We start from the raw sequence: 72089 nt of genomic DNA, 5'->3' as shown, positions 1-72089 counted from the left end.
GCTTCTTAAGCCTACCGAGCTCCGGTGGAATCGAACCGGATAGACTGTTTTCATAAAGAAACAAGTTCACAAGCTCAGAACAGTTACCTATCTCAGCAGGAATCTCACCAGAGATCATTGTGGTGTATATAGACAGCGTCTGAAGCTTGCTAAGCTTACCCAACGAGGCCGGCAAAGAACCAGAAACTTGAGTATCAGCCAAGCCCAAAACAGTCAAGTTGGTGCAGTCTCCAAGCTCATCAGGGATTCTCCCACCAATGTTTTTGTTCCCTCCTGCTCTCAGCACTTCAAGACCGGCCAGTTTTCCGAGCTCCGGCGGGATATTCCCGGAAAACTGATTATCGAAAATGACAAGTTTCTTTAGGCCAATGCCGTCGCTTAACTCAACTGGGATTTTCCCACTGAACTGGTTTGAGTTGAGAATCAAGTCTTGGAGGTTTTGAAGTCTTCCAATGGATGAAGGGATCGAACCCACGAGTGAGTTTGAGCTTAGGTCAATGACTTGTAGCTCAGTGCAGTCACCGATGTCGGAGGGGATTTTTCCGGTGAGATTACCGCCGGAAATGACGAGTTTTTGAAGGGAGGTGAAGGAGGAAAGATTAGATGGGATTGGAAGCTCAAGAGGGATGGACTGGATAGTGATTTCCGTGACAAAACCATTTGGAGAACATGTTATGGAGGACCAGTTACATGGATTAGAGTCGAGAATGTTCCAGTTCGAAAAGGAAGAAGAAGAGAAAGAAGTAGAGGAATGCAGCCAAGAGAAGAGAAGAGAGGCTTCATGGTTTGAGGCAAAGGCCGACGAAATGAGAAATAGATAGATAATGGAGATTATTGAAGAACAAGAAGAAGAAGAAGAGAAGGATTGCCTCGAGCTGGGTATCGATGAAACCGACGACATTTGCCTCAATTTCCAAACCTGTCTTCTCGGGTTTGCATCATTTGGGTTTTGCAGCCCTTCTCTCTCTCTCTCTCTGTGTTTTAGCTTTCTTGCTTTGAACTCAAACTGAAGAGGAACAGTTCGGTTTTTTTCTATACTACACTATATCTCCAAAGCAAAAGCACAAGACACAGAGAGAGCCAAACCTAACGAAATAAACAAATCAAAGAAAATGAAACCATTGCCTTGAGATCGACAAAACTGCACCACCGGCCACCACCACCTCCACCACCTCTTTCTCTAAATGGCAGAGGCCCATCAATTTATATACAAATATTTCTGCATCTCTATGCATGGATAGAGAGAGAAAAATAGAGGGAGGAGAGAGAAAGAGGGTTGTGTTTAAAATAGTGTAGTTTTTGACTCCATTTGAGTAAAAAGTGTGAGGGCAGTTAGGTAGCTAGCTCCAGTCCCAAGTCAGTGTGTGTTGTTCTCCTCTCAATCTCTGCAACAAAAACTGATTTTAAATTTGCGCAAACAGACAGTGTTGCTTACTCTCGTTCACATTTGAGTGATTGGAAACTTTCTGGGTTTCACCGTTTCAGTTACATAATTTCAGTTTTCAATTGACTTCAGTCCGCCCTGGTGTACAATTATGGTGTGACATTTTCTGATTACCATAACTGCAAAATAAACGTTTCATTTTAATTTGGATCGAAATTTGAGGGTAAAAGGAAAGAGAAATTTGACCAATTAGATCATGGATGTACATTAGCCATTTGTGGGTTAAATTTTATTTTTTGAAAATTGTAGTTAAACATTAAGGGAAAAAAAAATCTTAATTCGGTGAAAGATTAGGTCTATAACAAGAATATTATTTACTTTGGAGCTCTACACAGTCAAATGAATATGGAGGACTAGATGAAATGCAATTTCTCAAATATCAAATGAAATCTTTCCTTTTCGGGGCAGATTGAGTCTGCGGGATTTGACACACAATTCAAATTTGAATTATAACGACATCCATAACTTTAAGATTATCACACATAAAATGTGTCTTTCATATGAATTGGATTGGGAAAAACGTGTTTCATCAATTATAATCCAAAATCTTTTTAAGAGAGTTGTTTTTAGTCCAATATCAGTTACAAGTCCAAAATTTTGAAATTTTCATATCCAATTCCTATTTTGAAATTTAAAGATACTCCAAATTTTTGGAATGTCACGAGTTTGCAATTTTCTAAAAATATGGAATTTGAAATTTCGTTTATTGAACATTTCTGGAGCTTGTTTTCGATAATGGTATATTAATAACAAAAGGTAATGAATTTTAGATCTTGATTTTCTTTTTAACGCAGAGGGTGTCAGTCCATTAAATGTAAAGTAAAAAAGGAATCATTACAAAGATGACTCACCCAGACAACTGGGCTACGATAGAAATGAGCCACATAAATGAAAAACGTATAGCAAAGCTCTAGACTAATAAAAAAGTAATGTAACCTTAATTGATTAGTGATAGTCCGGCAATACTGCATTTCATTGCTCGCTTTGCTTTGCAACAGCAAGTGTATATAGTTGATTAGTGATAGGGTTTTTGAGGTTCATAAATTGTATTAATAGGAATCGATCTACTTGTAATCAATTGCATTCTAGTTAATGAAACTATTGTTCCACGATTGAGACTAAAACTCAAGAAGAAGCAGTTTTATTTATAGTTTACATCTAACATTTGCTTGATATCCTCTATACTATTTAAGGTCTGTTCCATAAATGGGTCAACCGAAATCTAAATGAATCTATCTATGGCAGCTTCATAAGTGGGTCAAATGAATTCAATATCTATAATCTTATAGGCCTGCAGGCACCATGGAGTTAGTACATAAGTCCTTGAGTCAAAGATGTGTTAACAATTATAGAATTTAATGCATGAGAGGTCAATCATATGGTTCTTACTTGTATCATACAACAGAAACAGACTTCCTTGTATAAAAATTCTCTAGTTAGGTTTGGGTATACTTTAAATCTCAAACTATTATCTTAGTTAGTGAATTATGATTTGTTAGTTATTTGTAAATTAGTGCTGTAAAATTTATAAATTCGAATCTCACTAGCACATAATAATAAATGGGGTGAAATGATTAGAAATTTTTGAGGAAAGATGCAATGATTTTATTAAGATTAGAATGGAGTACGTTCTTGCTGCACAAGGTCAAGAATGCCGTCTGGGATACCATCAGACCACACAGTTCAAAATGTGATCAATAAGATCACTTACTCTTTCAAAAGTAGTATTCTCAGGCCTATGAATAAGGTATGCAGGACAATTTGGAATCCATTTATCATTCCAAATGTGAACTTGTGAACCATCACCAATTCTCCATTTAGTTCATGCCTTCAACACCGATCTGCCTTCAAGTATACTCCTCCAAGAAAAAGATGGAGCCTCCCCTAGTTCAGCTTCCCAAAAGGAACAATTGGGAAAGTATCTTGCCTTGTAGATTTGAGCAATCAAGGAATGAGGATTAGTGATCATCCGCCTCCATCCTTGTTTGGCTAACATTACCAAATTGTAGGCATAAATATTCTTGAAACTCATGCCGCCTTCATGCTTTGTTAAACACAAATTTTCCCAACTCCTCTAATGAATATGTTTCTTCTCATTGGTGTCACCTCATAAGAACGAGGCATAGAGCTGATGAATATCATCACAAAGGCCCTTAGGAAGAAGATAGCAATTCATTGCATATAAAGGCATGGTTTGAGCAATAGCCTTTATTAATATTTCTTTTCCTGCACGACTAAGGATCTTGGACTTCCAGCTAACCAGCTTCTTGGACAATTTCTCTTTGATGTATTGAAAACGTTCTGTTTTAGACCTGCCAACCCTCAAAGGCAAGCCTAAATATCTATCATGTTCCTTCACACAATTCACCTCGAGAATAGAAGCAAGGGCAACTTGTGTATCAATGTGCACATTGTTACTAAAGACAACACTACTTTTTTGAAAGTTTACCTTCTAACCTGAAACTCTTTCATAAGTGTTTAGAATCTCTCTGAAAGCAAAGCATTCCTCTTGAGTAGCTACCCCAAATAATAAACTATCATCTGCGAAAAAAAGATGATGTAATGTAGGAGCTTGTGGACATGTCTTCAAGCCTTCAATAGCTCCAGAATGAACAACCTGAGAAATTAACACAGATAATCCCTCAACACATAGAATAAACAAGTATGGTGAGAGAGGATCTCCCTGCCTTATACCCCTTGTTGACTTCACTGTGGTAGTAGCTTCACCATTCACTAAGATAGCATAACTAACTGAGGTAACACACCTCATGACCATTTGGATCCAGTTGGAAGCAAAACCCAACTTTGTGAGTATCGCCTGTAAAAAAGACCATTCAAGACGATCATAGGCCTTAATATCCAATTTCAAAAAGAAGAAGCCTTGTTCTTGTGTTCTCAGCTTGTGCATAAATTGAGCAGCTTCAATAGCTACTAGAGTGTTATCTGAAATAAGTCTACCCGGTACGTAGGCGCTTTGTAGAGGTGATATGATTTCATGCAACCATCTCTTAAGTCTATTGGCCACAACCTTTGAGCAAATCCTGTAAATTACATTACAAAGTGCTATAGGACAAAAATGTGAAGCATCAGTAGGGTGAAATTATTAGAAATGATTTATATTTTCCATCGTTTATACCATAAAAAAAATAAAAATAAAAATAAAAAACTCAATATTAGACAAAAGCATAGCATGGAAACCAAACCTGATCAGTCTACAACAAGATAATGAAATTTAAGAACTCCAGAATTTTTTATGGGAAAGAATGTGACAATTTCTGAACATGAATATACATGTGATTATGTGAAATGTAAGAGTAGTGTGTGAAGAAAATGATTGTAGATTGCTAATTCAGCAAGCTCCTAAAACAAAGTCATGCGCCTTAATTAAGCGTGGCTTAAGAATATTGTTGATAATTTAGATTAATCTAAACACGTTGCATAAATTACATCTTAGTATGTAAGCAACAAATTAAAGAAAACAACAGCATAGTATATGAGATTATGCACGCGCTAACAAAGTTGGTATGGTATGGTTAGCATTTTGTGTTTTAATATTATGATGTATCTGACAACGTAAGGGGTATCCTTTGAAAAATGAGATTAGAGTTAGATTGATTACCGTTGGATCCAATGGCATTTTGGGGCAGATACACCTTTATTTATACTTATATTTTACACAATAGGCTCTGAAATTTTACTTGTGATTTGTGAATGCTCCGAAGAATTATAAGTCTTTGTGAAGAATCACTATTTTAGTATGAAAACCATAGAATAATAAAGTTTTAGGGATGATAATGTATATCTTATGCGAGTCACCAACCACTTACATTCAATTTACTGCCGAGAGAATAGTCAAATCGGATATCAAACGGAACAATGGATGATCTCCCCTTGGAAAATGTAGGTGCATGATAACTATAAACCCTTTTTCTTTCTTTTTCAAATTAATTCTCATGCATAATTTTAACCAGAGGTTGCTAGCTTCTGGCTGAATCAAGTTGCAGCTATATTGGCCTTTATCGTGTCTTACATTAGAGTTCAGATTTTCTATTGAGGCTCACCTTCTTTTTTTTTTTTTTTTTGAAAGAGTTTGAAACCCAGCCTAACTGGAGGCTTAGCCCCATGCCCGTTATTATTTATAATAGTGTTTTTGAGCCTCACGTTTCAGCTCTTGAAAAGTGCTCGGACACTGATACTCCATTAGGAGCCTCTCCCTTTGCAATGTCAGTGCTTCTCCCTTTTCGGGTGGAACCGGCCAAGCTACTAGAGTAAGAAGGTAGTCGATCTGACACGGCAAATGAAACCAACCATCGAGTAGTTGGATTCAGCTGAATCTTCAGCCAAGAAGAAGAAGAGGGGTCATATATATATATATATATATATATATATATATATATCCTATCTAGAGCGGAGCTCTGCTTTGAAATTAACGTGTGAAGTTCGAGTTTTGGGTCACTTTTCGGTCACATATCCACATCTCGACCGTTCAGTTTTTAGGTACTAGTGTATAGATTATCTCTGCAAATGTTCAGCCAAAATGATGATCGTTAAGGCATTGATAACTGCCTTAAAGCTAGTACGGTTCAGGTTGACAGATTCAGTTCGTCCATTAGTTTAAGCGAGTTAGATACCTTAACGATCATCAATTTGGCTGAAAATTTGCAGAGATGATCTATACACTACTACCTAAAAACTGAACGGTCGAGATGTGGATATGCGACTGAAAAATGACCCAAAACTCGAACTTCACACGTTAATTTCAAAGCGGAGCTCCGCTCTGGATAAAATCTGTATATATATATAGACTAAGTTTATAAACTCGAACTTCACATGTTAATTTCAATTTATTTGTGAAGCACTAATTTTATTAATTGAACTATTGGGATAATTAAACTTCTTTTTTTTTTTTTTAGAATAAGAAACCTTTATTGATAATAATCCAAATTACATCATACGGGAATGACCGATGGTGGACATGAATTCCCCACTCTCCTCCCTAAAACCTAAACCAGTTACGGGTCCGTCATCATGAATGACCTCCATGAGCCGAAAGGGCCCAACCCCTAACCACCTATAACGCCCAACCTCTCGGGCTACAAGGAATCCCGAGTATCTTGATACCACCTCATGGACAATCGCCAGAAAAACCAACGCCCTCTTCCACACCGTGTCCTACAGATACCAGACCACGTACAAGGATCGCTCGTCAACACACTGACCATAAGATAACACCGAAAGTAAACCAATTCGTCCCCAGGAATAACACCACATCCATGGCACCTCAAATTGACCCAACCCTAGCTCAACGGAGTAGGGACAAACTAATGACCAAGAAAACCTAACAAAAAACATAACTTTAAACAAAAACAAAAATAAAAACATGAAACAGTCCCACCAACCGTCTTCCTTCTCCTCAGGTGGCCCGCCGACAATCCACCTCCATAACACTACCCCGTCGAACTCGCAACGCCGGAAAGACGCAGTCCACACAGCAAGCCACGCCGACCTCAACTGTTGTCGGCCGAAACCAGAATTAAACCAAGATCCCGACGAGTCCACACCGAGATCCAATACGAAACTCGCCTTGCCTTGCCTCCTGGCCTTGTCCGTCAGCTTGATCCGCCTATCGACCCATCTCAGAGAGATAGCCAGCGCCATACAATCCATGGCATACCGTCGCCACGATCTGGCCTCAGGCCACCTGCTCCAAGCCTGCGTCGAATACCAGCCACCCACCCTGCACTCCTGCGCTGCCTCCCGAGAAGAAAGAAACTTCGTACACGACCCGGAAGGACGAAGCAGAATCCAGATACGGAGCCCCGAGCCCCCACGATCCCGTCCGGCAACACCCGCCACTCGTCGATGAGGCCGGAACCCACAGTCGACGCGGGGGCGCCGCCGGACAGGCAGCAAGCTTTTCTTTGCGATTTCCAAACCCTAAAAGTCTTCCCTGTAATCTCGGAGCTTTGAGCAATTTATCTGTGTGTTGGGATAATTAAACTTGAATATATAGATATAGAAAAATATGACTCTTCCCCTGTATGTACATAAATTTGTGACACTATAGATTTAAAAGAAAATTTATAGGTCGTCGCTGCTCTCTTTGTGGCGCGTCTTGTACCTTCAATGTCATCGCTCAATGCGTAACCGTTATGGCGTTACGCGACTAGCTCTACGATGTCTATCTCTTGGAACATTATAACTAGAGGGACATAGAAGTCACCTGCATGACCTAAAAAATATTATTTTACAAAAGCACTTGGTGCTAATCTTTTTCTCAGAATGAAGTGCGGTGATTCGTTGATTTCAACCAATTCTAATTGTTACATCACTGACTTTAATGTGTTTTGCGATGATAAAATGAGGCAGCAGACCAATTATAATAGTTATACCAAGATACTTTTTTTTTTTATCAAATAAGAACTTCATTAATAATGAACTGCTTACAACGAGTTTTAGGCGACATCTCTGACCCAGAAATGGCCTCTAGACTTCCCACTGGAACTCTATATACTGACTCTAAACTTGCACTACAACTGTATGACAAAGACAAAAGGCGCAGGAGCAGTGAATCATTGACATCTCACCTCTCGTCCAGCCAGTAAGAACTCTAAAACTAGACAACTCACTTGTGTCGACACTAAACTCACCAACCAGAGTCCTCCTGACCAGCTTTTGATCGACCAAGCCAACACTCATTGTGACCTAAACTCAACCAAAAGGATTGCCGAACTTTCAGACCTGGGACTAAAGAAAACCCAACACCATCACCACCCTATTGTCGACACCATCCATCCTCCACTGCTCCAAAACGCCATCGCCTCCAACCTAATCCCAAAAAGGAAGGACCCACTAGAAGGCCAAGGATGATTGTCTAGCCAGACTGTTTCGCCATCGCTGCTGACCCAACTCCAGAACAGGAACGATCCCCGAGACCGCGACAGAGAAGATCGTCTCTACCACACCTTTAGTAGTGTCTTATATATTACCAACAATAAAATAAAACCAGACCCTAAAACACTAGTAACAACCAAGCCCGCCACCATGGCAAACCTGATCCACCATCGCACCACCACCAGCGGTGCCCCATCCACCACGATCTCCACCTATCAACCAACCAAACAAATAGCAGCCCAATACCTGAATCCAGGCCCAAGACCAAGCCCAGACCCCATACGGCCTGCTCCAGCCCATGAGCAAAAACCCGCTCTGCCCTTTCGTCCCTACCCTCGTTCCACCGCGACCGTAGCACCTCCACCGGCGTACCACCACACCCGACATAAGCGAGGGGGAGGTTCTGTCTGTCTGGACACGTACGACCGCCCTACCAATCCGAGTAACCCTAAGCCGATCTCTCCAGCCCATGATCAGTTTGACCGCCAGCACCCTCGCCCCGTCGTTGACTCGACCACTGCTCGCCATGCCGGTTAGTGCCAGCGCCGAACCTGCCCGCCTACCCCTTCTCCATAATTGCAAAGCCACCTCCGTGAGAAAGAGATCCGCTGCGTCTGTCTCAATCATCAACGATCCCTCAGATGCATCCATTGAAGCCGACTTCTAGGAAGCCAATCAGCCCAGAAAGAAAATCTACCCGTCTGGCCGCACTCACCGCACACCGACGAGGCCAGAGGTACTTGATTAGGGTTCTCTATGCAGGGATTTAAATAATAATTTTTGTCCATTTACACCATTTTTTTTTTTTGAAATGCCATTTACACCATTTTTAGAGAACATGATTTTGTGTTGGCTAAATGTTTTTTGTCAAAAATATGGTCAGACATAAACATAAGCCCTCTTTGAGTATAAAAATTCGGGACCCTGGGATGAGTACCTCAATGACCCTTTGTTTTACACATCACATCAATGTGCCGTAGTATATATCTTACTTTGACAATTATGTGATACCTCTAATCTTGATATATATATTACTTGTGTTTTTTTTTTACAAGAAGACTAAATTAGATACAGCATTAAAAAAAGAAAAGCTTTATTAGCTGCACTAGGTACAGAATTGGTCCAAACAAGACTATTTGAAGAAGTATATCCTAAATTTGCAACAGCATCCGCCACAAATTTGCTTCTCTTAGTACACGTTTGAAAGAAATTGTGTCGAAATTTCCTGCTAGGCTTCGAATATCTTGAATAATTTTTACCAATCTCCAAGGAGTTGCTATGATTCCATTCATGGAGTCAATAACTAACTTCGAGTCTCCTTCAACTTGTAATCTTTAATAGCCATTTTGTTGAGCACTTACAAGACTGTCTCTCAGGGCAAAAGCTTCAATCACGGGTACAGTTGAAGTTCTAATTCTTTTAGCAGTTGCAATAAGAGGTTTGCCATAACCATCAAAATTATACTCAAGTCTTGATATTAATTCATTATGGATTTAGATTTTCTTAATTAATTAATTAATTAATAATGGGTGGGGAGAGAGAGAGAGAGAGCTTATTGTTCACATTCAAAAGATCATGTGGTTCAAATATCTCTTCCAATGGATCCATATAGAAGTGAATCAAATCTAACATTCCACAATCATGAAAAGAAGGAAAAGAAAAGAAAAAGATAATGATATATAGCTATATATGGGAAGTGGATTTGAAAACAGAACGAGGACATATGACTCCACCTAGCTATACTATATCCCCCCTTTGCTGATAAAATTAGTAGGGTTTTGGAAGGGAGTGAGTTTTTGAGTGGAGTGGTAGCTTTAAGTCCAAGTCTTTAACGAGAAACAACAAAAGAGCAAAGACATATCCCTGATTTTGAGGCCAATACACGTGAGGATGGGGAATCCAAATATTTCTTTTCTTCCACTATATTTTTCTTTAGTTTTTCTGACCAAACCAAACCCTCCTCCCTCTTTAACAAATTATTTTATTTTTAAGTTAAACTATTATTAATGACCATAAAAGACCAAAGAAATAATATAAAGCTAAACGGCGCTGCTTGCTTCAAGTTTCCCTGTTTCAAGGGTCGTGGCCTTGGGAAGTTCCCCCCCATTCGAATCTATACACGTTGGGGTTTTCTGTCACCACCTCACCATCACAAACCCTTCCAAAAAATCCTAACTCACAAGTCACAAGTCACGACCATCACTCAACTCTCAACCTTTTCCACGTAAATTAGTGAAGACGACAGCCTCACCATGACGTCTAGGGTTTATGCTTTTCTTTTAGAGTTTTAGGGGCGGCAATTCTTGAGAAACACGAATCAAAAAGTATGGTTATTGGTAAATTCCAATCGAATATTGTTGATAAGTACTCAAACAGTCAAACATATCATCATATGAACACAATTTTTTTTTTATAGTTTACATGTGTGTTAATCCAAACAAAGTATGTTTTCATTTATCTTATTGAAAAAAATGTTAAAATTTGAAACTTAAACCGACATTTGCATCGAAGATACCGCTAACTCTAACAAATTGATGAACCCAATTTGTTAACTTAACGACCATGACTTGCTAGTACTTTCTGATAAGGTTGAGTAAATAGGTTTTGTTAGGAATATCGACCGGTAAAATATAAACACAAATAGTGTGATACAGTACTGCAACTTGATTCTAACCACCAAATTAAGTCATATATCTTGATGATTATAACTTCACTTTGATATGTAAAACTAAGAAATCTTTGATATAATTGCTAAGTCTCTGTTAACCATGAAAACTGGGGCGTCAGATACGTGGGATCATTTTGCCTTAGACCCATTATAAAAGGAATCTTTGACTGTCTACTGCTCTTGATTTCATTTAAAATGCCCTCACTGAATATTGTTATTTTTCTTTCAAATAAATAAAAGTTTGGGTGCAGGATTAAATGAGGAAAATTAGATGAACATAAGCTCTTTAATTCTATATATTACCCTTCAACAACTTATATGCAGTATTAATTTGGTATGCATTCTAAATCCATTAATTAGTTGTCAAGGAGAAGCATTCTAATAGGCTAGGGAAACCTCAAACGGTTTAACCTAGGAAAAGAGAGATCGACCATTCAAGCGGGGTTTGTTATTTGATCTTAGCTTTCACATGAATTTGTACTATAATTAGTTTATATTTTCCGTAGCCAGCAGAGCGCAAGAAATAAAAGCTTTTCTAATCCTTTCCATATTGGAGGTGGAGGAAGAACGCACGTACATGTTTTATGGACCATGCATTTTTAGGCCTTTCCAATTCTTGGGCTTTGCTATTCATTTGGACACAAAGATTTTCAGTTTTCTTAAAGTGTGTAAGAATATGGGCCTGGGTCTATTTTTAAATTTGGGTTCATAGTATCCATTTGGATTTAGTTTTGTATCTTGGGCTTTGCTCCCACTCAAACAAAAGAACAGAGAAAATAGAGAACAAAAGAAAAGAGAACCCAGAAACTTTGGTCTCACTCTCAGAGAGAGAGAGAGAGAGAGAGAGAGAGGGCGGGAAAATGGCGGCGATGGGAGCAAGAGGAGGTGGACTGGTGCTGCCAAAGCCGGTGACTTTTGTGACCGGAAACGCCAAGAAGCTCGAAGAAGTGCGCGCCATCTTGGGCACCTCCATTCCCTTCAACTCTCTCAAGCTCGATTGTAAGCACAATCAATCAATCTCTTTTCTCTCTCTCTCTCACTAATTTTGGATTTTGGGTCAATAAGATTTCGGGTTTTTTTGTTGTTGTTGTTGGGTTTTTGGCAGTGCCAGAATTGCAAGGGGAGCCTGAGGACATCTCCAAAGAAAAGGCTAGGTTGGCTGCCATTCAGGTTAAGGGTCCTGTGCTTGTGGAAGACACTTGCCTCTGCTTCAATGCCCTCAAGGGTCTACCTGGTTAGTCCTCATTTCTCTATCTCCTTCCCCACTTTTTCCTTTTGTTAATTTGGTATTGTTTGGTTCTAATTGATTGTTTAAATTTCAATGCAGGGCCTTACATGTAAGTTTTTCATCTTGCTTGCTCTCACCAGGTGAACTTATCTTTGGTTGCTCAAATTTGACATTTTTATCATACGGAGCAAAAAAAATGATTGATTTTTGATAACTAGAAGGTTCATGAAGGCAGTGAGTTTTGTGAGTAAATATTTGTGATTGCTTGTTGTTTATTTGTTTTCAATTCCATTATGTTTGAATTTAGGATACCCAATTGATTAGTGGTTGACATTATTGCATACATGCAGATCCAGTTCTATAACTGAGTTGTGTAATAACTATAGCAATTCACAGTTTTCTTTTAACACAAAGTGTCATATGGTGTTGCTGTCTAACAACCACCTCTTTCAAATATAAGTTTATTGAGCATTGCAGCATATCTTTCCTCTTCTGTCTATGGCTAAATAGGGTTTCCCTTTAAATGTACACTATTGATTTTGTTATGGTATACTCATTTGGTTTGCTTAATTAGTTGCATCTATCAATTTTACTTTTTCTCTTTTCCTTTCCCTTCTTTTTCCTTTACACAATCCTGTCTTCTTGTTACTAAGCCCCTGTTGTCCTAAGATGAGCACTGCTCTCTCATTCAACCTCTCCCTCTCATGGAGCTTTTTGAATTTAAAGAATCAGACAATGATTGAATGTTGCACTTGGTTTCTTCTCTCATTATAGAACAAAAATGATGTTAGTCTTGGTTTTCTTGCGTAATTTCTGTATGTGTACCTCTCTTCTTTGTTGATATAGAATTTAAAATTTGGAGATGGCTTGTGATTTATCATTAACTCTATCCTCAGTATGCTTTTTGTACTTTTTCTGGTGTTTGATGCGTTGATGAAGGATAAAGCTGATCGCACATCCTATGCTTTCTGAATGGGATGCTGTCATTGTTTATGCTGCAAATTTGAAAACTTTTCTTTTTGTTTGTCCTGTGGCTATCATTCTTGGAAAATGACCTATTCATAGCGACATGTACTGAGAAAAGTTATGTTTGCGAAATGCAGTTAGTCATGTCAAAGTTCTGTAGCTAAACACTGATACTTCTTGATTATGAAAATCTATGGTATTGCCGTAGTATTGGTACATGAACTGAGAAAAGTTATGTTTGCGAAATGCAGTTAGTCATGTCAAAGTTCTGTAGCTAAACACTGATACTTCTTGATTATGAAAATCTATGGTATTGCCGTAGTATTGGTACATGTTGAAATGCCAAGGGAGGGAGGAAGGCCCCCTTTTATAACTTGGTTGTTGCTGCTCCTTTTGGTTGAGACCAAATGTGTGGGTTCATTAGTTCATTTAGGTGTACTATTGGATATTATTAGTTAAGTATTTGATAAGACAGAGACAGAGGAATAGATAGGATTAAGAGAATGAAATAGAGGAAGGAATATATGACACTACCCGTGACTTATATTTTGAGATGTTCTTTTCCTCAACTTTCATCCATAGTTGAGGGATGATATATTATTGTGGCCCAGAAGGGGATGCTCTTCCTACTAGGGTCCTAAGTCCTAACAAACAATAACCAGACTTTGTAACGTTCTAATTTTTCCTCATAGTTCCATCCCTCCCCATCTCCCTCCACCAAACTTGGCCTAAAGTGAGAGACAATCTCCTAGGTTATTGCGATTTTTTCTTTCTTAAATTTAACTTCCATATAACTTTTGTTTGTTTTTGAACTTCATCCAGCTCAATATTTAAAGCACAAATAGCTAGACTTCCAGTTATGTGATCTTGTTTTGACTGTTTTAATATTCCTACAAAAATGTGGTCCTAATATTTCTTATAACAATGCAGCAAGTGGTTCCTGCAGAAGATTGGACATGAAGGTTGGAGTTATCAGTTATTTAATTGTGTAAAAATGTCTTTGTGGCTTGCTCAATGGTTCTTACTTTTTTATAGGTCTCAACAATATGTTGATGGCATATGAGGATAAATCTGCATACGCTTTGTGCTCCTTTTCTTTTGCCATTGGGCCCAATGCTGAGCCTATTGCATTTCTGGGTAAAACTCCGGTATGTAGACAAATATTTTCTTATCTCTAATATTCTGGGTGTCCTCTTTCACTTTAGCCGTTTGTTATATAGCTCTAGAAACTTTAGTATAATATGAAATCTTCCAGACATGATTTTGATGCCCCCATGTCTTTTGCTTTAATCGGTATATTATTTATTATTTCCTATTTTGGTTGTGGCAGTCCCTATATTCTTCATTTCAGCAAGGATGAGTTGAGTGACTCCTAAATTAATTATGCAAAAGATAAAAAAAAATTCTCCTCATGAATAAAACTATTAGATACTGCATAACCCAAAAAACAGAGAAAAAAAAAAGAGAGAGAAGAAGAAGATATCTTGCTAGAGTCAATAGAACCAGAAAGACTTGCCTGAAACCAGGAGGATCGTAGTGATTCACATAATCTATTTAGTCCAGTAATACAGAGAGACTAATGTAGGTAATGGATTGGTTTCTTGTATTGGAAAAGAGTGCTCTATCTATATCTGTCTTCTCCTGCCGGGCATGAGTCAATCACAAGTTCTGAGACTTGATCAAGTATGACTTAATTCTAGTTGACCTGAAATAAGTCCTTTAACTAGAGAATGTTGGTTGGATTCATAGGATAAAACTAGATGCTGAATGGTGATATTGTTCAGGTTGAAAAGTGATTCATCTGTGCTTATGTTTGTGAAAAGAATTGAATTACAAGAAAATTGGAATTTGTGGCTGTTTGGAATATACAGCATAAATAGTTTCCACAAATGATTATACTTGATGGCCAACACCCGGGTGTGGCACTAACATGCATTTTATGGATGAATGTCAGGGGAAAATAGTTCCTGCAAGGGGACCAAATGATTTTGGATGGGATCCAATATTTCAACCTGATGGTTACGAGCAAACGTAAGTGTTATCTTTATTTGAAGATTCAAAATGTTTTTCTCAGTGGTCCGCATTAGTACTTAAGGCTGAATCATGTTGTTTGTTTTGTAGTTATGCCGAGATGTCAAAGGAAGAAAAGAACAAGATTTCTCATCGCTCTAGAGCTCTTGCACTAGTGAAGTCTCACTTTGCTGAAGCTGCATACACTTTTGAGACCAACTAGTCTACCTAGGAGTGAATATCTCCATCATGTTGCCTATGCATAGGCTTCCCTAGTATGCAAGCTTTTCCTGTCATCAGCAATTCATCCAGCCTTGTTTGATGGTCTACAAAAGTTAGAGACAAAGTGGAAGTTACAGTTTTTAACATTTAATATCTGTGCACTTGCGAAAATGAGAGGTTAGTGTGGAGAAATAGCTTTCTTGCATACAAATTGAGTTGAAGATCACAACATCACAGAGAAAGCTGAAAATGTTATAAACTTTTCAACTGTGATTATGCTCACTTCAGCCAAAAGTATTATGAAGTATGAACTGTTCAACTAGTTATGGAAACAGACTCCATTAGTGGTACTCTTTTACTAGTTTTATTTTTACCCCATATATTGATGCCATATTAAGCAATGTAAATTACCTATTTTATATAATTCACAAAACCCCTGAAATGACTGTCCTAAACCCTCGAAGGACTTGCCCCTAGTTCTTATATATTGGTCAAAAGCATTGCTGATTGATCGATCAACGGACTTGATTGTTGTTCATGACGTCCCCTAACCTTGATGTATATTTCCATTTGTGCATATACATGTAGTGTTATACTGTTAAGGCCATATAATCAAAGAAAATTGTTCAGCCATTGCGAATGATACTTTTACAATCTTTGTTCGAGGTCGTTCACATATTCTGTAAATGTGAATGGAAAGAGGATTTTACATAGTTCACCCAATTCAAACTACACCATGAAGTTGCTTTTTTTTTTTTTCACGTTCTTACTCTATGGGAAGTGACTTTAATGGGAAGTTTCCCCAGTTCTAAAAGAAGATCTTACGAGAACTATGATGAAAGTTTACAATCTTCGTCGACTGTCGTTCACATAATCGATAAATGTGAATGAAAGAGGAATTTACGTGGTTCATCCAATTCAAACTACGTCATAACGTTGTTTTAGTCGTGTTCTTACTCAATGGGAAGTGACTTTAATCGGAAGTTTCCCCAGTTATAAAACAAGATCTTATACATAGATTTAGAATCAGCTAGTTCTTGTCATTTTCTGTATAGGGTTCCAGATGTAGACTAGGGTTGGTCTGTGGTTAAGTTGCATAAGGACTTAAAACAACGAGTTAATATGGACAACAGAATAAGGTAATTTGGGTACTACTTTCTGCCGAGCAAATACTCAAACTCCCTATCAAATAGGGCTGCCCAAGCCTTTGCTAGTAAGTGCACGACTTCCCAATATAGTATATATACTTCGAAATACATTAATAGACTTTGCTCGAGGAAAATATATATGTAACCACTTAGATCTCGTATATTGTCCAATACGGACTAAAGTCTATATATCGAATTATGATTCGATTTAACTATGTTGACAACCACTAACCTCAAAAGCTTAAGCTATGAAAAAATAAACCCTAAACGATGTGAAACTCGATGTATAGAAGTTGTATCATCTCGAGGTTTCTTAGCTCCACTCGTCGTAGACAATCTTTTTGTTATTACTTCGATGGTGCCCATTGCCACTAATGTTGACCATTCTGAGTTTTACTATTTTGTTTCTTAACAAGAAAAATGAGTGATAATCCATGAAATGCCTAATCAACTCATAAAAAAGAGGAATGAGCTACCAGCCTCTGTTTTCTTACTTGGAATAGAGATATAGGAATTGAAATAGTATTCTTGGTTGCCATAGTGAGATTGTCGGTGCAGGAAATTTCCAAATAGAGCAAAAAAAAAACAAACAGACAGGGCAGTTGGGGGTTGCCATTAGATCCAATTCCTTCCCTATTTCTCCAGTATCTCCGTACCACTATCATCAATCATAAAATTGTAATAAAACTACAGAAGGCCTATACAATTTTCAAACCTTCCTATTCTGCTATCAAATAATTCATACCATACTACTGGTCATAAGAAAAGATCAAGATGGGAAACCATTGACAGGAGCAGAACAGAGATCATTTCCAATTTCCAATTTCCAATGTTAAAGCTTAATTGGTCAAAACCTAAATAAGAGTCCTTCTCAAGAGGGCATTCTCATTTCTTAAAAAATTAGCAATGGGAGGCGGTCATCTTTTAGGTTCATTCCAAGAATCTGTTGATAAGATGTGATGTGCGAAGTATGCATATGAATAGTCTCTGTAACGATAGTCATCACATGCATGCATGTGTAATATCCGATTTTGTTGATTTTTTGTTTTCTCACTTTTTTAGATTGAATAAATCGTCTTTAGACATTTTTCCAATCCGACAATCTCAATCGATGAGAAACTTTTGTATATTCATTACATCATAATTTACTTCTTTTCTTCGTACCTTGTTCATATGGATTTCTTTATACAACATGAATTTCGTGCATAACAAAAAAGAAGTAACGCACGAGGTGGCCTTATACACGAGCTATTTGCCGCCGTAAAAAGAAGAATGATGCATTAATGCATCGATGCGGAGAATTTTTTCGGGAGGTGACAATGTGCAAAGATTAAAGACGTGTGTATGTACTTTGCACGGGTTGTGGTTAAGAGCAATTAATGGTCCCATGCCTCCAAGGCAAGGCAACGGGTTGAAGGATAATCCTCACATGCCATATGGGCCATGACTCACATGGAAGCTAAATCTTCCGTCTCCATTTTTGTGATTTTGTTGATATCATCCAACACTGAGAAATAGGACTCATCACTGCCCTTGTTTCCACTAATCGGTCTATTTGTTTGATAGTGTCATTTACTCTGCGCCACTACTTGTTAGGGGGAAAGGCATGATCAACATTTATTTCATCGTCTTCTAAAGTTAGGGGTGGTGGTGGTGGTCACTTTGGTGGTGGTGGGTCATTTTGGGCACCACCACATGCCCCTGCCGTTGCAGCTAGCTAGCTTCCTTCCTTCTTCTGCAGACCTTTCGGAATATATCCGTTGGGGATTTGATGGCACTAAATACCAAGTACGTTGCTATCTAATGCACTAGTTTTGGACTACGTAATGGATTGAGAATTACATTAGATACAACTATTTTTGCGCTAGAAACAACCATATCCTATAACTTGGGATCTTTTGTAAGAATATGGATCCTTTTGTCCCGATATGTGTCATGTAAGACACAATTCACATGATTTTTACCTCATAGTTTGACATTATCAAATGTCATTGTCTAAAGTCATTTTTATTTTTTAACTTAGGATTGCATACCAGTGATACCACGTTCTATGTTATCCCTAATCGGATTGAGTTGAATCACCTCACAATCGAATATGATTCTTGCTGTCGACAATTTTCAGTTCACAGAAGATAAAGTTTTGCCCTATTTCGTAATATTTTACTTTTTTGTAGCCCTTTGTATTTCATATCTGACTTGGTAGTTACAGAGAAGATAAGCCATACTTTCTTCTCCATGAATGATTGTTGTCTCCTGTTTTTGCTAACCAATTACCAGATGAAGTAACGCATCAGTTGGTAACATGATTGATTCTAAAGGTGTAGAAAAAGGTAATGATGAATTAACATGTTGGTTTGTTGGTTGGTTAATGACTTGATTTATACCATGTGGTATGTTGGGAGAGCACATGGAGCAATTAGAAATGCCAGCAGAGAAACAAAGATTGATAATTGAGAGTTGAGCATAATGATATACAGAGAAACATAAGAGAACCCACTTGTATTGCACAACCAAAAGTAAAAGATTGCTTCCATTGCCATTTGCCAAAGAAGAAAAAAGCTTAAAAGTGAAAAGGTACAAAACATCACTGCCAAATGCTATGCTCTCTCTCTATAAGATTGTAATCAAGTCCTTTAGTGACCCAAGTTTTTGACATTCATATCTCACACTAATTGCTTGTAAGACTCTAGACAAAAGCAGAAACCCAGAAAACCATTCATACCCTATAATAAGACCCCAAATGTATGCAGAGGAAAAAGACTGACACTGGGAGGGAAGATAGATAAGGACACGCAAACTGTGGTTAGAATATTGTAGTGGATAGGATGAAACAGAGTAAGACCGAAAGATAGGATATAAGAAAAAAAAAAAAAAAAATACATGAACAACACTTCTGCACCTGCTCCTAAAAGGGCATTGTAATTTTCAGAGGAAGCAGACCGAGGTTGAGCAATGACAGAATAGACAATTTGGTGGGGTGGGGGAGGGAAATGGATTTGGGTTCGGATTTGGACTCGATGATATAGTGACATGTGTAAATAATGTACACTTGCCAATTTTTGAAGAATAGATGGGTGGGGAATAAACCAATTGGTGGAATATTTTGAAATTGGGTAGAGTTCTATATGTGTAAAACTGAGAATGAGGTACTACTAGTACTAGCAGGTATGTCCTCTGCGGCAACCCAGTACACCAGCACCAGCAGTTATGGTTCCCACCATGGCAGATGACTTGGCTCCCAAGCTTGAGGCCCTGGCATAGACAGCTGAAGCTCCAGCTCCAGATGGAGTGAAGAAGGCACCATTGAGTAGAAGATCACCTTCTGACCTCCAGTTCCAGCCCCTCCACTGAGTTTGTGCTGTCTCCACTCTCTTGGTAACCTTCACAATGCAATTTTTCGCCAATAATCAGAAAACTTACTATGTAAACTTCATCATAATCAAAAAGTAGATGTGAGTAATGGTTAATACAATACCTCCTTTGCAAAGGGGTTGGTTGGAGCTGCATATCTGTTGCCTTGGCTGTTGATAGTGGGTTCTGCACTTCCACCAATGGCATACATCTCCCAGTGAGTGTAGTCATTGTTCACCACATGGAAATATCCGTGTCTACACCTGCATTATTCATAGTTCATGGCACCATTAACAAATTGGTAATGCATTTCTGCTACCATCAAGGCAAAATCCCATTTCAATATTGAATAATGTCCAGAAATCATTCTAATTGAATTGGACAGATGAGACATGGAAATTAAAAGGCTTTTAATATGTCGGTTCTAGTTGAAAAAATACCTTGGCATTCGTTGGATAAGTCCCTCTCCAAAGTGGTTGTAGGCAATAGTCACCTGCATTTGCTTGTCCCTGGTATAAGAATCACTGTGGCCCAACAGCATAACCTGATTCAATTGCATAGATAAAATGTCATTATCACAACAAAAATACAGATGGAAGTAAATATTAATCAGAAAGAGGCATTAGACATACTTCATTGTGGTGGGTAAAGTGGTTGTTTGAGATGGTAATAGCAGTTGACCCCATGACAGCATCAACAAGACCATCAGCACAATTGGAGAGGGAATTGTGATCAACCCAGATATGGCTTGACCCGAAGATGGAGACAGCATCACCATCAGCCATTGTCCTCCACCCAAAGTGAGATGGGGAGCTCCTTACCATAGCATTTCCTGTGGGCTTGCAGTCATGGATATGCAGACCATGAACTATAATGTTTGTAACAAACTGGATTGTAATGCATGCTCCATTAGCAATGTGGACATTGACTCCACGGCCATCAATGGTCTTGAAGCTATTCATGAGAAGCTCCTGCTTCAATTGGATCACCATGTCACGTTTGAACACAATCCAGAGAGGCTCATCCTGGATGACAGCATGGCGCAGAGTACCGGGTCTGGGGTTAACGGGATCATCATCTTTAGGGTCAGTGACAACATAGAAGCGTCCATCACGACCACCAATGGCATTTCTGCCGAAACCAATGCCACAGTCTGCAAGACGCTTGCGGTTCTTTTGCCAGTTGGGATCACAACGCCAGCAATCATCAATGGGATTTCCAGTTCCACATGAGAAGTAGCCCAGCTTTCTCCTTTCAGTGCTGTTGCGGATACTCCTGCAATATCAAAAGTGGTTCTACTGTTACCATTAATGTCAAAAAAGAAACATGTTCAAACATAATTCAAGCATATGATGATGCATTGGTCATGCCCCAGTAGCAAACAATCAGACAGAAAGAAAGTTCACTTTTATTTCCTATTCATGGTAAAACGTAAGAAGTGGGATAATAATTTCCTATGGAATTTTAATGATGCCAATTTCTCCCTAGTTTCCTTTTATGTCCTGTACTACAAGGTAGCCAGCTTAGTCTGGACATTGCAACTAGTTTGTCCATTTATGGATTAACTGTTGTCCACAAATGAAATCAGAGATGTGATCTTTTTAATCATTGTTTTTGTTCAATTATTATATTCCATTTGTAAAAGGTAACCAAACGTCAACCGAGTTTATAAGATCTAAATCTAACCAAATCATTTCAGACAAACATTATAAGAAACTTAACAGCGCTTTCACTTTGACAAGATCTTTCAAAAAAAATCCCCTTCATAAAAGTAGTAATAATAGTAACAAGAACGACAATTAAAAAGCAGGGGAAAAAGGGGAGGGGGTAAAAAGCCTATAGCATCTTTATTGGATGGCCTCCTCTGTTTGACATAGAGGTCTACACATATGAGCAACACAGACCTAACTATTATCAAATTCACTGGCTCAGCACCAGATATGGCATTTCATTATGAGCATGTGGGATGCATATGCTCATCTCCAAAACCAGTGATTATGACAGAAAAGGGAAATGTGAAAATGCAGAAAATGGAGGTCAGTAACAACACCACTGGTAAGTGGGTTTAATGCAAACCCCAATTGCGTTAGTTAGGTTAATCACAGCTACAATTCCCCCACATCCCTCATCTAACCTACCCACCAAAACTGAATGCAGTCAAAATCAAAGCTTCCCAGTGTCCCTTTCATTATCTACCCTCATGTGCATTACACATGCTGAAACCAGAAAACAATAATCACAAATGAACCCATATAGAATTGTGCAGGTAGGGACCAAAAACGTTAGCTGTCTTTATCCAATAGAGAGAGAGAGAGAGGAGAGGGAAACGCACATGTCAACCATTGAAGCAATTTCCTCAGGGTTCTCAACTGCATGCTTATTCAAGCCTTCATCATCATTCTCATTCACCCTGGAATATTCAGTCAAATCAAACAACAAAATATCAGACCCCCACCCAAAAAAAAAAAAAAAAAAAAAAATTAACCAAAGAAAGAAATTACACAAAATCCAATTTGACCCATGTGACTCCAAAAAAAACGTATCACTCTCAACTCTCTCAGGCCAAGGACCCGTTGAGGTTGGGACAAAAGAAGAAAGGGAGCCGATCAGAGAGCGACACGTTTCAGTGGCGGACAGGGGTTCACTGTGGGACTGTTTTGTGTGCTGTGCTCGAGGCCAGGTGCAGACAGTGTCGAGTAAAAACGGTTAGGGGCGGTTTGTCTGAGGACTGAGGAGAGAGAAAACCGCAGTCGGCATGACCGAATTGCCCCAAGGAAAAAGAGTACGGGGGAGTGAGGTGAGGAGTGTGAATTAGGGTCGGTGGTGAGGGTAGTTATGGAAATGCGTTGAAAAGAAAGAGGGGAGGGATCCGAGGGGGAATGCAAACGAACTATAACGGACTAAACGGCCCAGATCTAGGGATCTGGATCTCAACGGCTGAGATTGCCATGTACGGTTAACCCCAACGGCTGAGAAACGAGAAGGCAACACACAGAACGGTTGAGATCCATCCACGTGGACAGGAAGTGAAAAACCAAAAAAGAAAAAGAAAAAAAAAAAATTAACTCCGGGTGGGTTACCGAAACCGACCTGGCCGCCATTGATGAATTGCTCGAGCTCTTCAACAACTCCTCAGTCCCTCCATTCCTGCACAAACAAACCAAAAAAACAAATAAGCAAAACGACGCCGCTTCAACTTCTACACAACACCAAGAACTCTCATAATTTTCTCTCTAAATTCTTCAAAGCTTGTAAAAGCAAAAGAGAAATGCTATTAATGACGGAGCCCCCGAAATTCCATGAAACCTCTCAATTTCTGAACCTCGTTTCACTCAAAGAAGAAGAAGAGGAAGAATGTAGCTCAGATTCTGCTTTCAAGAATATTACCACAGTAAAAAAGAACACAGAGAGGGGGGGGGGGTTAAACCTGATGAGAGAGGTGCCGTCGAGGCTAACTCTACCGGACATTACAGCGACGAAGCAGAACAAGAGAAGCACCGACACGCAAGCCATAATCCATTTCTTACTCTCGGAAACCGCCATTGCTCTTTCTTCTCTCTCTCTCTCTCTCTCTCTGTGTTAATGTGAGAAGAAGAGGGAATGTGGGAGCAGAGAAAATTGAAGACAGTGAGAGAAGAGCAGAGGAAAGCACACAAAACGGTGTGTTTCGGTGTTTTGTGTGCAGAGAAGAGAAGAGAGCCAAAAAAACCCAAGTGAGGATGAGTCAGAGAATGAGCTCCCCCTTCTATATATACACGATTAATGACCCCCCCTTAAGTCTCCTTAACGCCGTTTACAGTTAACTAACTAGAAACGCCGGTAATTTTATATATTTCTTTGGATTAGGTTCTCTACTTCTCTTTAACCCAACAACCAAAGCAACCCCCGCCACCAACATTAACTACTCCTCCAGTCCTCCTTAGTACTCAAAGTTACTTTTTTACTGCACCCGCCTTTTACTTTTTACTCAACTAACTGTTTGCGCCTTACGACCGACGGACCCCTTTGTCCTTGCCACGTCAGCCGGGGCCGTTACGGAGGGGGAGTACGGATGGGTCACGGGAACAGACGTCACGGTATTCTGCTGGTTCTGCGCCCAATCGGATTTTATTTAATATAGCTTTGATTTATTTTATTGTTATTTTGGGTAATGGCGTGTTTGGGGTGAAATGTAATTCCAGGCGCCAATCACGGCCTTATGGGTTTTTGTTTGACCCGCCATGAATCAAGTAGCTAGAAGAACAATGCTTAATTAAATTTTTGCTGTGGAATTTAAGACATTGTTTGGTGGCAGTTTTACGGGGCTTTCCTTGGTTTTTCTTTGATTTTGGAAGACTCAAATAGTTCCCTAATGGATATATAAATGACACCTATGGTTAATTGGTAATGAATCTAATGATGGGGTATGATTTTGCACCATGTGAATGTGCTCCATGTGAACTTCAAATCTTGTGATACATTTTGCTGGGTGTGTTCCACGATCATGTGTCGTATTACATCAAAACTACATTTGAAAGAAACACATGTAGCTAGAGATAGCAACATAAATCTAAAGATCTAAGGAGTCGGGGGTCTTACTTTTCATGCATTATGATTTATTGGCATTTTTAATCTTTAATATTTCGTGTTTGCTTTCATTTCATTCAGCTTCAATATATTGCGTGAATGTAAATAGAGTTTTCTATTTTATTCAAATTTTTTTTTAGATGATAAAAGAAAATTAATGATGTCACAACATCATGCTCACCGTAATTTCTATATTACCTTTTTTTGCTATTTTCTTAACGGTAAGTCATCAGACGCCTAGCTTTTTTTTTTCTTTTCAATGTGATTATTTATGCATGTGGAAGTTTTAGCACATTTTACCTAACCATACTATTGGGCAAAAGAAAATGAGAATATTGCTAATTCTCAAACTTAAGAAAATGATTATATATATGGACAATACAGTAAATTCAAATGCGAGTATTAAAGCTTTCACACATTGCACGAAACTCTCAGTTGGGGGGTCATACTGATTTTAGTGAAAGGAGAATTGAAGCCATCAACTTCAGCCATAAATGCAATAAAAAAAAGCTCTGGAAATTTAATGCACAAAACCTTGTGGCTAAAGCATTCAGCGTCTTTCAGTTTTTCATGGAAAAGCATGGAATTTTTTGGCATTGCAATTAATTATCTATCATTCTATCCCAACCCAACCCGGCACTCCCCCTTCGTTATAAAAACTCACAAGCCAATTAAAGATAATAAATTCCATTCTGAAACTCTTTAGATTGGCATTGATTGTTTCATTTCCGATCCAATCTTTCCTTAATATATCCAGCAAGTGTCTTGTCCTTGACTCCTTGTAGTCCTACAAGGCATGTTGATGCGTTACTACAAGAGACTATCCAATGCATCGACGTATATTTGCACCAATAAAAATGGACGATTGAATATCATTAAGTTTTTTTTTTTTAATTATTAAGTAAAATATTATCTATAAATATCAAAGGCTGAAATCTGTTGAATGACTTGAATCTGCTGGTTCACTTGCACCGCCAGTGCATAGAAGAATTTTCCTTACTACAAAATAATCTAACTTTCACAAATTGTCATTTGATCTCATTCGACTGCTCAGTGTACTAGCAGAATGTGTATCAGGCAAGGCCGGTCCTGAGGGGTGCCAACTGAGGCAGCTGTCTCAAGTTATTGACTTTTAACGGGCCTTGAAAGAATCGATTTGATTATGTAAGGCCACATTTTGATTCTTCGCCTCAGACCTATAAAATCTCAAAGTCTGCCCTGATATTAGGGCACTTTGGTATACAAGAAAAGGTAAAAACAAAAGTAATTCTGGTATGTTTTTGAGTCAATCACACCATCTCCTTAACACAGCTGCCCTACTAAAAATTATTTCACTCTTTGGTCTTTAAGTGACAATTCAAGAAAAGTAAATGATACCTCGTTACCTCACCACATAATACCATATATACCTAATTTCCCTCGAGTCCCAATCCGTCCAAATTTATTTACCAACTTCACAAAAGTAAGAAGAAGCTTCATACAAAAAGTAAAAGTAAAAAAAAAGTAACAAAAAGCAAAACCGGGTCTGACTGAAGAGGCGGGAGCTCCCAAACTTTAAAATGTTGTTTGTTGTTGGCCCCAATAAAATTAGCAAAAGTTGATAATTTGAGTATTTGACCAATCTCCCAACCAGATCAAGGGCAATTCGGTAAATTTAATTTCGCGAGGGGAGGTAATTTGACCTTTTCGGGGGCACGATTATGTTTCGGACGGAAAACCCAAGTGGTTGGAATCATGGCAGCTTGGTCACGCCTTTGCGTTACTTGTAGTTAGGAGATTATGATGTAGTACAGAAAGGTACACATGCACATGAGACGACAATGCATCATGAACTTCTAGTAGAAACAACCACCACCATTGATTGCATGGACCAATTTTTGTAGCATGGGTGACTTATGAGCCTTGACTTTATGAGTTAACAAGTTTAGTTACTATCATTCACAACCATCATTTAACTACTTGCAAAGTTAAAATAGATAAATGTCAATGTCATGAGGTTGTTTACGTGCCGGGAACTTGCAAAGTTGAAATAGATAAATGTCAATGTCGAGGAGTTGGTCACTAACAGCAAACGGGAGTGGGATATAGGAGAATTACTCTCATTAACTTCGATTCTTAATTATATGATTTACTAATCTAAAAGAGAATGATAATTACATGCGGCACACATTAAAATCAGGAATGACTATTTTATTGTCATTTCTTAAAAGGGAGTAGGTAATGGAAAATGATTCCGCCCTAAACCAATTTTTCATGCCATAAACACCCTAATATATTATTATTATTATTTTTTGAAAAATGGCTGATGCGTCAGCTCTCAAGTCTGAATTAATGAAATTGCATAATACAGGGGAGGGGCATAGAGCCTGACTCCAGAGTACAATAAGTATCGAGAGAGCGTCATGAAATGATAGCACAAACAATATTTTAATAACCCAAAAGCACATTTATTTGCTTATAAAACAATATTTTCTACTAAAATACACCACCATATGTTTCAATAATTCAAAATACTCGATCATGGATTTCTATTTTAATTTTAAATGTTAGTATTCTTGTTCCTTTTATGCTCAATTCCTTCTCAATCTCATTTAAGTTGAGTAAACGCACTCTTAGAATCTAGAAATTCAATCACACGTTATAAGATTTCATCAGATTTGCATTCAATTAAATTTGAAGAAAAAGATAGGGGAAAATCAAGGGGAGATTCATTGGAGTAAGCTAATTCGGCTTCGCATCTCCATGCATGTCACACATTTTTGTTTTTCAATGTTACTTGATTCTAAACTTAGCTAACTCAATGGCTTCTGACTTTCAAGCAAGAAGAAATGCTAGCAACATTTTTAACCAACTCTTTGTATTTTCTTTCTCATGCCACATTGTGTTTCATGGAGGAGACTGCGCAATTTCTAGTTCACAATTTGAAAATTAGCTATGCAAAAAAAAGAAAAAAAAATCAGCGAAATTAAGAACGTACCTTCTCGTCGTTTAATTGTTATCAAATAAATAAGTGATTCTTCATTAGAATTTAAATGTCAATAAAAAAAACGCTTACTTATTTGACAATAATTAGATGATAGAACAATTTTCAATCATTTAAAGAGTACTCTGAGGAATGGGAAGCCGTTCTAATGAAGACTTTCTAATCAATGATCTGAGAGACCTATTTTTCGATTACATTACGGTAAATCAATTGTTAGATGTTTATGTCTGCATGAGTAGATCACTTCTAAAAATTTTATTTTAAATTATTAATCGTTAAGATACTGAACTAGATCAAATCAATGGATGAACCAAATCTGTCAAACATGAACTGTTCATGTTCATAACTGATAAATCACGATTATGAATGTCTTAACAATTTTTAATTTGGTTGAAAAATTGTATAAATGATCTACACATGAATATTTAAACATTTAACAGTTGATTTGCATAAATGTGATCGAAAAGTGAGTTTCACAAAAAAAATTTCAACTAGTCCTCATTTTAGTGGTTCTCATTAGAAACTCTTCTTTGAGAAATGATAGATTTTACTTGTTAGACTTATACAATGTAAAATAAAAATGAGTAAGAGAAAAACTTGACGGAATAAGTTATTAAAGGAATAAAATAACAGTAATGGATTTTTTTCAATCATCAAATAACTATAAAAAAAAAAACTATTGCAAATTGTTGCATGCAAGTGTTACAATCGATCGGATGGTCCACATTGGTTGACAATTATGTGGGCAGCAGTAGTATCTTAACCTTTAGTTAACCAAACCATAATGACTCCCCGTCCTTGAGATTAACCACTTCCCTCTATTTAGCTTTAATTTATAATCACTTTTTCCGATTTGTTAATTCGTTGCGTTGATGAGTGAGGTAATTGATAGGCTGAGGTCCACATGCAACACCATCAAGTTCATACCTTGATATACAAGCAAACCAGAGAGAGAGAGAGAGAGAGAGAGATGGGATTTCTGGGTGTTTCACAGTTGGGTAATATAAATTTACTTATTGGCATCTTTTACATAATGAAAAAGGGTAAGAGAGATTTCGTAGGACAAAGTTTGCTACCAAAATAATCTGGCGGGTCTAGACAAACAAATAAGTAAGTGGGTTGGCTTTTTTGCGCTTTTGTTTCACCTTTGCCCAAAGTGAGTGAGTTGCAGCTAGGACTTGACCAACCCCTTAATTCGTGCTCTGTTGGAAATGTTGGAATGTTCTTTAATCAATGGAGCCGCCGAGTATTTCGGCCATTAACCTTTGTGTAATAAGCATTTTTTTTTCCAGTGTTACATTCTTTATTTGGCAATGTTGGTGGGTTTATTACTAGAATAGAGCTCAGTTAGGGTTTCGAGCAAAAGAATAGAGGCGGAGCATCAAGGCCTACGTTAGAGATTTTCTTCGAAGCGGTGCCTAGCCTTCAAACATGGTAGTGTTCGTTCTGGTAAATTCGCATTCGCGAGGGTAGCGTCATTGGTGGTGTTGTGTTGAGTTGTTCGCAGTTGTGGCTTTAGGCCAAAGACAGTACGTTGTCCTGTGGGAGGAATATTGATTCTACGACATTAATTCTCAAGCGTTGCACAAAGCGGCCTCTATGATAGGTCTAGCGGTCTTCTTCATGTGTCGTGCATGTGTGGTGGTTTTGGCCAATCTCGGTTGTAACATATGCGTATCACACAGTGCTACGGCTATGCTTGGCCTGGATCTTCGGTCGGATTTTGGTCTTGGAACTAGGCTGATTTTTGTCACAAACACTACATCGGCCCTTATTTAAAATCAAAACCCTAAACCTTTAACAACATTTGTTTAAAACATTAACGTGATACAAAGTTTGAAAGTTGAAATTATAAGCAAATGATCGATCCTGTTCGTATATATAGGAAGGTATTCTATACATACTCTTTTATGGTAATGAATAAGAATTTCTACACATTTACGTACATAAAACGTCATTTGCAATATATCCTTTTGTTCTTGACCCCCTGAACTATACTAATTTGGTTATTTGGGGTCATTAGGTCACATGGGATGTTAGTTGATGGTTTGCCCCATTGAAACCACAAAAAGGTCAAAATTAAGGAAAATGAAGCTAATTTCATCATCCATCAAGAATGGCATGTTGGTGGATTAGGCATATATTTCAATGTAGGGTGGCTAACTTCATAGACAAGGATGGGGATGATATGGAAATCACCTAACATTTAATACCTGAACATGCTACATGCTTTTGCTTCGGATTTGTAAGTGATTGTAATTTGTACCAAACCATTGATTTCAACATCTACATTCCAAATGGGTTCTTCTTCTTCCTCCCTATTTCCCTACCCATGCATGATGGAGTTTCAAGTGTGAAATGAGGAATTGAAAAAAGCTTATCTTAAGTTCGTTGAACTAACAATTAAATTCTTGTGTGAACTGCCTAATGTGGTCGATCGGAATGGACATATGCCAACTCAATACATATTTATCACTCAAATACATTATCAATATATATGCCCTTTAAAGGATAATTCTGAATTTTTTTCTTCTCCTTTTCGTTGAAAAAGAAAGTACATTAAAGAGAAAATTCTTTAGGGTCTTATACATGAAAGCTGAGCTATGAATCAGAGACGAAGGAAGAAGAAGATGAGAGAAAGGGAGAGAGGGTGTTACTGAGTTTTGTTACAAATTACAGTTTTACATGGACTTATATATCAGCTGTTCTACTACCAAAGTTACCAAAATACCCTAATATACTCTTAACATCCCCCCTCAACCATATGCTTGGGTACAAGCATATGGTTGGAGCAAATGTGAAAAGTAAAACCCCATAACCAAATGATGGAACTGGTGCCTCTTCTTCAGAACAAGGACGGGTAATTAACTCCAAAATCAAGGGCAGTAAATACTCAGAACATAGCATGCCTCTTTTGATCAGAAAATACTAATCTTGGAGTGACATCAGCTTCAGAGCTACTACTTGCTTGAATGAAATCTTGAAGACTCAGGAACCAATTAGAAAACCAACTTCACCCTAATCAAAAGAGAAATTCCAGAGCCAAGACCATATCCCCTTAACGAGACGACAAAAGAAAGATGATGAGCCACTTGTACTCATAAGCCTTCCAGAGTCAGAAATTATATCTTTTTCCTTGATATTGTTCACAAGGCCTTCCCTCAAGCCATGGCCAACAAAAGTTCTGCTAGTAACAATTTCATTTTCACCACCATGTTTTCATTAGCTCCATTGTTTCTCAGTGGATAAAATCTTGTCATCTGCTCCACCTCCATAACTCCACTTCACTAATGAACCTGAGACCCTCTGGTCCAATGAGAGCACTTCCTTCACACTAGAGCCATTCTCACAATCCAAAAATAATCAGCTAACATCTTCTACTATCCCACTTGTCAAGTCAGAACCATCCATCCAAAAAGAAAACAAACTTCAATATTCTACTAATTCTTGTTCTGTAACATTCACTTAATACTTCTTCAAAAATTCATTCAATTGTTCTTCAAACTATATACAACTAATCATCTACTTCTTCAAAATTCAATCAATACTTCAAAATTCAACTCAACTCTTCTTCTTCAAAAATTCATTCAATTGTTCTTCAAACTATATACAACTAATCATCTACTTCTTCAAAATTCAACCAATTCTTCTTCTGCAAATTTCACTCACTTCTTCTTTCAAAATATTTACAACTAATTCTTCTACTTCAAAAACCAATCAATTCTTCTCCATCTAATTCAAAATTCAATTCTTCTTCAAATATTCTATCAATATACTTCAACATAACAACGTGCAAAGTAGACGGATGAACAGAAACGACTTAGGGAAGATTCCATAATAGACTAGCACATCAGCAGTATGTATAGTGAAGCGGAGCAACAAGAATTGCAGAGAGAAGATGAACAACGTGTAGAGATGAGTGAATCGGAAAGAGATTACCAAACTCTCTGTAATTGTATCAAACCATGGACGTGAATCCGCACTCCAATTCTGGTGGAGACTGCCGGAGGGAATCGCTTGTCCGCACTCGAATCGAAAAACGACGTCGCACCGAACAAGGCCATGGAAGCTTGATATCGATGAGTTTCGGATTCCGGAACAGAACAACGACGGTGAAAAGCTCAAGCTTGGAGCAAGGATCCATGGCAGAGGGAGAAACTGAATTTGGGGGTTAGGGTTTGGAATTGGGGAAAATCAAAATTGAATGAAATTGAGAACACGGAAGCAAAAGATAGAGGAAGCAAGAACATCTAGGTCACCGATCAACCTGAGCTCCTGATACCATGAAAGCTGAGCTATGAATCAGAGACGAAGGAAGAAGAAGATGAGAGAAAGGGAGAGAGGGAGAAAACGTGAAAAATGAGAGGACTACATTGTTACTGAGTTTTGTTACAAATTACAGTTTTACATGGACTTATATATCAGCTGTTCTACTACCAAAGTTACCAAAATACCCTAATATACTCTTAACAATACATATATTAAAGCGTCAAAAACAAACAAAGGAACTACAATAGGAGGATAGTTTTTAAATGAGATATAGTTTTACGAATACAATTGTCCTAAATTTGCAAAAAAATGGGCAGCCATATTCGCTTCGCGAAATTCGTGATAAAATTGATGTCTTGAAAGCTAAAATGAGTCAAAGATGTTAAATTAGCAAGGTAAGATATCTTGAACAAGAGTTGAATTCTCCAATGCATTTTAAAATGAGGATGAGCAGAAGAGACACTACTAGCATTTTAAGGTATCTTGAATGAGAGTTAAAATTCTCTGAAGTCCCCTTTAACTTGAAACTACTGCAAATTGAGTCTTTTAGCCCATACCAAACCGAAATTTCCGAGTTAAATTCTTTACTTGACTCATTAATATGATCCTCAATTTTGATTGCATGGTGAGCCACCATGGTTCTCTTCAATTTTGATTGAGGATAGTATTTAGTTTTGTCTTCGAGTTATGGAAATATGATACTCTTTTCTACTTTAACTTAGAGTTTACCGATTGGAAATTTTAATTATTATAGAAAGAAAAGAGGGTGGTAATCCTCTCTACCTACGTTAAGACTATATTATCCATGCTAGTTATTAAAAGGATTAAAGTTTGTTTAGTCCCTGTACTATGCCTCCAAAATCGTTTCAGTCCCTGACATTTCAATTTAATCCGTAAAGTCCCTGGCCTCTTAATTTCACTCCAATAGGTCCGCTCCGTCCAATGGCTCCGTTAACTTGCTGACGTGGCACAAATTTAGATGCCAACTCAGCGCCATGTAAGCACGGTGAATGGTAAAATGTCAAGAATAGCCCTGACTTTCCCCTTTATTTTTTAAATTTTTTTTTATTCTTCTCCATTTTCTTCTTGCTGCAACCTCATCTTCCTCACGAGTTCTCTCTGTTCAGACCGAAAGAACAAAACTTCTTCTTCCTCACACTCGAATCTCCCAAAACCCAAATCCCGGTCGTCCTTCCCCTCCACCATCGCCACCTAATCGCTCTCTTCCCCTGCCCAAATCGACGACCATCACTTGCATGTCCTCCGGCACGCCGACATCAGCCACAGATCGGTTAATCTCAACCGTAAGGTTGAGTGAGAGGTTGATCGGAACGGTGAAATGGTTCAATGACCAGAAGGGGTTCAGCTTCATCACCCCGAAGAACGGTGGCGAGGATCTCTGCGTCAACCTGTCCTTGATCCGAACTGAAGGATTCCAGACTGTCGGCGACGACATCCGACGGTGGCGGGCTCGCTCTTTTCTCAGAACCAGGTCCAGCTGTCGAAGGACCTCCAGAACGACAACGTATTGTCGTGAGAGGAGGAGCTAGCGGAGGAGCCGGGTCGTTGCTGAAGATGAGATCCTCAAAACCGTTCGGTCGATCTCAACCTCAAAACCGACAACGCCGAAGCCGAGATCCTAGCCCCAGCTCCTCATCCTCATTCCAATCTCAATTCCCAAACCCTAGCTCTCTATTCGACCAGAGACGCCGATTCGTACGGCGGTCCTATGGTTGGGTCTGTCCAGCCGCACTTTCTCCTCCGGCCAGGAAGACGGTGATGCTTATAATTATTAGCTTTGTTTTATCTTAATTGTAAGAGCTAGCTAGTTAAAGATTTCAGTTTTCGAATCAATTTTACATTAGGAGGTCAATTTCTCTATCAATTTTACATTTGCTTCAGCTTGAGTTTTCTTTTGGTGTTCTGGCGAGATGAGGGTTTGATTTGGTGCATTTGCGATTTGTGGTTTAAAAGTTGGGGTCTTTTGATTTTGTATTGATGGAGGAGCAATTCGTACTGAGAGTTCCACATTCTGTTGCAGAGTTTGGATTGTGGGATTGGTGGTGGTGGTGGAGAGTTTTAGAATTTTTTAGTCGGAATGGAATTTTGGAGCTGATCGATGGTGAGTAGAGGAGGAAATGAGTAAAGAATTAAGGTTCATGGTGGTGGTTGGGCTCGGAGAGAGAGCTCGGTGGTGGTTATGGTGGTAGTGGTGGTGATTTTCGCTTTGGATTTTGGGTGTGAAGAAGAAGAATGGGGAGAAATGCAAGAGGGTAAATTGGACAATTTTCCAATGACGTGGCATGCAAATAGCTGAGGTGGCGTGGAATTGATGGCCTCGTCAGCATCTTAACGGCAGATTTGGATGGAACCCTAACGGAGCGGACCTATTGGAGTGAAATTAAGAGGTCAGGGACTTTACAGATTAAATTGAAATATCAGGGACTGAAACGATTTTGGAGGCATAGTACAGGGACTAAACAAACTTTAATCCTTATTAAAATCACTAAATTTCAAGAACACGTTGAAACCTTGTTAGGATAAAACTAAGCATCAATCATATATTGGAGATCAATCACTCTTGATCAAAATAATCCAGATAAATCCTTCAAGTGACATACATATATTCCCCTTTTTTTTTATATCCCAGTTGACTTCATATATAAAGAAAAATTCTATAAATTAAACTGTTCAGGGAAAAACTGTTGCTTCCATCTCCTTAGGGTTGCCTTAATCATTGATCCCTAAAAAATGCACTATAATAAGAAAGAAAAGAGTTAGATTAAGTATTTCAATAACGAAATAACTGTGTATCAATGATGGATTAGCCCGACATGAACAGACCCTTCATCCATATATGTATTGCAAATTAAGATACCCAGCAATGTTGTTATCAAATCCAGATAATTAGGTTTTGTGCTCGATGATATATGCACACACATTATCAAGCTGTAATTGAATGATGTATGATGTATCTTATAAGTTGACAACAAATTTTTGTCCCCAACAGTACACAATTTGGTGCACATCAGCACATGGCATGGGATTCAATAATAGTTATGATCTTCTTGAATTGGTGCACCACCACTTATTATAATAATGCTAGCTTAGTTAGCTTCAATTGTGTGTTCGTTGAAGAATCACATTTGATTTGATTATAGGTTTTGGGAGAATATATACTGTATATTAATGTATCGTTACAATACATTAATCTAGTACACTAATTTTTTTTTACAATAGTTAGACTAGTTCTCTGTAGTCATAAACTAATTCGATAGTAAACTGAATTAGTAGCGATCACTAGATGAAATCAGTCTAGCTATTAGTGTATGAAGTTTGTCTGTTTGATGTTTGATGTACCGATATATTAACGTAATATAGATAAATCCTATATTTAGATAACTACGTTGAATTTAGAACGCAATCGATCTCATATATGCATGCATGTAAGCGAAGCTTTTCATTTGTTGAGAGGTGAACATCAATCTATAGCCATGCATGTTAGAGCCATGTGCATGGTGGAACCGCGTGGATATATACACCAGTTGTCACAAACCTTTTTCTTGTACGAATCACTATTCCATTTTGTGTATTTTGGAGCAAATTTTAGGAATATCGATCCTCCATGCCGATTAACCAAAAGTATTGAAAAGTGGATACATTAATTTTCTTATTTCTGTTTTGGACTAAGACGTTCATGTTCCTCACTTATTTTTTGGATCGATCCACTTCAACGACTAATAAGAAGTTCAAGATAGAACGAGCCGGATCGAGTGGGACAAAGGTCTAATATGATTTTTTTTTTTTTGGGTCATGAAAGGTCTGATATGATTAAGATGGGCATGACACAACAAAACGCGATGCATATAGAAACTAGATACTCGATTGATCGTTATGGATAAAGATTATCCTCATAAAGTTAGTTCTTTATTAAGAAGAGCATTTATAACTAAATTGATCAAGGGTGGTGCTATTTACACACTCATTTTCTCTATTCACATACCTCCTTTATTTTTCTATTACTTTAATTCAATTTATTTCTACAAATTACCCTAACTACCCTCTCTTGTAATTATGTTTCTTTAACTTTTTTCTTTTTTCTATTCGGCAAGTCAATCATGAATCAAATATCATTATGCAATAAATCAATTTTAAGAGTTTCATGCCATTAATTATGCGTGTGTCTGCATTTGTTTAGTTCCTCAAGTAAGTCTTGTTCAAACAATTAATTTTGAACTATACTCCAATTTTTTTTTTTGTACCTAGAAATTTTCCAAATTTGCAGATTGCGTTTGAAAATGGCTTATTGCCAATCCATAAGAGACGAGAAACTCAAATAAACTAGGTGCAATATTGGAACCCGAGACAATAAAGGAGTACAACATGCTTCTTACCCCTCCTATTTGTATGAGGACAAACTTTACAATTTAGATTGATGAACGTAATTACCTGGGAATACATAAAATAATACAGGTCATTCCACTTAATGAACATAATATTTTTCCCTCATTTATATAGGTAAAAGAAAATTGATTTATTGTATAATGATATATGATTCATGATTGACTTGTCAAATAGAAAAAAGAAAAAAGAATTAGAATTGCAAGGAAGGGTAGTTAGGGTAATTTGTAAAAAAAAATTTGAATTAAATTAATAAAAAAATAGAGGGGGTGTGTGAATAGAGAAAATTGGTGTGTGAATAGCACCACCCTTTGATCAAATGTGAACTTCTTTTTACTTGCTTAAATTGGCTAGGATTTTAAAAAGGGTTCTTGATCCAAATTATCAAAATGAGCCAAAATTACCCCATTTACCCTAGCAACAGATTTTTATTCCCACTAACCTAGTTTAGAGTAAAATGACAATTTTATCCTTAGTATAATTAAACAACTACTATCATGCCACTCTCTTATCCCTTCGATCTTCTCTCTCCCTCTCTCTCCTCCAGCGCCGACCTGCACCCTTTCTCTCTCTCTCTCTCTCTCTCTCTCTCTCTCTCTCTCTCTCTCTCTTCAGAAGGCGCTGACCCCGATCTACTCTCTCTCTCTCTCTTCTCCAGAAGGCGCCGACCCCGTCCTTGTACAACTTGGTCTTGCTGTCTAGTTTGCAGAGTAGCACAAGAACCAGCCAAGCTATCTGTACTGAAATCGGCAACTCGTCGACGTTGTAGCAGCCGAAGTAGGCTTCCGGCAACGGCGTCTGAAGCGTCCAAGGATAGTCGGCGAAGATATCCACGAGTATTTCGGTGTAGTCCGTCTGGGTTCGAGATGCTTCTGCTCCACGCGCCAACTTCGCCTGGTTTGCTATCAGGGCTCGGACGAAGTCGTATTTTTTTTTTTTTTTTGGTAAATGGGGGCAGAAGGCCTATAATGCAAGAAAAAAGAAAAAAAAAAATGTTTTATTGGGGGCACAAGTCAATTTCTTTCTTTCTTTCATTTTTTTTTTGGATAAAATTGGGGTAGAAGGCCCAAAAGGAAAGAAAAATGAAAAAAAAAAAAAAAATCTATTGGGGCAATAAAGGTCTGTTAAAGGTCTATTGGAGGGTAATAGACATTCATTGGGGGGCAATAGTCTTTTTGAATTGATGTAATTTCCTCCTTTTTTTCTTTAATTAAAGTTTTACTTGTTTAAATTTAGGGAGATTAGTTCCTCATTCCGGCGACTGAATGTTCTATTGGGGGGCAATAGACATTTTGAATTGCTGTAATCTCCTCTTTTTTTTTCTTTAATTAAAGTTTTATTTGTCTAAATTTAGGGAGATTAGTTCCCATTCCGGCGACTGACAGTTCTATTGGGAGGCAATAGACGTCTATTGGAGGGCAAAACAGGTCTACTTAGGGGCAATAAACCTTTCCGGTAACCTATGAGATCTCCGACCACCTCTTTAGGGACTTTTGACGAGGTTTTCAGAGAAGTCCGGTGAGCGGCGGCCGGTGATCGGATTCCAGCGAATGTTGACCGGAATCTGGCGAATGTTGACCGGAATCCGGCGACAGGACTCCCGCGAAGTCTCCTATGGCTTTTTTTTTCCATTTTCTCTCTCTGTCTCTCTGTCTCTGTCTCTCTCTCTCTCTCTCTCTATATATATATATATCAGATCCTATCCAGAGTGAGGCCTCACTCTGAAATTAACGTGTGAGGTTGGAGTTTAGGGTTACTTTTTGGTCGCATATCCACATCTTTTTGGTCGTATAGATTATGTTTGCAAAGTTTCAGCCAAATTGATGATCTTTAAGATATCTAACTCACTTAAACCAATGGACGAACTGAATCTGTCCACCCTGAACCGTACTAGCTTTAAGGCAGTTATCAATGCCTTAACGACCATCAATTTGGCTGAAATTTTGCAGAGATGATCTATATATTAGTACCTAAAAATTGAACGGTCGAGATGTGGATATGAGACCGAAAAGTGACCCTAAACTCTAACCTCACACGTTAATTCCAAAGCGAGGCCTCACTCTGGATAAGATATGTATATGTATATATATATATATATATATATATAACAAAGAGGTGAAAGTAAAATAGTCTTAAAAAAAAAAAACAAAAAAAAACATAATTGGGTATTAGGGAAGACGTTATTAGAGTCTTCATGGGTAAGGGGGAATTAATTTAGGAGCCGTGACCACTTACCAAATTTCAGCTTAAAATTGTCCACTTACTCCACTAAGAGTTTTTTAACCCCATTTACCCAATCTAACATCTATTGACAGTTTTACCCTTATTAATTAAATTAAAACTCATCGATCTCTCTCCTTTCAGACTCTCTCTCTCTCTCTCTCAAATCAGCCTCCTCACCCAAACCACCGTCGTTGATCTGGCAACAGCTTCCTTGGCAGCTTCTCGGCCATCACCGCCGGCTACTCCATCGTAGGAGACAACGAGCTGCTCATATTCAAGTTCTCCCTCAAACCCTCTCACTTCAGACACCTCTCGATCAAATTGACGCCGACTGGAACACATGGATCACACTCATAACCAACGTCTCTCTCTCCTCCAGGTCCCAATTCAAACCCTAATTCTCCGCAACCCTAGTTTAATTTCAGATCAAAACCAAAGAAACTTTCCCGGCGGCCGAAATCTGATCAATTCCGAATTCGTTTTCAAGCGGAGAAAGAATCGCAGGCAAACAAGTCTCAGGAGCTTGCGTTGAAGCTCGCGAGCATGGGGGCGATGAAGCAGCGGTGCTTGGTGCTGGAGCAGAAGATCGCACCCCAAAGCTTCAAGATCTGGGCGCTTTGGTCCGATATCAAGCGTCTCGACGCGAAATACCAGAGTGATTTAGAGAAATTGACGACCATTGGAACTGCATTTATTCAATTTGGATAAATCAGATGATGAAATTGGATTAATCAATCTCATAGCGGTCGTAAAAACGAGCCGGTCTCACACTCCAGTGGGTGCCCAGAGCATTTTCTGGGTGGCCCAATTTTTTTTTTCTTGGAAACTGTGAGCTCCAAGAATGGGGAAGGAAAAAAAAAGTGAACATGTAGAATTGAACATATAAATTGATCAATTGTGCCTGTAGTGTATTCATTTTGGTTTTGGGAGTTTATGCAATTCAATGAAGGGCAATAATATGATTATTGGATGACAATAATATGATTATTGGAGGCAATAATATGATTATTGGGGGGCAATAATATGAGTATTGGGGCAATAATATGTTTACTGGGAGACAATAATATGATTATTGGGTATTATTAGGGGGCAATAAAATCAGACGCCGGAATCCAGTCATCAATCCGGTAGCCGGATTCGGGATTCCTGTGACCGGTTGCCGAAGTTCGGTCACCGGTCGCCGGAGTCCGTGGCCAGCCACCGGTCACCGGAGTCCGGCAAGGTCTCAGATCGTGACAAAGAAGGAGAGGGCAAAATTGTCCTAAAAATAAATAAAAAGAAATAAAAAATACTTAATTGGGTATTAGGGAAAAAAATATATTAAATATTGGGTAAGTGGGCAATCTCTTAGAGTGTTTGAGTAATTAAGTGGGGTTAATTAATCTCAAAATTGGGTAAATGATAATTTTCCCTTAAAAAAAAACTTAATGGGGTAAGTAGAATAAAAATCCCTAAAATTAGGGTAAATGGGCAAAAACCTTTTTAAAAAAGGTCACATTTTGCTCCTTAGATGTATTTGTTTGAAATTATTAATGAAGTCTTAATTGTTTCGATCGTAAAAAAAAACAAAAGAACATTATCCTATGTAAAACTCTCTCAAAAACCCTCCCTAATTTCTAAAGAACTAGTTTGCCCATAACCTGTGAGATTATCTAGCTGTCGCCAGTCTTTCTATTACACAATACATATATTTTAATTAGGGTATTATGTATAATTTACACAATAACTCGTTTAGTACATGTTAATAACGACACCCAACTAAAAATTCTTACAGCTTGTTCTCTCTTTCTATCCAGGCTAGGTCTTTCCTGAAGAAGAAATTTTTTCACTTGCGATTATATCATCCTAGTTAATGCAATTTTTTGGTGTAAATCTTAGTTAATGCAGTTTCCTCCCTTCAAAAACAAGAAAATATTAAAAATAATAAAATTCCTTAACAGTAACTGAATGCGAAGTGTCATATCCTGTGAATTACTTTATTCCCCCCCCCCCCTCCATGACCCATCTCCTCTGATTCTCTGAGCAGCGATGGAATGGAACAGGTAGCATGACTGGCACCACCTCACCTCCTCCGCCGGCCACCACCACCACCGCACTTATAATCCATGAGACCATGACAACCATTCTCTCCTCCTGCCTCCACGTACAGTCTCAGCAAGCGGGTCCGCGAATGTGGGGAGGGTGGGACCCGCCCTGGCCAATGAAGCCAACGGTGTCTCACCGAACAGAGGCACATGCAGATGCCCACACCTCACATGCCCACCACTACCGGCAGCGCTCATTATGGAACTTTCCTTTTCTCCCCTTTTCATTATTACTTCTTTTCTCCAACCATTTTATTTTAATTAATTGATTTTTTTCATTTATTTAAATGACTCCGTTGGTTGCTTAAAGGAGTGATTGGCGGGTATTTCTTTAATTCTGACACGTCAACGGAGGATTATATCCAGGTGGATGTACGGTCACGTTGCAAAGCCGTCCGTAACTAACTGAATCAGAGAATCTCCTTCTTTGAAAAAGCTCCTTATCCACAGAGGGACAGAGACAAAGAGAAAATATCGTTTTTTCTTTCTTTCTTTGGTTACAAGAAAATATGGTGATACATTGGTGGAGAGAAATTTTGGATCTTCGTATCTTTTTTTGCTTTTTTTAAATTTTTTTGTTTAAATTATAAGATATCAGGGTATCTTGATGATAGTTATTTGTTTGTTTTTTTTTCTTTATCCTTTTTCTTTTTACAACCATTTAAATAATGAATAGTTGATTTTGTTTTGTTTTCACTATCTAATTTGGTAATGGTATTATTTAGTTTAGTAATCTTTCTTCTGTAAGTAATAAGGTATGAGTTTGGTTCTCGTAACGATAGTTGATATTCTTTGATTGAAAAAAGAAGAAGAAGAAAAAAAAAAACTTGTTTGTGCTCTCTGATTCAACCTTCAAGAGTATATACGAAAATTGTTGATAGTGAATAAAATTGATCATACATTCCTCTTCGTTTTGAGTCTACAAACTTCTTAACTAAAAAGTTCCTTACATGGATAATACAAGTTTCAATTGATTGATTAATTTGAATTAATTTACAAGATATTTAAAAAGTGTACACCAAAGACAAATAAAATACAACCTCAAAACAAATGTTGTCACTGATTTAGTCTATAGAACGTAAGAGGTATTCATTTAGATAAATCGTTAATAGATTGTTTCAGGAAGTGACATACATTACCGACTTACCATATTCACTACGCCATTTGTCATATTCGATTGATGACTTCCTTTGTGTATGTTCGAATGTACCTGTGTTCATTCTAACAACCTAAAGCAGTAAGTACACTTAACCATCTGATGGGGGTATCACAACTCCTAACTCATAAAGGCAAAGGTGATACTTGCAAAATTGCCTTAATTAGCTAGAAGAAGTACCTCTTGGATATCGCAATTATTAACTCCAGAATTTGGGGTTATTTAACTATTAGTTTTCCCTTCCCACCAAATTAAACCCTTCTTCCATGTGCTAGTTAGGTTGCTCAATGTAATAATATACTCTTCAAGTAGTTAGAAGCATACAAAACAAAGTATTGATAACTAAAGCCACAAATTACTCTAACACCAACTAATCATTGAGAATTTTTAATTGAACCTATATTCATGACAAGAATAACCTTCCAAACTATAAGGTGCGCAGATATAATATATAGCTAATGCGATTATATGATATCCAATTAATACATGAAATATCTTATCCTACTCATGTATCATTTGCTCTCAATTTAACCAAGGCATGTTTAGCTTGGCAAGTTTTTTTTCTTTAATTATTGAAATATGCTATTATGTATGTACATCGTACTTCCTTTTCTATATATGCATGCACTCCTATAGTAAAATGTATGCAGTTCATAATACAATCCTTAAGAGCATTTTTAGCAATGCTAGTCATTTTTGAGTCAAATTTTAGCCAAAGTAGCTGAAAAATTATTTTAGCTAGCCACTTTAAAAATATGTCTGCATCAATGCTCTCTATTTTAACTAGTTTTGAATTTATATTATTTTTTAAATGAAGATTAAATAGTTTAAATGTATTTGTAAATTACGTAAAATAACTTAAAATGAATGTTTTAAATTATAGAGAGCCTCATCTTGCTTTCTATATTTAGGAGCGAGATAGCTAAAAGTTATAATAGAGAGCCACTTAGGAGTCTGGTGCAGCTGCTAAAATAGATAAAAAGCTAAACATGCTTTCCAAAATAGCTAAGGAGCCAAAATAGAGAGTCTGCTAAAGATGCTCTAAGGGTCGGATAAATGTGCGCACTACAAAGATATAGCAAGAGAAAATTTTACTTGGTAAATCCAACTAAAAAGATCAAAAATAGTTTGTATATGGGGAATTGATCAATCTCCAACTCTCAGTCAGAATTCCAATTTATATGTCTTTTGTCTCCTCTAAACGATAGTAGAACATAAACATCAAACAACCAAACAAGGGAAAAACATATCTCTACACCCAAATCACAAAGAAATTCTTATTAACAATATTGTCCAAAGTTCAAATCTACGTGCACGCCAAACCCTATCCCATCTCCTCCCAAAAACCATCTCAAAAATATGAAAATTCAAAAGCTTAGTTAAGAATGACTTTATATCTTCCCCTAACTCCCTAAGCATCGACCACTTTGCAGCTGTAAGGCTATAAGGATGAATATATAATAGTCAATCTATGTATTCCACCTTTTTTTTACGATATAAAGTTTAATGGGAAAGCTTGCTTTTAGTTCTAGACGAAAATGAAGAAAATATGTAATAGTCATAACCTTTAAAAGTCACCTTTAAAGATGCTTTATACAAGTCAATATATCAGAATGATGAGTTTGTTCAAAGCTAGACAAAGCATAATCTGTCTTAATCAGTCTACTTAATTACGCGTTTACAGCTTCAATTGGAAGTTTGCTAATAAATTTTAGCAATTCTTTTTTTGTTTCGATTAAATGTTGATTAGTATATTAACATTGCATGCTATTGGAAAGGATTGCATCAGAGCTACGTACCACTCCGGCATAGCTATAGTTAATTTCAAATCTTTTTATTCTTGCAAAGTTTTTTTTTTTTAATAGTCAAATCATCATGTTAGACAATCATTGAGATCCATAAACTTAACTTGTATGTTAGAAAACAGACCGATGAGCATAAATTGCATCTTTAGTGCGATAGTTAACAACTGATAGGCGGATAATGAGTGTTGGGGGTTTCGAACTCAAAACCTCCAACACTTGCGAAAAACCTAAAGCTATGAGGCCACTAGCTCGGGCTAACGAATTTGATTCTTTTGTGGCACATATGAGAGAATTCAAACTTAGGGCTTCTATCATTCGCATCAATTTCGCTCGACTCCTGCTCTTTTTAACTAATTAACGAAAGCATATTCGAAGGCAGCTTCAGATTCGGTGGATCCAATAACAGATGGGATCAAAGCAAAGTCACGAGTCATGCCAGTACGACTTGATTGGATGTTCAACGTACGTAAAACCAGGAAAACTCGATCCATATTTTGGTGGAAGCAAGATGCATACTAGACATATATATATATATATACAGTTACTCCAGGGACCCAGAACCAGAACTTTGAATAATTTGATAACTCAAACAGCTTCGATCAGTTCATTCATGGCTAACAGCTGTAGGATCGAGTTTGTTGTTGATAATAAGCACATAGAGTACCAAATTCTGTATTATCTGTAAGGCATGCAAACTCGACCTCTAGTAATCCAACGTAGCAAACATGCACTTTGAATAGTTATTTCTAGGCCTCTAGCTAGTAGCTCGTGGGTGTCGGTGATGAGGACAATCTTTCTAGTGGGTGCTTACTAGCCTTTCTTTGGTCTGAGGGTGCTTAAGTATTACTATAATAGAAGGGTATGTAAGCGATCATTTTCAATCCAGCTTATATCGTGGAATATATACTTTTCTCAAAAGCACACATGCAACCTATACATGTATATATGGGTGTGTGTGTGTGTGAATTGAAGAAAAATGGCTTCATTTTGCTAAAACAGAAAAAGATATGGAAATGTGGAAAATTAAGGAATTTTGTTGACCCAATTAACTTGAGATTTTTGTACTTGATTAGGACTTTTTTGAGGACTAAATTTCTACCTAGCTAGCATATCCTAGACTGGATCCATGCACAAATTTGAGATCTTAATTATTGGATACCAAAATACTTACAAGCAAGCACAATCACAAAGCACAAATGTCAACTAAATCGAATAGTATGTAAAAGAAAATCTAAGCGATCGATAAATCTACTAATAGCAATGTCTTAAACCTCACTAAATCTAAGGTTCAATGAAGAAACAGTGAAGCACCATACAATTAAAATCTCAAAGAAACTGGCTAAAAAGAGAGAGAGAGAGATACAAAAACATGTAAAAACACATCAAATTGAAAAAGAGGAACTAAAATTGTGTGGCTGTGTTGATCAAGTAAGTTTGAGCTGCCAATCCTAACTAGATCGATGAATCCAAATTAAAATTTGGTCGATTACGTCATGCATTACTTGATCAAAAGATGCATGCATCGATGATTTCTGTGCCATGCCAGGAGGATTTACATGCACGCATGTATAGAAGTAGTAATGAGTCCCACAAGACAAAGGGTCCGTATAGTTTCACAATGCATTGTTGGTTGACATGCAAAATGCAGTGCATAAGATCCCTTTGGAAACTTTTTATGATTTGTTCTCTGCACGTATATGCAACAAGTACTATGCCACAGGAGGACCAAATCAATTAATATTTATATTCCCTGCATGCCAGAGCTCACTCACTCTCTCAATTCTCTGCCAGAATCGATTAGATTCCTTCCTCTGTCGATCATTTTCCCAACTCAATGCTTCCGAAAGACTCAACCGCAATTCATATATGAAGATATAACTTTGTAAGTGGGGGAGAATATCGTTGCAAAGTTAATTAATAGTCACCAGTGGATTACATTTGTTTGTTGTAAGTTATGCATGCCACTTGTTGTTTGTATATCTCACTGGCCTACCATACATTAGAAATGTGCATGCCAGATCTAGTGTTTTACCTTGCTAGTCTACAATGTGGTTGGGATTGACTGAGCTGCGAAACACTCGTTGGTCAAGACTCATCTTATTAGTGATAGTTAGGACTTTTTGTGTCTAAAAAGTCCTAATTTTGAAAGGATTTAAAAACTCGGCCATATTCATTTTGACGAAAGGATTTAGAAACTCGGGCATATTCATGTTGACGCACAATAAAAATGTCATCTTGTGATTTTTCTTTTTGCTTTAAGAAAAGAGTGATATTAGCACTTATTGTTTGTTATCGAGTCCAAAACCGCCCAAATGGACCGAGCCCAATTAGCCAAGAACGTATAGGAAATCCTCTCCCTTTACTCTTAAAATTTCGGTACCTCTCCAATTGTTCAAGACTTGAAGCCGTGAAGCAGCAAGTTCCATCCTCCATTCATCATCCTTGCCGTGAGCCTCATCATCCTCCACCAACTTTGAAGACCTTCTTGCGTTCTTGAAGGTTCTTTAAAAGTGTAACCATGATCTCTATTCTTTTGTTTTCGGTTTTATGTTCTTGTAACCTTGTAAACAATTTCACTTGCGTTCTAGGACTTTGTTTTAATTGGATGTTTCAACTTTTTGTTAGAATAAAGTTTATGTATTGATGTTTAGTTTCCAATAATCATGAAGCATGAAAACGTTTTAGGTTTCTTGAATTCATAAATTTGCGATTTTAATATGTGATGATGTAAGTTCATTGGTTTTGTGCTTCAATCCCACCTTTTATGTGTTTTGTGTTCTTTGGTTGCAAACTTAGAATATTGAGCATGTAATTGAATCCAAATTAAGATTACTAGCATTCTAGGTCTTAATTGTTAAGTGAAAAACCTATAATTTTTAGGTAAATCAATGAAGAGTGTTGCATGATTGTATGGCGTTCCAACTTGTGTTCTTGGCTTAAATCAATCTGACTTTCATTGATCTTTATGCATTAAATATGTTTTGTTAGTGAGTAGTGTTCTATGACTAGCATTGCATGTTTAATAGGGTTAACTATGATGCGTTTATCTAGTTAATTTAATTAAGGGAAGTAATAAGAACTTTGTATGCGTTCATCTCTGTTCTTGATTGATTTCTTCATTCACATATTTTGATCCATGGTTTATGGTTAGATTGTCTATTTTCGTGTTAATGATTGTTAACTTCATCCCTACATCTTATCCGTCCATCTTTTCCTTGATTCATGGTTGATCGATCACTTGTATCATATTTAGTAGTTAAATTAGAATATAAACTCTTATAAATCCCCGTATCTTGTAATTTTGTAAATATATGTACTTTGTTTTATACTTTGTGAATAATACTAATTTGTTAAATGTTTTTGACAGGAAGTATACCCCAATCCCCGGCTTAGAACGATTTCCTACTTACTCTAACTACAATCTGATGCAGGGTTTAAATTGTCACTCACTTTGAGCGTATCAGAACGTGTTAAAAGGATTTGTCTTTGTTTTCATACCGGAGCTTCCTCATTTTTCCAAAAGGTTCTTGAAAACAATCAACATAAACCGGCTTGGCAGGTTCAGTTTCTCTCCATGTTCCCCCACACCCTACCGTGTGAGACAAGCGTTTTCCTTCACCCTTTTTACTCATCTTCTTGACTCTTGGAAAGAAACACAAGTATTCTTGGTGGGAATTTTAATTTCCTCATAGGAATCCCAAATAACCCACAGCACCGTCCCAATTTTTCCATACATATCCAACTCAGGAAAAGTCTGCTTCCCATTCCCACCATGAACCATCATGATCTGATTATACAGATAATACCCCACTAATTGTGCATCCGTAGGCTTGAAGGTCTTTACAACACCCCACTCTAGCTCCTCCAGGCACATCAACCCAATTCATCTAGTTTTTTCGCAAAAAAAACAAAAGGAGAGTTGGTGCCCAGAGCTTTTCTCTGGGTGCCCAAATCAATTTCTTTATGTTTTTTTTTTTGGATAAAATGGGGGTAGAAGCCCAGAATGAAAGAAAAAAAAAAAAGGTTCTATTAGGGCAAAAGGTTCTATGAGATCTCCTATGACCTCTTTGGGAACCTCCGGTGAGGTTTTCAGAGAAGTTATGTGGGCGGCGGCCGGTGACCGGATTCCGGCGAAAGTTGGCCGGAATTCGGCGACCAGATTCCGGTGAAGTTGGTTGGAATCCGGCGATCGGTGACCGGAATCCGGCGGCCAGTGACGGGGCTACGGCAAAGTCTCCTATGGTTTCTCTCTCTCTCTCTCTAAGTAACAAAGGGGTGAGGGTAATATAGTCTAACAAAAAAAAAAAAAAACTTAATGGGGTATTAGGGAAGGCTTCTTTAGAGTGTTTTAGATAAGGGAGAATTAAAAAAACTTAATGGTGTAAGTGGGAAAAAATCCTTAGAAATTGGGTAAATGAAAAAAACCCTTATAAAATGGTAGTCTCGGTGCCAAGAATAAAACTTGGAAGCCGAAGAAATATAAAAAAAAAAAAAAAAAAAGAAATTTGTAATGCCAAGATTTGAACTTAAAATCTCAATAACCAAATATTTATATGAGCTACATTGGATTTAATGGCATGTTTAAATTTTGATGGTTCTGTTCTAAATGGGAAGGCTGTTGCTGGTTTCATAGTTAGAGACTGCAATGATTTTCCTATTCTGGCTGCCTCTAAGAACAATGGTTCAGCTACTATTCCAACTAATGAATGTGCTCTTAAGGATGGCCTTCAATTTGTGATTAGATTCAACTTCTCCAATATCCTTATTGAAGGTGACTCCACCCTAGTGATCAACTACGTACATTAAAGGTTCCTGTGAAGTCCCTCGACGTCTTCAGTCTCTTGTTCGAGATGTCAAGCTGCTGATGTCCAAGCTCTGCCACAACTCTATCTCTCATATGTTCAGAGAAGCTAATTTCGTAGCTGATGCGTTATCGTCTTTGGGTCATAGTCTTGCTACTCCGACCAATTTGGTTCGACCGTATTCCTAGTAATGCCGTTGCTGCCTACAATTTAGATTTGCCTAGTTGTGGTTGCACTAGAGGTTTTTTCTTGTAATTTTATTTTCTTCTAAAAAAAAAAAAAACTTTTTTGGATGATTCAATTATAACTTATAAGCTTTTGTTTTTGGTTCTGAATGACAACATAGGCAACCCATATTTTGGTGAAACTATTGATACCAAAACTCCGGGTTTGGCTCCATAATATAGATAGATAGATAGATAGATAGACAGAGTAAGTAGATAAATAGATATGATAAGTTTTTTAGTTGTCAGTTTCCCAATCTGTCCTTTACATACAAATTGGATTAGAGAGTAGCTAAATCTCATATTATTGTCCCATAAAACAATAGCGACATCATATGTAATCTCCTGAATATATTTTGATATTCTTAAAAAGAAAAAGAAAAAGAAAAAGAAAGAAACTCCGAATCACTTACCAAATGGTTTTTAGTAGCCGAACCCGCGAAAATGGACGAGCCCAACAGCCAAGGCGCGAAATAAAACGTCTCAGACGCAGAGAAGCACACCTTCACCACTATTGAATCACGGCCACTGAAAACCCCTTCACCAATACTGAATGACGGCCACTATTGAAGCACGACCAGCGTGGTTAGCAATCTCTCTTCCTTACCTTTTGTATTTGCTATTTCTCATTTAGTTTTTTTTTTCTTTTCTGTTCGAATTACAGAGAATTGAAGCTTTTTAAGCTTGAAAATGAATGTCATTCTCGAGACCATTGCCAACAACCAAGATGACCTATGCTTAATTGATCACCATTGTTTTAGGCAAATATGTTTCTATTTGTTTAGCATTTGTATACTATATATTCATAAAAAAAAAAAAAAAAAGAGGCCCTTGATTAAGTAAATCACTTATTGTTTCAATTCTGGGTTTATATAAATCAGTTATAGCATAAGATTGTTTTAAATCTGGGCTGGGTGAAGATTTCCTTTGTTGTTCTATGATGGGTATATGCCTACATACATTGTTGTTTGTCTCATCGATCTGGTTAATGTTAGGATAGGAACCAATGTGGAATCATTAACATCAAGCTTGCTATTAGCTATAGCATAAGCTTGCTGAAGTATCTTCTTGATTTTCTCGCTAAAGTAAGCATTTGTTACATGTTCTTGATCATCGTTTATGAGGATCCGAATTGTCATTAAATTTCGAGCAAAAATATCTCTAGTCCAAATCCAATGGTTTCTTGGGAAAGCATTTCAAACCAGTCAAAAACACCTGGGTGGGAAATACGGCTATATTGACTCTGCTGAGATTGAAGTGTGCTCTTCTTTGTTGCAGGTCTTAAATGAGGAAGGTCACTAATGAGGAACAAAGTATATAACAAGGGTGGGGATAGCTCTATTCCAGCTATTTGTGAAGAGCAGGACTTTGAAACTTTACTAGCTGCTAGACCAAGTATCCTCGTCTTATAGCTGTCATGTGCCTTCCCAGCTGCACTTTCTAGAGACACATGCTTTCAATCTGGTTGTTTCTCTGACAATGGAACCTCAGGCTCATCTAGCCTGAAACCTCGAGAGTTCCTATGGTGGTTCTTGAAGGAAACCGTGAAATTCAGTGCCAAGTTATTGGAATCACTTTAACATCCTATTTGACAAGGTTCATACGTAGTTCCATCAGAGGAATCTTTCTTTAAAAGTAACTTCTACTCTTCAGGTAGGGAGCTTACGTTGACTGCAATGCTACTAATAATTGAAGCAATACCATATATTCACAAATCACTATAAACAACAGATATTGAGGTTTAAGTATTGCTGAATGCTAAATGCTTCAATCTTCTTTAACTGGTATGTATATTGACAGGTTTTGTTTTTTCCCTTGTTGTAGTGTTTTCTCAATGTTCATTCATGGTCCCCAGTATGCTTGGCTTAAAAGGTGATCTTTATTGAGTAGACCGCACAGTGAGTTCAGGATGAATGCAGGAGACCGGAAATGCATGTAAGCACTATTTTTTATCAATATGGACGTGATATTGTTTTTCTTGTTGATTCATTCTGTAGTCATTTGTTATTGATACTGTACTAAGTTTAGGATTTTCCTTTTGATGTCAGGCTTTGATATATCCTGTCTTCTTCAAAATACTCTTTCAAACTTAAAATTTTATCTTCTATTTCCACGATAAGGTTGCTCTGAGCTCTTCCCTAAATTTTATCTTCCCAGCTGCACTTTTTAGAGAGACATGCTTTCAATCTGGTTGTTTCTTTGAAAATGGAAGCTCAGGCTCATGTAACCTGAAACCTCGAGAGTTCCTATGGTGGTTATTGAAGGAAACCATCAAATTCATAGCCAAGTTACTGGAATCACTTTGACATCCTATTTGACAAGTCCGTAGTTCCATCAGAGGAATCTGTCTTTAAAATTAACTTCTACTACTCTTCTGATGCTGGACGACTGCATTTCTTCAGGTTGGGAGCATTTGTTGACTACAATGCTACCTGTTATTGAAGCTATACTTAATATTCACAAATCACTAAAAACAACAGATATTTAGGATTAAGTATTGTGATCAGGTGCTGAATGCTGAATGCTTCCCTCTCAGCACTATTTTTATCAATATGGATGTGATGTTTTTCTTGGTCATGTAAGTTCTGTTGATTCATTCTGTAGTCATTTCTTATTGATATGGTACTTAGGTTAGGATTTTCGTTTTGATGCCAGGCTTTGATATATCCTTTCTTCTACTAAATACTCTTTTGAACTTAAAATTTTATCTTCCATTTCCACGGTAAGGTTACTCTGAGCTCTTCCCTAAAATTTGGAGAGAGAGAAAAGAGAAAAAAACACTGAAAAACTTGTGCATTGCAATGTCACAGACTCACAATATGCTTTTCCTGTATATAGACTAAACATCAATCGAGATGTGAGTTTCAGGAGAATGATAAAGAGAGAAAAGATCATGTATTTTCTTCAATCTCAGTTCTGCTAATCTTCTCTGTTCTGAAATCAATGAACGCACAAGTTATATGAAACTAACTTTTTGTGAATTGAAGTAACTTAAATTGTGATATATGAATGTATGATTTAATCCATTTTATCTGTTAAGCATAAACTCTCTCACACTTGGAAATTCTTTCATTTCAGGGCATTAAATCATAAAATAGATTTGCATAAGGATATGTGGTGCAGGTGATTAGATCTTGATATTGTTTGGCTGCTCTCCATAGCCAATCTTTTATTTACTGGTTTGTACTTGATATTTTAGTATGAGTTCCTTCTGGTCAATATTGCCAGCACAGCTGTTATTTTATTCAGCCAGTTGACATCATTATAGAGGATTACATTCTATTATCATCACAAAAGAGATTAGGATTTGATGATCAGTCATTCGTGTACTAAAGAAAGAATAACACATTGCCCCTTTTATTGTGTTGATATAAATTCTACCACTCCACACATGCATCTGTAATTGCCAATATATATATAGTTATTAGAAGAAATAATTAATCAGATAAGTATTATTCTTTTGTCATTACGATAATCTTAATTGAATTAAACAGAATGAAACTGCTTCATGTTTTCTTATATGATTCAGTTGTGACATTGTTATGAGATTTGCTTTTAAGGGCATGATATATGTGGAAATAAGAAGGCAGAAGTTCAAGTTTTGTCCCTTATTTAAATTAAATTTGGAGTTCTCATGCAGAATAAGATATATAGAAAGTCACTCCTCTCTGAATTTTGAGAGCCAAGTCTTTTGAACTTTTCTTCACGGCCGGCCAAAGGTAACAGACAGTCAGTGTGGACTGGAGTTAGAGAAAGTAGCTTTAGGGATGGAATACTTGACGTACAATTAATCTCAGTTTGAAATTTTGTTGACAAGTGTCTACAAGGCTTAATAATTAGTTTGTCCTGATTTCTATAGATAGGTTGTGTATCTGTGAAGCTTGCTACTTGGTGAAGATTATGAAAATAGAAATGTAGTTGCACTAAGTTAGCGTGAACTTTTTCTGATATCTGTTTCTTTTTGTGATACTCTTACATCTCTCTTAAGTATCACTTTTTTTTTTTTGAGAATGCTCTTAATTATCACTTTAATATCTAAATTAGTTGTGAATTCTACATATGCTCTGTAAACATGGCAGAGGAATCAAAATATAAGGCACTAAGGCATGGCGATCAAGTTTACATTTTTCGGCAACCCTGAAAGCCCTGATCAGAATTCTTAAGATGACAGGTCCAAAAACTTCACTACTTTATTTCTATCTACGCAGTTGCTTCCCCTTCAATTTTTAATTTTTTACCCGTTGGAAACTGTAAAACGCCTAGTAGTTAAAATAACTTGTGCATAATTGGACTCTCTATATTGGTTTCCAAAGTCGAAGTCCTTCTGCATAAGATTAGTCAAATTTTTTAACTATGAAGATGTTGTTTTTTTTTTTTGCCAAAATGAATAGATTGCTTTAATTGTTCTCGGTGAAACTCTTTTCTTAAGCATTAAAATATCCAAAATTCTCACCGTACATTACACTGGAACCATAAACTACAACAGGACTATTTTAAGAACTGAATGAGTGTCAAAACTCCATACATGAAATTCTATTAACTTGCTATAACTGTGCAACAAATGAACTGTGTGGGACAATCATATGTGTTGGCTGATCCGTTGTTGATATACTTGCTTGTGTTGGGAGTTCTTTATCTTCTAGGCTCTCTTTCTCCTTGCCCACTTTGTCCAAGTAGACTCTTTTGCTGTGAGAGCTCTGCAACTATTCTTTTTATCTTACAAATGCAAAACCCTAACAAAGTGCTTTTCCTTCAAGTTATATGTAATGCAAGATATATATATATATATTTTTTGAGAATGATGTAATCCAAGGTTTAATTATGTAAATTATTGTATCCATTATGTTCTTATCAAAATCTAGAAACCATTTGTTGGAGAGACTTTGAAAAAAAGTCAGTTTACGATCAGAGAAAGATGAAAGCAGAGAGGATTGAAAATTGTTGTTATGAGTCTCAGAGGCAATGGCAAGGAAAATATATTTTCTCAAAAAAAAAAAAAAAAAAAAAAAGCCGGAGACCATCAACGGTCCACCAACCCGATTAAACCCTCCACATCTTTTCCAGTCATCATCTCCGGCAGCTGCCAATCTCTTCAGAAACAGGTTCGATTTGTCTACTCACGCTGTGTATTACCACTTTGGTTTTCCCTTCTCTCTGTATATTATTTTGCTTCATTTCTGCTTACAATGGAAAAATATCCTGAACATGACCAAAATTGTATTGTGCATTTTGGGCTTCATTTGTACTGTCAAGTTGGTAAACATCGATTCAATGGTTACAGTTTAAATTCAGTTAAATTTGAAGGTGGTCACTTGTTTTCAATTTTATAAAGTTGAATTCTTATTTACTTTTGAGTAGGGTGTTAAAAACTTTAAGTAGCATTATTCCACTAGTTTCTTTGGTTATACTGTCTGCAGTATCATTTCATCCATTCTAAATGTGCTCCCCTTATGTTTTGGAGTTTTTCAACTATTATTGATTCTCTTAACAAGGATTACCTTTTGAAATTTGCAGGCTCGAAGAGCTGCCACTCATGTTGTTTGAAATTACAAAGGCTACAACTTTACTTGTGTCTTTTGCCTCAAATGTGTGTTCCCAATTCGACTGGCAACTACTTGATATCTGTAAGTCCTTCACTATCACTAGAATTATAAACAAAGAGAGAGTCAATTATTTCATAGGATTCCTCCTTGTTATGAAAGTCTATATCTTTAAGTTTGGACGTTTTTGCCTTCTTGCTTTTCCATAAAGAACAAATAGTCATATAACTTACTGAGGCAGAACAAAGTAACCTATAAATAGTACGTTCCATCAATTCTTTGCTTGTATTGATGTCTAATTATTCCACTTGATTAGAATGGGATGGTAAACTGTTCAATATCTGCACTTATGTGGAATGGGCATCAAGTGTTGGGTATATTCTTTTGGAGAGTGCATGCTTAAAAATCGATAAATTATGGAAAAGACCAGGTTAATCTTGTACACACACACACAGAGCTTCCTCCCTAGACTACTAAATTTTTAATCGATCTGTATGCTGTGCTGGGTCGTCCCTTCTATACTGGGAGTACTAGTCATTAACGTCCCAAGTCAAGCACAAGTGGTTAAGTATATAGTTATTTAACTAAGATTTAGTCCATTCCAAGCTTAATTTGAAAAACATAATTCATATAGTCATGTTTTTCTGCTTTGTTTTCCTTTCCTATCTGTAAGCGGAAATCAGAATTTATGTGTATATTTTAATTGACCTGTAATGTAACTTGGGTTGATGTGTTCTGTTCTTGTAATTTTGCTGAATTCTACTATTGAATCCTAGCAGTAGGCTTTTAGTTTCATTATCTCAGCTGGCTACTAAAGCTTAGCTTTACTTTGTCTCTAAACTCTTCTATTTTAGTTGTTTCTTGCCTTTTCAATCTGCAGAGAAAGTCTAATTTTTTTTCGCTCTTGTCCATCACCACCAGAGGTCTAGCAAGCCAATCTAGAATAATTAAGGCACATACATCTCAATTTTATTAAAATTTGAACCTCTATTATCCCTCTGTATTTTAATTTCTACCTGAAGGTATGCTACGATAGTGATTAATTTTGCATTTGCAATTTGTAAATATGAAGTTCACTATGAGAAACTGACAAACTATTGAATCCAAAGCTCTGCATATTTTGGTAGACAATTGACCAAATTTTTTACTGTCCCAACAAAGTATCAATACCAGACCCTAAACTGAAGACACTTCTACTACAGAAATGATCCCAGCATGGCCTAAAAGGCCTGTTGGCCATGCCTTTGATTAAGACTGATAAATATTGTTTTAGCATACTGATATATAGCTAGATTTACATTACAAACACTGCATCAATATTAACGAGTCAAATGACTATCGCCCATCAGCATATGAAGACATTGACATGTCTATTTGCATGCTGGACCCACTGGCAGTTCCAGGACCACCATCACCTTCAACATTCACAGAGTAATCCTTGGAAGTATTAAATGATCGCAGCAAGTGCGTAGTCTCTTCTGGAAAGTAATGATCTGCAGAACCCCATGGATGCTTTGTCATAATCATTCTTTCCAGCTCCATGGCTACTTCTCTCATGGTAGGCCTTTCCTCCCCTTTTACCCTCAAACATCTTCTTGCAAGATTGGCCGCATTTTCTATTACTCTCTGGTCAATAACTCCTTCATTAACAATGTCATCATATAGAATTTGGTTCAAGTAACCATCATATAGAATTTGGTTCAAGTATTCCTGAAGGTAGCTTATTCATTCTTTTCTTTCTTATAAATTGCTTATAGTGTGAATGTTGTTAGCACTTGCTAATGAAGCAATAAAGATCATAAATGAAAGATTGAGTGAATTGTAGAGTTCAGATTTATGCACAAAACTCAAGTTCATTTTCTGCTGAACAGTGAAACGGTGTTGTTTTCTATGGCAATTTTGTATATTGCAAGACAGTTGAAAGTTATTTATTGTTTCTTCACAGTTTTTACTGCCATCCTCAGGAATTCTCCAGAGAGGCCCATATGTTGCGGAAGTAGATTCATCTGTATATGAGTTTGTATTTTTGAGGTGTCGACTTGGGATGAACTGGTGTGATTTGTGTCTGGTATGGCTGCGTCCTACAGTGTCATGAAGAAGCTTCTGCAGACTAGTGTGATTTAGAATTCTCGAGTGGGAAATATGCCTTCCCAGCTGTCATGTGCCTTCCCACCTGCACTTTTCAGAGAAACATGCTTTCAATCTGGTTGTTTCTTTGAAAATGGAATCTCAGGCTCATATAGCCGGAAACCTCGAGAGTTCATGTGGTGGTTATTGAAGGAAGCCATAAAATTCAGCTCTAAGTTACTGGAATCACTTTTACATCCTATTTGACAAGGTTCATAGTTCCATCAGAGGATTCTACCTTTAAAAGTAACTTCTACTACTTTTTTGATGCTGGACGACTGCATGTCTTCAGGTAGGGAGCATATGTTGACTGCAATGCTACTGATAGTTGAAGCCATACCTTATATTCACAAATCACTATAAACAACAGATATTTAGGTTTAAGTATTCTGATCAGGTGCTGAATGCTAAATACTTCGATGTTCTTCAACTGGTATATATATCTTGACAGGTTTTGGTTTTTTTCCCTTGTTGTAGTGTTTTCTCAATGTTCATTCATGGTCCCCACTCCCCAGTATGCTTGGCTTAAAAGTTGTTCTTTATCGAGTAGACCACACAGTGAGTTCAGGATGAATGCAGGAGACAGGAAATGTAAGCACTATTTTTATCAATATGGACGTGATATTGTTTTTCTTGGTCATGTAAGTTTTGTTGACTCATTCTGTAGTCATTTGTTATTGACATGGTTCTTAGGTTAGGATTTTTGTTTTGATGTCAGGCTTTGATATATCTTGTCTGCTTCAAAATACTCTTTCGAACTTAAAATTTTATCTTCCATTTCCACGATAAGGTTACTCTGAGCTCTTCCCTAAAATTTGAAAAAGAAAAAAAAAAAAAAACACTGAAAAACTTTTGCATTGCAATGTCACAGACTCCTAATTAATAAGCTTTTCCTGTAGATAGACTAAACATTAATCAAGATGTGAGTTTCAGGAGAATGATAAAGAGAGAAAATATCATGTATTTTCATTAATCTCAGTTCTGCTAATCTTCTTTGTCCTGAAATCATTGAACGCACAAGTTATATGAAACTAACTCTTTGTGAAATGAAGTAACTTACATTGTGATGTATGAATGTATGATTTAATCCATTTTATCTGTTAAACATAAACTCTCTCACATTTAGAAATTCTTCCATGGCTTGAGTTTCAGGGCATTACATCATGAAATACATTTGCATAAGAATATGTGGCGCAGGTGATTAGATCTTGATATTGTTTGGCTTCTCTCTATACTGGTTTGTACTTAATATTTTTTTTATGAGTTCCGTCTGGTCATTATTACTATAGTAAAGCTGTTTATTCAACCAGTTGACATCATTATGGAGGATTATATTCTATTATCATCACAAAAGAGATTAGGACTTGATGATAAGTCATTCTTGAATGAAATAGAATGAAACTGCTTCATATTTTCTTATATGATTGAATTGTGACCTAGTAGTTATACGTTTTGCTTTTAAGGGCATATATGATATATGTGGAAATAAGGCAGAGGTTCAAGTTTTTTTTTTTTTTTTTTTCACTTATTTAAATTGAATTTAGAGTTCACATGGAGAATAAGATAGATGGAATGTAATACCCCGGAAAATCCAAATTAAATTCCATGGTTTTTTAGAAATGATTTCACGATAGTAGGAGCGAGTACGAAGCTTGGAAAAGTTGTGGAATTAGTTCGAACGATTTTATTTTCGAAAACGAACGTTTTTAGGGGGTCAACAAAGTTGACTTTTTATACGTTCAAAATTTTGGAAAACTTCCTTCATGAAAGTTGTAGAGCTCGTCGATACGAGTTCGTGGACATGTGGAACGCATTATTCGGAGTTCGTATGATTAAGTTATGAATTTTTGAAATTTGGGAATTTTCTATAAATAGAGAAATTTTCCGAATTCTTTCTTTAAGGACAAAAAAAATGGGAAATTTGCGTTTTGGCCCCCCAGCTCTCTCCGTTCTCTCTCTCGTGCGTCCCTCAGACCCGACGGGTCGCGACCGACCCGACCCGGTCGGAAAGGCCACTTCCCGGACGCCACCGCCACCGGACCCGCACCAGACCGGCGCGCCTTGCCGAGCATAGCTGCTCTGTGGCCTCGCCCCGCCTCGCCGCTGCCTCCAAGCCGAGATCAAAGCCCGACCCAAGTGCAAAACGGACCCAGCCGGAAAACCACTTTTCCGGCGTTGCATGGGCCGATCGTTCACATTTTCGTGATCTCCTCCTTCCCCTGATCATCCCCATATAGGCCTTGCTTGACGATTTGGAGTGTGGAGTGAAAGATCACGAGTTGAAGATTTCGACGTCCCTGATTCAATCTGGAATCTGATCAGACGCACGAGATTAATCCAACTTCAACGCTTGATCTAGGACGATCTAGGCCAAACCAGACTTAGCTCCAGGTATGGAAGTCGATCACCCTTTCATTTTGAACCAGTTTGTAGTTGGTCACTTTGCCATCTGAGGTGGTTGACCGGCGTTGACCGCCGCGTTGACCGCCCACTGACCACCGCTTGTGGCGGCGCATCAGACCATATTTCGAGTTTTCATTATCTAGGCGATGATCTATGCATCCATACGAGCGTTTTGATATATAACATGGTCATGTTAGAAAAAGTTGATAAATAGTGGATTTTCGTTTTGACGTTACTATTTAACGTTTTTACGTTTATCTTCGGTTTACGATCTGTGAAGATCTGACCATCGGTTTTGCTTCAATTTTGGATATGTTGATCGTATGACTGCCCCGGTGACTTTGTGAGGTCACGGGCGAAGATCCGACCGTTGGATCTTCGTATAATTGAGAAATAGTGATTCGGAAGGCGATTCGTGAGAATCTGACCGTCGGATTTTCATTAAATTCAGATCCGACCGTTGGATCATCGTTTAATTTGAATCTGAGCGTTGGATCGTCGTTTAATTACATATTTGAGTTGTTGGCTAAGTCAAGATCATTATTGGACTAGGTGATTGACGGTTTGAGTTGGTGGACGATTGTGGATCGTATTTTGAGCTAAATTGAAGACGCAGCGGGATTATCGAGGTGAGTAAACCTCACGTGGTTCATATTACGAACCCAATATATTTAATTGCTTTATTTTGCAATCATATGAACTATTGTTGGTGTATTAGACATTCCTGTGTGAATGTCTGTATATATATTATTACGTGAAATAATATGTATTGTTGGAGTTGTGTTGAGTTTATTGTTGAGAAACAATATATTGTGAGAGGTATTGAGTTTATTGTTGAGAAACAATATATTGTGAGAGGTGTTGAGTTTTATTGTTGAGAAACAATAAATTGTTGTGATCTGTGGAGATCACTAGGTCACGAGGTGACCATGGCATCTATTAGTGAATCACGCTCTCGTACCGGGCTGGTGGTTATTAATAGTATTAAATCGTAATCACGTCTGTGGCCGGACGAGTGGTTACGTTCAGTTAGAGCTCTAGTCTGTCTGCCAAATGTGGAGTGACCTTATGAGTGAAATTGAGAGTAACTCATAAGTGTCAATATATATATGGTAACCTTATGAGGGAAATTGAGAGTAACTCATAAGGGTCTATATATATATATGAGTCTGTCTACCAAATGTTGGGAAATCTTATGAGCGAATTTGAGAGTAACTCATAAGTGTCTATATATATATATGAGAGTGAGTGATCTTATGAGCTAAATTGAGAGTAACTCATAAGTGTCTACATATATATATGAGAGTGAGTGATCTTATGAGCTAAATTGAGAGTAACTCATAAGTGTCTATATATATATATGAGAGTGAGAAAGTAACGTGGGTTTGTGGTAGTCTTGAAATCTAATAAATCAACAGTTCTTTCTTGTTTACTCATACTGGCTGTAAAAAGCTTACCGGGTTTTGTGTTGTTGCAACTCCCGGTACACTATTCAAATTGTGTAGCGGGTAATCCTACAGGACAGGAGAACCAGGACGGTGATCGTGCGGTTAGAGCAATTGTTAGAGTTTTACAACAATTGTAAGTTGTGAGGTGTGTTATGCTCATTTGAGCTTTATAATATATTGTGAGAGTGAATTGTAATAATGAACTCGAAGTTTCGAGATTTGTTTTTTTGTAATTGTAATTATTCAGGTTTCGGATTTGAATTTATCATTCAAAATCCGGGGCGTGACAGTTTGGTATCAGAGCGTAAGGTGCATATTTGGTGATGTGTCAATACCTTCCGAGTGATGGCCCGTCTGCAGCGGATCCCCATCGTGTGCTCTTCGGTATTGGCTAAGTCATTGGGTATGCGTGAGTGTTGGGAGTTGTTTAGGCCGCTAGGTCGTTTTAGGAACGTGAATACCTTCCCTATAGTATTGACTTGGTTAATATGAATTTGTATTTGACTTATACTGTGTTTTAGGTGTTATACATGTATTAGCCAAGCATACTATACTCCTTAGGTGATGGAGATTCGAAGGGGTTGTACTTAGAACCTTACAGTTGTCTTGTAGGTTCGTATTGGAATAAGTTCAGTGGCCGCGAGTTACAATCCTTGAGGAATAGAAACCTCTTGATTCAACTCTGTTAAGTCAACGAGGATTGTTTTATGGAAATGAGGTTCTTTTGATTGTTGAAGTGTTTGGTTGAAGGCATGGTGTGGACCTATGCTCGTCTGTAATGTGGATACGAGTATTAATCGATAGTAATTTTGCCTTTTTAAGTTGGATATACTAATGTTTTTGAATAGATTCTTGACTCATGTGGAGTTGTGAGTAGTGTTGCGGTTAGGGAAGGAATTATTGTGGTTAATTCTTCCATGTGCTTGTAAGTTGTTGAGCAGAGTTTGAGGTGCGAGAACGGAGTTTGATCTTGTGTTTGAGTGATTGAGACGAACGACTATATATTTAAGTTATCTACAAGTACCTATAATCATAAGGGTTATTGAAGTGGGACTAGTAGTAATTTTAGTGATTCTAAAATTGAATCGAGTTCGAGGAACGTGTTTTATATACGTGGTTGATGTTGCGAGCATCATTTTTGATTGATATTTTGCGTTTCACAAAGACAACTGGATTGGAAATTCTCCATTTGGACACCTTGGTCTGTTGACCTGACTATGACTTGTGGACATAGTTTTATTTAAGTGAAGGAAATTGATTTTGTGAACTAGTTTTCTTAAGTTTTGGATCGTAGTATGGAGTTGGACTGAAGTGAATTTGAGGTTGTTTGTGTTTTAAGTTTAAGTAGGCGGGACACTTAAAGTTCTGAAATGGAGTTGATTTTGGTGTAATTAATTGGGAAAGTTAGAATCAGTTCTTGTGAAGGATGTTGGATGAGAGTGTGTGCCTTTGGTGATTGATCTTAGGTGATATAGTTAAACGCAATTTCGGATATTGATTTTAGTGATTTTGTTAGGTATCCATAGTGGTTCAAGTGAATTACTATGTGATATGGAGTTTGATTTGATTTCTGAATCGCTAAATGTTAGGGATTGAATTGTGGTGAGTTTTTGTTGAAACAATTGATAGATTGAATTATCGAGATTCTATAAGAGTTGTAAGAGTAACTCTAAAAACGTGGGTTTTTCCTAGCTAACTCAGGATGTGTTTAGCTTTATAAATCCCTAATCCTATCGATGAAATTGTTGTGTTTGGTTTGACTCAGAGGATACTAGCTAGACCTCGATGCGACTTAATTGATTGTTGGATTCTTTTTGAGTGATTGTTTTTATTGCATCATTATGAAAGATGTGTGCAGTAGAGTTGTTTATGGTTTTGAAAACAGTATTGGGTGACCAAGGTTCGATCCTTGGTGTTGTTGTTGGTTAAACAAACAGGAAAGAAAACATGCACACCATCTTATTGAGTTTATATTACAAAAAAAAAAAAAAAAAAAAAAAAAAAAAAAAAAAGCGAGGACTATGCTATACTAAGCCTAGTCAGCAGCTCCGGATGGGTTGAGGCTGAGCTCAAGAGAAACGTTTGAGCCACTGTGGTAACCGCCTGAGCCACCAGAATAGTAACCAAAAGCGCTACCTTCCTCGGAAGTAGCCTTCAGGTTACCAAAGACGTCCTCGCCGTGCACGGGGAACAGAGGAAGAGTTTGAACCTCCTGGTGATCTCCTCCTCGTTGTTGCAGGGATGTTTGTCCTCCTGTTGTGCCAAAAGAGTTGTACTAGTATTAGTGTTGAAGTGTGAGGAAGAATATGAAACAGAATTTAAATCAAGAAATCCTTCATTACCAGTAGAATAGGTGGAACCAAAGTTGAGATCAATGGATCTACCATCATCAGTAGAACTAGTGGACCCAAAATTGATGTCAATGGATCCACCAGCTGGCCCAAAATTGATGTCGATGGATCCACCAGCACCAGTAGAACCAGTGGACCCAAAATTGAGATCAATGGATCTACCAGTACCAAGAGAACTAGTTCTCATGGGCACTGGAGCAGCCTGATTACACCTATTCATCTGCTTCTCTCGAGCCCTGACGTTCTGGAACCAAAAGTAAATGTTCTTACCCTCAACATACCCATACTGGTTCAGCTGGAGACAGATCTCGTGAATCTGCTCTGTAGTTGGGCACTTAAATCCCTTGACGTAGTAAAGATCCTTGAGGATTCTTATTTGTTCTGGAGTAGGAATCCACCTGGTACGGCTTCGCCAGAAATCCATGTTGGCACTACTTCCAGCTGCTTGGGTGTTTCCTCCCTCCTCTGTTGGTTGCTGTTGTTGTGGTTCCATTTGTTGCGGGGTTTGGAGCTCCATTAGTTGCAGAATTCGTGGCTCTTGGGTCATGGGGTGAGAGGATGTGGAAATCGAGGAATACATGGTTTAGTGTTTGAGGGAGATTTTGTTAGAAGGATTGGAGTTGTTGAACTGGTGATTGGAGATCTGAGATTCTCAGAGGAAAGATGAGATCGAATCTTCAAATGGAAGAAAAGATCTGAGAAAGAAGGATTGAAGATTTGGAGGAAAAGATTGAAGATCTGAAAGTTCAGAGGAAAGATGGGATTGAATCAACTAGATGGGAGAGAAGATCAGAAGAGAAGGATTGAAATTGATGAAGAGAGGATTTGAGTTTCGAGAGGAAGGCTGCAGAGTTTGAGAGAGAATGGCTGGGGAAAATTTCTTTTCTTTGGTGTGAACAGTTTTTCTCCAGGATGCACCTATTTATAGAACGAGGTGAGCAGATCTCCATCGTTGGATGGACGATCTCTGAGATTCAATCCACGCGTTGGATTACAGTCGCCCCGAAACCCGGAAAAGCTGTTGGCGCTTGGAGAGCGTGTAAGGGGACCGAGGGAATCTCGAGGCGCTGTGGCAGACAGCTGTAGCCGAAAGCAGATTTGACTGCCGTAAATCACGGAAGGGATAAGCCGTGACACAAGTGGGCCGTACTTGGGCCTGTCTCGGATCAAGGCATCACTGTAGCTGTGGGTGGAGGCCTGATGGGCCGAGTTTCAGAAACAGTTTTGGACATGATGGGCCGAGTTTCTGAAACAGTTTTGGATGAGTTGGGCCGGATTTCTGTAACAGTTTTGGATACGTTGGGCTGGGTTTCTGCAACAGTCTTGGATGTTTTGGGCCGAATTGTTGAAACAGTTGAAACAGTTGGTTTAAATAAAAGGATTGGTATGGATAATAACGTGAGCAGCCGTGCTCGAGTGGTTGAGTGTACAGTTCGTGTACAAGAGGTCTGAGGTTCGAACCTCGCCTCTCGTTTATTTTTATTATGTTCGTTTATGACATAATAAGTATAAAATTTGTACACATTATATTAAGCACAGCTTGTGCTCCAGTGGTTGGGGGACAAAGGTTTCGTGCGGCAGGTTGAGGTTTCGAACCTTGCCTTCCCCGTTATTTCATTTATGTCACTTATGACATAATAAATATAACACGTGAGCATATATTAATGAAGGCAGCTCTTGCTTCAGTGGTTGGGAGCAAAACCTTCGTGTTTGAGGTCGGGAGTTCGAACCCTACCTCTTACAAATATTTTTGGGTCTCGGACGGTATATACGGACGTATATACGGTATGTACGGTATACATACGTATATACGGTCTGTACAGTATGCATACGTATATACAGTTGTACGGTATGCATACGTATACACGATCTGTACGGTATGTATACGTATATACGGTATGTACAATTTCATACCGTAGCCGAGCTGGAAGTTGGTGGGCCGATTGGTAGGCCCAAATAGTAAGCCCAATTGTTCGGCCCGAATAGTAGGCCCAAATGTTAAACCCAAAGTGGTTTGGGCCGGTTCGAAATGTGGATGGTTCGGTTTCTTCGGCCCAATTGGCCAGCCCTAGTGCTTAGTCCAAGGATTGAGCAAGCCCAAGTCATCATCATTGGGTGACATAATTTATTGGCGTGCTTTTGGGGATGATTTGTTTTGAGTGATGCATCTCTATGGTTGTGAAGAGTGGTGCATGCTTAAGTTTTACTATGGAGATTTACCGTGATGCTAATTGAGTAGCGAAACACTTTGTGGGAGTGTTTACTGTGCTTGTATGCCAGTACAGAGTGATGATCTATGTGAAGATCTATGTGATGATCTATGTGAAGATCTATGTGAGGATCTATGAGATGATCCATGTGACGATTTTGTGTATGTGATGTGGAGTGTTGTTGAGCAGTTGTTGTGTGAGTTTACGTTTGTGATGAAAGGATTTAGTGGCCACAGGAATGTATTTTTATACAAGGGCTGTGGCTTTGTAGATTACTACAGATTTGGAAAAGATGGAGATTCTATAGTTAGGTCAACCTTAATCGAGAGGAATTGACTTACGCTTAAATTTCGGGACGAAATTTCTTTAAGGAGGGTAGACTGTAATACCCCGGAAAATCCAAATTAAATTCCATGGTTTTTTAGAAATGATTTCACGATAGTAGGAGCGAGTACGAAGCTTGGAAAAGTTGTGGAATTAGTTCGAACGATTTTATTTTCGAAAACGAACGTTTTTAGGGGGTCAACAAAGTTGACTTTTTATACGTTCAAAATTTTGGAAAACTTCCTTCATGAAAGTTGTAGAGCTCGTCGATACGAGTTCGTGGACATGTGGAACGCATTATTCGGAGTTCGTATGATTAAGTTATGAATTTTTGAAATTTGGGAATTTTCTATAAATAGAGAAATTTTCCGAATTCTTTCTTTAAGGACAAAAAAAATGGGAAATTTGCGTTTTGGCCCCCCAGCTCTCTCCGTTCTCTCTCTCGTGCGTCCCTCAGACCCGACGGGTCGCGACCGACCCGACCCGGTCGGAAAGGCCACTTCCCGGACGCCACCGCCACCGGACCCGCACCAGACCGGCGCGCCTTGCCGAGCATAGCTGCTCTGTGGCCTCGCCCCGCCTCGCCGCTGCCTCCAAGCCGAGATCAAAGCCCGACCCAAGTGCAAAACGGACCCAGCCGGAAAACCACTTTTCCGGCGTTGCATGGGCCGATCGTTCACATTTTCGTGATCTCCTCCTTCCCCTGATCATCCCCATATAGGCCTTGCTTGACGATTTGGAGTGTGGAGTGAAAGATCACGAGTTGAAGATTTCGACGTCCCTGATTCAATCTGGAATCTGATCAGACGCACGAGATTAATCCAACTTCAACGCTTGATCTAGGACGATCTAGGCCAAACCAGACTTAGCTCCAGGTATGGAAGTCGATCACCCTTTCATTTTGAACCAGTTTGTAGTTGGTCACTTTGCCATCTGAGGTGGTTGACCGGCGTTGACCGCCGCGTTGACCGCCCACTGACCACCGCTTGTGGCGGCGCATCAGACCATATTTCGAGTTTTCATTATCTAGGCGATGATCTATGCATCCATACGAGCGTTTTGATATATAACATGGTCATGTTAGAAAAAGTTGATAAATAGTGGATTTTCGTTTTGACGTTACTATTTAACGTTTTTACGTTTATCTTCGGTTTACGATCTGTGAAGATCTGACCATCGGTTTTGCTTCAATTTTGGATATGTTGATCGTATGACTGCCCCGGTGACTTTGTGAGGTCACGGGCGAAGATCCGACCGTTGGATCTTCGTATAATTGAGAAATAGTGATTCGGAAGGCGATTCGTGAGAATCTGACCGTCGGATTTTCATTAAATTCAGATCCGACCGTTGGATCATCGTTTAATTTGAATCTGAGCGTTGGATCGTCGTTTAATTACATATTTGAGTTGTTGGCTAAGTCAAGATCATTATTGGACTAGGTGATTGACGGTTTGAGTTGGTGGACGATTGTGGATCGTATTTTGAGCTAAATTGAAGACGCAGCGGGATTATCGAGGTGAGTAAACCTCACGTGGTTCATATTACGAACCCAATATATTTAATTGCTTTATTTTGCAATCATATGAACTATTGTTGGTGTATTAGACATTCCTGTGTGAATGTCTGTATATATATTATTACGTGAAATAATATGTATTGTTGGAGTTGTGTTGAGTTTATTGTTGAGAAACAATATATTGTGAGAGGTATTGAGTTTATTGTTGAGAAACAATATATTGTGAGAGGTGTTGAGTTTTATTGTTGAGAAACAATAAATTGTTGTGATCTGTGGAGATCACTAGGTCACGAGGTGACCATGTCATCTATTAGTGAATCACGCTCTCGTACCGGGCTGGTGGTTATTAATAGTATTAAATCGTAATCACGTCTGTGGCCGGACGAGTGGTTACGTTCAGTTAGAGCTCTAGTCTGTCTGCCAAATGTGGAGTGACCTTATGAGTGAAATTGAGAGTAACTCATAAGTGTCAATATATATATGGTAACCTTATGAGGGAAATTGAGAGTAACTCATAAGGGTCTATATATATATATGAGTCTGTCTACCAAATGTTGGGAAATCTTATGAGCGAATTTGAGAGTAACTCATAAGTGTCTATATATATATATGAGAGTGAGTGATCTTATGAGCTAAATTGAGAGTAACTCATAAGTGTCTACATATATATATGAGAGTGAGTGATCTTATGAGCTAAATTGAGAGTAACTCATAAGTGTCTATATATATATATGAGAGTGAGAAAGTAACGTGGGTTTGTGGTAGTCTTGAAATCTAATAAATCAACAGTTCTTTCTTGTTTACTCATACTGGCTGTAAAAAGCTTACCGGGTTTTGTGTTGTTGCAACTCCCGGTACACTATTCAAATTGTGTAGCGGGTAATCCTACAGGACAGGAGAACCAGGACGGTGATCGTGCGGTTAGAGCAATTGTTAGAGTTTTACAACAATTGTAAGTTGTGAGGTGTGTTATGCTCATTTGAGCTTTATAATATATTGTGAGAGTGAATTGTAATAATGAACTCGAAGTTTCGAGATTTGTTTTTTTGTAATTGTAATTATTCAGGTTTCGGATTTGAATTTATCATTCAAAATCCGGGGCGTGACATGGAATGTCACTCTTTCTGAATTTGGAGAGCCAAGTCTTATTGAACTTTTCTTCATGGCCAGCGAAAGGCAACAGACAGTAAGTGTGGACCGGAGTTAGAAAAAGTGGCATTGGGGGTGGAATACTTAAGGTACAGTTAATCTCAGTTTGAAATTTTGTTGACAAGCGTCTAACTTAATGATTAGTTTTGTCCTGACTTCTATACATATGTTGTGTATCTTTGAAACTTGATTCTTGATGACAGGTCCAAAAGCTCCACTAGTTTATTTCTGTCTATGCAGTTGCTTTTCCTTCAATTTTTAGTTTTTTACCCTTTGGAGACTGTAAAACGCCAAGTAGTTAAAATAATTTGTGCTTCCAAAGTCAAAGTCCTTGTGCATAAGATTAATAAAATGTTTTACTATGAAGATGTTCTTTGTTTTGCTGAAATGAATAGATTGCTTTAATCGTTCTTGGTGAAACTCTTCTCTTAAGCATTAAATCTGTTTAAAATTCTCACTGTACATTACACAAAAATTTTAAGAACCGAATGGCTGTCAAAATTCCAGACAAGAAATTCAAAAAACTTGCTATAATTGTGCAACAAATGAACTGGGTAGGACAATCATTTGTGTTGGCTGATCCGTTGTTGATATACTTGTTTATGTTGGGGGTTCTTTATCTTCTAGGCTCTCTCTCTCCTTGCCACTTTTCCAAGTATAGTTGTAGACTCTTTTGCTCTCAGAGCTCTCTTTGCAACTATTTTTTTTTTCTCTTGCAAATGTAAAAACCTAGTTTTCCTTCAACTTATATGTTATGCAAGGTTTAATTACGTAAATTTGTGCATGTCGTTATCAAAATCTAGAAACAATATAGAACTTATTGGCTAGAAAAACAGGAACTTAGTAGTAGAGGTCTCGAAGTCTGAATTTGAATAAATGTGGGAACTAATTCACTTTGGATATATATTAAACTTTAACTGTACAGATAGAACAATGTTGAACAACTGAATGGTTGTCAAGATTTAGATACAAACAATTACAAACTTGCTACACTTTGTGCAGCAAAAGAATATCTATAAGAATATCTATACTAGTGTTAACAGTATGTAGCTGATGAAGACTCATCAAGACTCTTGTTTGATTGCTGGTTCCAACCACTTCCACACGGAAAGTCCACCAGTTTCATCCCCAGTAAAGAACAGTCCTCCAGGGCCTACTTGAATAGCCTGAACTACTCGTTTTGCAAATAATCTTCCCCTCTCATCAAAGGATGGCAAATCATATATGCGGACAGAATTGTCTTTTGATGAGCAAAGTAGGACTGGTTTATCTTCAGCATCATGCATTCCAGAGAGAGCAAGAAGACCGTCTTCTTCAGTGTGAGTGTAGATTTCTTCAATGTTGCCTCCTTTACACATAGTCCACACCTTTATCGTGTGGTCTAATGAGCATGAGATCAGAAATGTGGTCCAACATATAAGAGACGTCACAGCATCAGAATGTCCATTTAGAGTCATAGCACACTCCAAAGTGTCCAGATTCCACACCCTTATTGTATGGTCCACAGAACCTGAGTAGAGCCTGATATTTCCAACCCTTAAAGAAACCACAGCAGCAGTGTGGCCACTGAGAGCCTGATGAGGGTGAAATGGATTTGCTTTAGCATCGGAACAGGCTTTGTCTTTCCACACATATATAACACCCTCCTCTGCCCCAGCAAATAGCATATCATTCCCAACTTCCATGGCATGGATTTGACCAACAGGTCCAGCTAGGGTAAATTCAACATTGGACTCAATATTCCACGCCTTGACAAGATTGGAAGCACCGCAGAAAATCCACACACCCTTACTAATCAAGCAGCCTGCTTCAGCACCAAGATTGATTACCCTGCTGCATTCACCAGTGTTGCAGTCCCAAACCCTAACGGTTCCGTCTTTGGCAGCAGAATAGAGACTGCTACTTCCCTCAGGAAGCACAATTCCGGTTATCCCCTTCTTATGGCCTTGGAGCTTTGCCAAGGAAGAAAAGCCTTCTCCACGGAACCAACTGTGCAAATAAGGGCACCATCGTCTTACACACTTCCCATCTGCCCAGAACTTGCAGACTGCTTCGGCCTTTGCTTTCTCTTTATGGGTACCAATGCTTTTCTCAACATTAACATTAACAGTAGCAGAATCAGATGCTTTCCCCAAAGATTTTGCCTCCTCCTCCATTAAAGCAAGAGTCTTTTGTTCCGGGTCAGCGTGTAGGAACCGGCACTCTTTCTTGAGGCATCTACCCGTCGCCCAAAACTTGCAGACGGTTTCGGAAGCAGGTCTTCTTGCATAAACGGATCCTTCTCTCCTTGTGAGTCTGGAATTCGATACCTTGAGAGCCATGGTTGAGTTGTTGAGCGATCACAGAGAACAACAATCAGTTGCAGCCCCAAAACCCAGATAGCAATGGAAGATGAAAGCAGAGAGAGAGAGAGAGAGAGAGAGAGAGAGAGAGAGAGGTTACGAGTCTCAGAGGCGCTAGTGTACGTTTCACCTATTTATGGTATCCGAGTTGCGTCACGAGCAAGCCGGTTTTCATTTTGTTGATTAAATTTTATGCCGAGTTGCGTCACGAGCAAGCCGGTTTTCATTTTGTTGATTAATTTAATCTTGCAAATCCTATAGGCTTAGGGAAAGCTTCATTTAATGAGCAACGGCTAGTTTTCTTAGCTGTAATAATGAACTCAATGTGTATGCGCGTGGGTTTTTTTTTTGGGACGTAACGTTTACTTTTTGGTAAATATTAAATTCAAACTTTCTTTTCACTTATTTGCAAATTGATTTATATATATATTAAATTTTTTTTTTTTTCAAATTCTATGTCTCCGCTTGAATGTTTGTTCACCTCTAATTTTTCACCAACAATCATTTAGTTTAGTAGTATAAGTTTGGGTTTTGCTCCATAGTATAGATAAATAGATCGATAGAGTAAATAGATAGATAGATATGATAAGTTATTTAGTTGTCAGTTTCCAAGTCTGTCCTTTATATACAAATTGGGTTAGAGATTAGCTAAATTTACTCAGGCAATATCTCATATTATTGTCCCATAAAAAAATAGCGACATCATATGTAATTTCCGGTCTGAATATATTTTGATCTTCTTAAAAAGAAAAAGAAAAATGCTGATTGCAAAGGCTGTTGCAAGTGAGGCAGGAGCTAATTTTATTTACATCAAGGTCAGTCATATACTCTTTTTTTTTTTTTTTTGGTGGGGGGGGGGGTGGTTTATGTGACTAATTTGGTCTCTGGCATGGACATATAGTAGTGAGTCTATGTCTTTCAATGTTTAAGAAAATCCATTTGATATCTATAAGCCTTAACTGGTTAGGGTGCCGAACTTCTAAATAAATATGTTGGAGAAAGTGAACTGGCAGTTCGAACTCTGTTTAGTCATGCAAGGACGTGTCCACCATGCATTATTTTCTTTGACGAGGTTTGTGATTCTCGATCTCTATTCAACGCTTTTTATTACTGCTATCATTTGATTTGAATGGTTGCATAGGCCAAAGATGAGTAAACTTGCACGAAAGTCTGTATCGTTAGGAATTATTAATTATGATCACGTACGCAGACTGAATTGTTTTTAGAGTAGACTTTAGAGTGGTCTTGTGCTCTCCTGAGAGAAACATGATTTTTCCAAATCTGAAGGTCTGATTATTAGTCACCGGTTGTGCCACTGATCAATGCGATAAATCCAAAAGTAATGTAAGGTCTCGTACTAAACCAGTCACAGAGTAACTAAATTCTCCACAAAATACCAGTGGTGCTTGACATTGCACTGTACGTATGTTATTAGTTCATCTTTTGTTTTCGAGGAAGAAAGAAATGTCGTAGAAATGGGTCTCTAAGAAGTTTTACCCTCAATTATTAACAGGTGGATGCTTTGACAACAAAACAGGGCAGACAAGGGGGATGGGACGTTGTTCGGCTATTGAACCAGGTAGCTAAAAATGTCGTAGAAACAATAATGGTATATTTTTGTTCAATCTAGAGATGGCTGACTGCCTACAATTGCAGTTACTTGCAGAGTTAGATGGTGCAGATCCGCAGCGGGGTATATTTGTTATTGGGGCCACTAATAGGTAACACTACTGATCGTTGTTTCTTCAGTTTTACGATAATTATTAATTACGCGCTCCAACAAGCTTGTTATATGCATGACAGACCCGATGTGATGGACCCTGCTGTTTTACGGCCGGGAAGGTTTGGTAAACATATTTTTGTTCCCCTGCCGGGTAGAGATGAGCGCTGTTTGATCCTAAAAGCTCTTGCAAGGAAGATGCCTATAGATCCCAGTGTAGACCTCAATGAGATTGGTCGATGGAAGACTCTTAACAATTTTAGTGGAGCTGATCTCTCTGACTGGTATGTTGATATTATTTACTTACAAATGTTTTTGTTTTTGTTTTCCTTTTCGATTGTGCTATTGTAAAACCCTTTCTCTGTCTTATGTTGCCTGTTTCTAAGTGGAAGCCAAAAAAAGAAGAGGGAAGGTGTTGGAAAATACCCTCAGCTCATCCAAACTTGTTCTGTTGTTCATATATTTTTCATTACTCGCATCGTATTTTTATAATCCGACCATTTATCTTTTAAATC

General features: G+C 37.9%; 4 protein-coding genes and 1 long non-coding RNA gene across 5 annotated transcripts in view; 2 read left to right on the top strand and 3 right to left on the bottom strand.

The window, feature by feature from the left end:
• LOC133710191 (LRR receptor-like serine/threonine-protein kinase RGI1) overlaps window positions 1-1221 on the bottom strand; it is a 4112-nt gene extending 2891 nt beyond the window's left edge. Inside the window, exon 1 of the mRNA XM_062136201.1 lies at window positions 1-1221. This exon is cut by the window's left edge and continues 2013 nt beyond it. Within this exon, the coding sequence (XP_061992185.1) occupies window positions 1-901 (901 nt within the window). The 5' untranslated portion in view covers window positions 902-1221.
• A 10571-nt stretch (window positions 1222-11792) lies between these two features.
• Window positions 11793-15810, top strand: LOC133712853 (inosine triphosphate pyrophosphatase). Its single transcript, XM_062138972.1, has 7 exons — window positions 11793-12005; window positions 12112-12240; window positions 12334-12343; window positions 14131-14162; window positions 14236-14348; window positions 15155-15231; window positions 15322-15810. Exons 1-7 carry the CDS (start codon window positions 11867-11869, stop codon window positions 15431-15433), a joined length of 612 nt encoding a protein of 203 aa, XP_061994956.1. The 5' UTR covers window positions 11793-11866; the 3' UTR covers window positions 15434-15810.
• Window positions 15811-19052: 3242 nt separating this feature from the next.
• LOC133709019 (probable pectate lyase 8) lies at window positions 19053-23655 on the bottom strand. The gene is made up of 7 exons (XM_062134618.1): window positions 23359-23655; window positions 23022-23078; window positions 22264-22341; window positions 20564-21206; window positions 20372-20475; window positions 20056-20194; window positions 19053-19960 (listed from the first exon to the last, which is right to left on the bottom strand). The coding sequence occupies exons 1-7, from the start codon at window positions 23472-23474 to the stop codon at window positions 19739-19741; spliced, it is 1359 nt and encodes a 452-aa protein (XP_061990602.1). The 5' UTR covers window positions 23475-23655; the 3' UTR covers window positions 19053-19738.
• Window positions 23656-48570: 24915 nt separating this feature from the next.
• Window positions 48571-55930, top strand: LOC133707920 (uncharacterized). The gene is made up of 6 exons (XR_009845414.1): window positions 48571-49029; window positions 49723-50097; window positions 50269-50379; window positions 50602-53546; window positions 53959-54068; window positions 55382-55930. It is a non-coding gene; the product is annotated as an uncharacterized LOC133707920 (long non-coding RNA).
• Window positions 55931-68379: 12449 nt separating this feature from the next.
• On the bottom strand, window positions 68380-70238 carry LOC133707919 (zinc finger CCCH domain-containing protein 48-like). The gene has a single exon (XM_062133373.1). It carries the CDS (start codon window positions 69831-69833, stop codon window positions 68577-68579), a length of 1257 nt encoding a protein of 418 aa, XP_061989357.1. The 5' UTR covers window positions 69834-70238; the 3' UTR covers window positions 68380-68576.
• Window positions 70239-72089: the final 1851 nt, after the last annotated feature.

The sequence above is a fragment of the Rosa rugosa genome, chromosome 5, assembly GCF_958449725.1.
Source record: "Rosa rugosa chromosome 5, drRosRugo1.1, whole genome shotgun sequence".
In the NCBI taxonomy this organism is placed as follows: Eukaryota; Viridiplantae; Streptophyta; class Magnoliopsida; order Rosales; family Rosaceae; genus Rosa; species Rosa rugosa.
The sequence above is the reverse complement of the archived record's forward strand: the minus strand, read 5'-3'. Positions and strand labels throughout refer to the sequence as shown.

What these genes read in the sequence shown, in the direction of transcription:
- LOC133712853 (XM_062138972.1), top strand. Translation starts at nt 11,867, where the DNA reads ATGGCGGCGATGGGAGCAAGAGGAGGTGGACTGGTGCTGCCAAAGCCG. An exon ending in CAACTCTCTCAAGCTCGATT is followed by an intron (nt 12,006 to 12,111) that starts GTAAGCACAATC and finishes GGTTTTTGGCAG; the next exon opens with TGCCAGAATTGCAAGGGGAG. An exon ending in CATTTCTGGGTAAAACTCCG is followed by an intron (nt 14,349 to 15,154) that starts GTATGTAGACAA and finishes GATGAATGTCAG; the next exon opens with GGGAAAATAGTTCCTGCAAG.
- LOC133707919 (XM_062133373.1), bottom strand. Translation starts at nt 69,833, where the DNA reads ATGGCTCTCAAGGTATCGAATTCCAGACTCACAAGGAGAGAAGGATCC.
- LOC133709019 (XM_062134618.1), bottom strand. Translation starts at nt 23,474, where the DNA reads ATGGCGGTTTCCGAGAGTAAGAAATGGATTATGGCTTGCGTGTCGGTG. An exon ending in AATTCATCAATGGCGGCCAG is followed by an intron (nt 22,342 to 23,021) that starts GTCGGTTTCGGT and finishes TGAATATTCCAG; the next exon opens with GGTGAATGAGAATGATGATG. An exon ending in CTTATCCAACGAATGCCAAG is followed by an intron (nt 20,195 to 20,371) that starts GTATTTTTTCAA and finishes TGAATAATGCAG; the next exon opens with GTGTAGACACGGATATTTCC.